Source organism: Pteronotus mesoamericanus, unplaced genomic scaffold (assembly GCF_021234165.1).
Source record: "Pteronotus mesoamericanus isolate MK-2021 breed Mesoamerican mustached bat unplaced genomic scaffold, CSHL_Meso_final scaffold_1186, whole genome shotgun sequence".
In the NCBI taxonomy this organism is placed as follows: Eukaryota; Metazoa; Chordata; class Mammalia; order Chiroptera; family Mormoopidae; genus Pteronotus; species Pteronotus mesoamericanus.
The window spans coordinates 1219305-1291393 of NW_026555302.1; the positions used below are offsets into that span (position 1 = coordinate 1219305).

Sequence of the window (72089 nt, forward strand, 5' to 3'; positions counted from 1 at the left end):
AGTATAGAAGAGGAGGGTACAGAAGGAGCAGACAGCAGTCCCAGATGCTGGCCTTGCGAGCCCCAGCCCCTGGCACATCTTGGAATGGCCCATTAGCGGCCCTTCCCTCTCAAGGGGCAAAAAGACACCAGGCAAGAAGAAATCGTGTGGTTTGCCCATTTCTCGGGGTGAAGTAGCTGTCCACTGTTCACAAACCAAGCCCAGGAGGGTGGTTTTGTGGTTGGTAGATACCAGTGGACTGGGGAGAGCGACAAATTCAAATTCGGCATTAACAGAAAAGAAGAAAGAAAGAAAAAAAAACAGGCCACCAACCAGGCAGGAGAAGGAGACCGTCACAGGTTAATTCCACAGCTGCTCACCTACAGAGAGCAAGGTCAGGATCTGGCTGGCATCCCATGTGATATCAGTTTGGTGGTTTCAGTCTATGCTCCAGGGAACACTTGTCTCGGTGCCAAACCAACATGCATGCACGGTTGGCAGGCTGTGCTCCGGAGGCCAGCGATGAGGAGCCGTGGAAGTGTATCCATTTTCACTTTGCAAGTATTTGCATGCCGACAGCCTGGCCTTTGCTGCTCTTTAGAAAAAGAGGGGAATTTATGCTTGAGAGAAAGGCTGTTTTCAGCTCTCTTACCCCGCACAAGGGTGGTGGAGCTAGTAATTCCAATCCCTCCGTCCTCTCTCCCTGGGTGATACTCTGAAGGTCCTTATTTTGTCAAAGGTAGAAACAAACCACTTCTTAGCTAATAAAGCTATTCATGGGGCCACCACCAGATCTCAGCAGGAAACAATTTTTTGTGTGACTCGCCGATTTCCACTTCAGTGGGATAATCAAGAGAAAAGGCAAGATATTCAACAGGACATGCAACTATCACTTTGTAAAAAGAAGGATGTGTTGGATAGAAAGCTTTTAAAATGGGTTCTGCAAGAGAGGTCCATGATACACGCACATCTTTTTTGGAGCACTGAGCATGCTCAGCGCTAAGGACCCAGGAAGGCACACCACCAGCCAGTCTCCCTAAACTGAAAGAGCACTCAAAGAGAAGTCACTCGTAAACAAACACATTTTAAAGTTTTTATCGAGTGAGATGAAATATTTGGTGCACATAACTGAGGAAATAAGAGGAGGGAAGCTATAAGGAGGAAGGTGGAGAAAGGACGCCCCGAAAGGAGCGTTAGGTGTCCACTGAATCTTTTCACGATGTCCAGCCCCAGTTGAGGCGATCGTCAGCCACAAGGAGTAAGAAACTGAATGTGGCTGCGCTAAGGATGCTGCTGCACAGGGTCAGAATTCCAGTTAAGCACTCTCAGTGCTTAAAAACACAACTTACGCTTTCTGGGTATTACAGACACGCCCTTGTGGGTGGAGCCTATTAGTAGACCTGTCCCTGAAGACATCAAAGCCTCCAAAGTGAGACTGCTGTCTCTTTACCTCCCCAGAAACTTCTTCGTGATTTACACAGCGATAGCTGCCCTCAAAGGAATCCCTAATGCTCAGTGGTGAGTTGGGCTTGAGAATTTCTCTCACATTGGTGTTTGAAAATGTCACTCTACTAATAAGTAGCTACTGAGGCTTTATAGGAACTCCTTAAATTGGCTCTTTTTCTCAGATTAGCAAATTCTCAGCAAATTACATGGTCAGTCTCACAGCTCCCAAAGGACATGCCTATGTAGCTGAGAGACTACATTTGTCCTCAGGGCCAAAGCTACTGATAAATATGGGGATCTTGATAGGCCCAGTTCCTATTTTTCCCAAAATATGTTCAGTGAAAGAAAAAAAATCACTATTTTCATAGATAAGTGAGAAAGGAAAAGATTTCCTTTTATGGCTAAAACAATAGTGAGTTCTCAAAGGCCCCAGATTCCAACACATTTCCCCCATTCTGGGCTGGCTTCTAAGGTTGGTTTATATTAATAGTTTAAGCTGAAACACCTAACATGGCAGCAGGCACATAGTAAACAATTGATTAAAAAAAGAAACTTCTTAAAAGACATACTGAACAAATGATACTCACAGTACGCAGAACTGAACCCTAGATAAACCAGTTATATGAGATCAGGATCTATCTCCTGGCAGAGAGAATGGCAACAACTAGGAAGGAAATTGAAGCTCCAAATAAAAGGGCCACAGTCCCAACGGTGCTCTAGGCTCGAGGAGGAACTAGAGTAAGAAGGAAGGCCATGCGCAAGGCAGAAGCGCACGCACACATGATTCTTGATCTGAGCAGCCAACTACAGTCCCGCACTGCATTTGTCTTGTCCTGTGGATCTTAATGTAGTCAGCTTTCATTAGTATTGGCTTAAGAACCAGACAGGGAAAAGAATGCAGAACAACCTCACAACCTGCAGCAAGGCATAAGTGGAAAAATGTAGGCATGGACAAATACTAAAATCATACAAGATACACCTGTCCCTCCATCTGCAGGAACTCCATCCACTTCCAGATGTTTTAGGATGCTTCCACTATCCATCTGTCCCTAAGTTAGGGACAACCTACTTTGTAATATTTGCGTCAGATCTATTTTAAAAGAATCGCTTGAGAAACGCAGAAAAGTGAAGTGCTGCTACCATAGGAAGCAGGCCCCAAAGGCAAAAGTGATTGGGTGTTGAACACTGCTTTTCAGAGTCAGGACGGAAAACAGTTCCCTCACTAGAACCCTCAGACTGCTCGCTCACTTCGTGACGCAGCAGCAGACACGGAAATGCAACTTGAGCTAACAAGCCCCACCTTCAGCTGGAAGGCTGGAATGATTCGGTAAAGGAAGGCTTGGTGAAGCAAAAATACCAGAGGGGGATTGCAGTTAAGTCCTTTGGTTGCAAGGAACAAACTCCCCGACTTGTGCCAGGGAAAAGATGCCTTTGGTTTTGGTTTGTTGTACTCCTCCTGTTTGACTTCAGGAACCGGTAGAGAAGGGCCACCACTCCTTGCTGCCCAATTCATGTACAGTATTTTGTCCCAACAGCAGTAAAAACCTAGCTCTTTTCTTATAAAAGAGAGTCAAAAACAAGTCTGACTGACTCAGAAACAAATTGAACATCTACCTTCTCAAACTGTATCTATTTCATAAATAAGACAATGATTTCTGGGTGGTAACTGAGTACTCCTTAAATGCTGTATTTGTGCATTCATTGTTTGGATTCACATTTATTTGCTGTTGGACAATATACTTTTCTTCAAAAAATATTTCTAATGTTATTTTTGTACTTTTCTTTTACAGAGTATGTTTAACCATTGGGTTCTCAAGAATTTGTGAAGTTTCAGTGTTTTTAATTTTTTTTCTATAACATTGATGGGAAATTTGGCAATATACTATGTTTTTATTTTAAAATGTTGACTTGGTATTTGTAACTGTAAACATTTTGTCAGAGTAATACCAACATCAATGCACTTTCATTGAGAAGAAATTTTCCAGAGCAAACTCGATTGGTTTTTAACACTATAACATACCTAAGTGTCACTTTCTTTATGTTTATCTTTTTAAAAAATTTTTATTGTATTTTTTCCATTACCATTTAGTCCCTTTATATACCCCTTTCCCCCAACCACACACACATCTTGCTTTGAGTTTGCTGAGCCTCTTTAATCTATGGGTTGATGTCTTTCATCAGTTTTTTGGAAAGTACTTGACTATTGTTTTTCGAATATTGCTGCATCTCATTGTCTCCTATCCTTCTGAGACTCCAATTACACACATTTAACTGTGTTCCACCTATCTCTTTTGTTCTGTACAATTATTTTTATTTTCTTTTTCTTCCTGTAATCCAGTTTATCTTTTTTCTTTGGACCTATTTTTGACTATACCAATCCTGTCTTCTGCTAGATCAAGTATGTTATTAAACTGAACCAATGAATTCTTATTATCAGATACAGTATTTTTTAGGTTATAGAATATCTGATTGATTCTTTATGTAGATTCAAATTTTCAGCTGATCCTCTTCACCTTTTCAACCTTTTTGTACATCTTTTCCTCCACTTTATTTAACATATTATAATAGTTATTTTAAAGGCTTTGAGCTAACTCCAACATTTGGCTCATCTATGGGTTTGCTTCTATTGCTTGCTTTTTCTCTTGGTTGTTAGTCATGTTTTTCTGCTTCATCACATGCTTTATAATATCTTATTGTATAGTGAGCACCATATGTGAAGTCTCAGTGACTGAAATCTTTGTTATTTCCCTCAGATGATTTGCATTTTCTTCTAAAAGGCAGATAGGGAGAGAGACTGTTCACCTCAATCCAATGAGGAGTTCAACTGGAGCTAGACTGCAACTTCACTTAGAAACAGCCCACCTCTGTTTTTCAATATCTCAAAGAGAGTGGAATGTTTTCTGTAGATCCATATAGAGGGTTTTCCAAGCACTTTGAGCAGTGAGATACTTCACTCTGCTTTCCCAGCCCAGCCCCTTAGCCTCTTGGGCCACCGCAGCACTCAGCAAACGTTCCTTGGGAAAACTTGGTTAAGACATCTGGAGCTCTCCCAGATCCCAGCTGGTCAGCTTCCTCTACCCATTTGTCTTTCCCGAGTTGAGTCCCTCTGTCTAGGCCAAACCTGACTGACCCTCAGCCTACGACCACATTTGTAACTGTCCCCAGGAAAGAAAATGGCCAGTAATCTCAGCTAACCTAGGAAGAGAACTTCCCTCTGAAATTTTAATTTAGTTTTTGCTTCCTAGTCTTCCAATGTCTTTGAAAGTATATATTTTTGCAATTTATCTCATTTCATCTAGTTATTACAGAAGTCAGTAGCCTCCCACAACATACTACTGAAAAGCAGAAGTTCCCACTAGTCCAAATTAATTCTACAAATAATTTTCAACATAGAATAGGAAGGCTTTTCCCAATATTTTCTATTTCGTATTTTACTGACATGATTTTTATCTAGTTCAATTTTTCCATGAAATTTTACAAAAATTTGATTTGTTAATCAGCATTTTGACCATATGAAATTACATCATTCATAGCATCTGCCATGTGAGTTTTCATCTGCGACTATAGTTTCTACCAAGTTTAATTTTACCCATTCAAATTTTGCAGACCTAAATTTAATCAAGAAGATTCCATTCTTTAGTCAAGTTTTAGGCTTTAATATATTTGACCAAGTGCAGTTTTAGATCCTGTAATTTCTATTCTACATTGATTATTTTCACCAGGAATATCCATGAAAAATTCAATAAGAGACTAATGATATGTACTTAAGTCTTGCTTAATTTCTAAGAAAATTGTGTGCAATCCTCCTCAAATAGTCCAGAACTTTTTAGCATCTTGAATTGGCCAAGTGCATGTGTAACAAATTTCTTTTACAAGTCTCAATATATTTAGAAATAGAGCCTGGTGTTGGCAGTGCAAAGAGCAAAAGGACAAAATTGGAGTAGTAGTCCTGTACTGAACAGCAGGGTCAACACGCCTTGCATCATGATTGGCACAGGAAGACCCTAGGAACTGAAACAGCTCTAAGAGCTGGAGATGAATTCATCTCAACTTGCTTTAGACCCATATAGAAGGTTTTCCAAGCACTTTGAGCAGTGAGATGCTTCACTCTGCTTTCCCAGCCCAGCCCCTGAGCCTCTACATGACTCTGCTCTTCCCTCCTCTCTACCAAAGAGCTTCCTCTGATGAATCAGGATCATCCTACACACTCGCCACCTCAGATCTCCCAGAGTCCATTATGGCAGTCCTGGTCCCTCTCTCTCTATCATGACCTTTCCACTTTAATCCTCTCACCCTTTTTGATATGATGTCTGGGTTCAAAGTTCTGAGAGAAGAAATGGACTAGCCAGCCCAGTGTAGTCTGAAGGCTCCACGGAGCCAGGTTCAGGAAATGTTGCTCAGAAACGTCTCTAACCCAGTATTTCTCGGTGTGATCTGCAGACCACCTTTGGGTCTGAGAATCACCTTTCTATCTTCCACAGCCGTCTGTCTTTCTCCTGAGTTATGCTTCCCTCAGCCATTGGGGAAACCGGGCAAGAGGCTGCCTCCCAGCAGTCCTCCCCACCCTGTACCAACAATAACAACAACAACAACAATAACAACAAAGCATCCTGGTGTAACTTAAAAAGAGCCAGTGTCAGATCAGTCTGGGCTCAAATCCCAGTTCCACCACCTACAAACTGGTCCTGAGTGAGTTCCTAAATTCTCTAAGTCTTAGTTTCCCTAGCTATTTGATGAAAGAGTTATATCCACCTTACAGAAAGAAATGACATAATATAGAGAGCCTGGGACAGAGTAAGTCAAGTTCCTTTTCTTCTGAGGGAAAGTCCATGGTGTCACCTTCACACACAGAGAGGCTAGCTCAGTTATAGTGTGCGGCCAGAACCAAGCAAAACTCATGAGATGAACCCAGGAAAGAAATGAATGGATTTGCCAGCAAGAGATGTTGTCATTTTTTTCCTCCCTGCCAAGCCTGATTTTCCCAGAGATACTGCGTTTCTTTGGATAACTCAGCAACCACTCCATCCAGATATAGTCTCTGAGGCAGGCAACATGTTTACAGTCAAAATGCTCACTTCCACTTCAAGTTTCCAATCCCCTGCTGCTACTTTCTGCAAACTTAATTAATTAGTTGCAGCTAACATTTGTTCAACCTCATGCAGCAATGGGAGACTGAAGGAAACGAGCTCTCATAAATTAAAAACATTTCAAAATATTGTCTTCTCCCAAGAAAACATTTCTTTCTTTCTTTTTTTTTAAAATTCACACTCCATTTGGATAACTTCAAGGTTTCAAAAGAAAACAAACAAGGGCATTCCAATTAATGTTGATCGTCTTTAACTATTTCACAGCCATGGATCTATGTTACCACTCATTATCCTAAGCATTGTCATCCCTTTAATCGATATGCAAGGGGTCCTCTACCTATTTCCTTTGCGATGCTTAGGTAATTACATCACATTTGGTCCTGGTGTGAAAATGCCTGCCACACACTCCATCTGTCAGCAGATTAAGATGTGCCTAAACCCTAAGTGATGATGTTGTTCTAGAAATTAAAAGTTCAAGTGCCATATTGAAGGCAAGCAGGTGCAATAATTTTTTTTTTTTTTTTTTTTTTTTTTTGCTGATTTGGTTGTTTTACTACTGAGACATAGGTACATTGACTCTAAATTCTAGGAAGAGTGGCTTGGAAATTGTCCTGCAAACTAATGTCACCTTGTCCCAACAGATTAATCCAAAGGTTTCTTATTAGAACATTCTGATCTGCAGGCCTACCAGCTACACGTGGAGTATGTGTAACCTTTGGGAGGAAGCTTCTCCAGTGACCAGTGAGTATGAGACAGTATCCTAATTGCGACTCATCCAATACCTGCCATGATTTTGGTGTAGCATTTTCTTACAGAAAAAGGCTCCACAATATTGGCTCTGTCTATAGTGTGTGATTGGTGAGGCACTCTGTACAATTCTATGCAAACGTAAATTGCTGCTATTGTTGCTGCTGTTATGAATAACACGGTAGCAAGAACCTGGAGTTTAGGGACCTGAGTATTAACGGCAGCTTTTCTCACAAACTGATTGAGTCATTGCCTTAGGGTACAAAAGAGAGCGGGCCAGGGTGGTGAACAGTGACATAGTATGAGCAGTGACAAGTGGAAGACAATTTCGGGGGACGCGTCTATGGGTTTTGTGAGACTCTTGGCACGGCCGTGACTATGTGGAATTATCACCAACTTCTTTTTCATTGTATTTTCATATGTGCTGATAATAATTATAAGATTCAAAAATATGTCTCAAACAGTTTTTTGAGGATCACTGGTTGGTTATGTAACAGAAGTAGAATCGAACAAAAGGAGAAACTTAAGTATGCATAACTTCCCTGGTCAGGGTGGCTCAGTTGGTTGGAGCATCGTCCCATAACTGAAGGGTTGTGGGTTTGATTCCTGGCCGGGGCACACACCTGGGTTATGGGTGCAGTCCCCAGTCAGGGCGTACATGATTCTCCTGTCTAGATGCGAACAGCAGGCAACCAAGCCGATGCTTCTCTCTCACATTGATGTTTCTCTCTCTCTTCTTCTCTCTCTAAAAGCCATGAAAAAATGTCCTTGAGTGAGGAGTAAAAAAAAAGAATGCATAAACTAAACCCCTAATCACTAAGTCAGTACCTTGCTTTTTAAGAAATGTGAGGGTGTGAAAGTTGTCAGAGATTCATGTCAGCACTAGAAAACAAATCAAAACTACTGTAACAATAGAAAAACCTTGGTTTAGTTTTGTGTAATACCAATAGTTATTATATAAAAATAGCTCCGCTTATACCTAACTATAATAGACATGGTAATTAGCATAATATTATGTATCAGATTATTTTTATTATAATATTTATTTCTTTGCTCAGTTTTAACATCTTGCTTGTGTGTGCTCAGAGACTGATAGAGCAAATCTCTCTCTCTACATGTATAATATATTCATATACATATGTATATATTATTTTTCAAATAGAGACAAAGATATAGAAATATATTGGGTTGGCCAAAAAGTCCATTTGGTATCTTCTATAAGATGGCTCTAGTAATGCTTCGTTGTCTTTAACTTCATTCGAAACAGTTTCGTTAGATTGTATTGTGGCAGCTGTCATATCAATGTACATTAAAAAAATATCAAAATTGGTGACTTTTTATAGCCATTTTAATATTGAAAATAAGCAACATTTTCAGCATATTATGCTTTATATTCCTAGACGGTAAAACACAACTAAAATACAAAAAAAGATTTGTATAGTGTCTGGAGAATGTGCTGTGACAGATCGAACGTGTCAAAAGTGGTGTGTGAAGTTTTGTGCTGGGGATTTCTTGCTGGACTTTTCTTGCTGGGTGATGCTCCACTGTCAGGTAGACCGGTCGAAGTTGATAGTAATCAAATCGAGACACTAATTGAGAACAAGAGCCAACATACTCAAAATACCCAAATCAATGAAGTTATTGGTAAAAATGAAAAATGTGTCTTTTACGGAAAAAACTAAGTGGGCATTTTGGCTAACCAAATAGCAAACTCTGTATCTCACTATATATATTTTATATGTATGTGTACATACATACCTGAACAAGAATACATAGAGAGAACATCATATATAGAAAGGGGAGCTCAAAGCACAGACAATTAGTTGCTTATGAGTTATCAAATAGCCCTTCTCCTTACTAAAATAACCAGACCTTGTTGGATATAAAAGTATGTCCAATTAAGAAAACAACATCTGCAACATTACTTGCAAATAGGCATGGCTATATATGTAATAGCTGGCCAATGAAAAGCAAGCAGAACTGCTGGGTGGAGCTTCCAGGGAAGCATGGTAGAAGCAGCACTAATCAGCTTGGCAAGCCCCTTACCTTTCCTCTTCTCTCTGGTGCACTGACACTATACCTAAAAAAGATCGACCAGCTTGTGATTCTGAAGTGAAAAATCCATGCTGAGGATGGCTCAGTGAAAAGGTAAAGGGAGGTTGTGTTATCGAATTTTGCCAGATTACCTTTGGATTACCAGCTTCCATAATTCTCATAATCAAACTCCAACGTTTTTTCAGCCATTTCTTTTTATTTACAGTTTGCATTCAATGCAAATCAATTCCATCACATGGGAAGTTACTATGAATCAGAGCATAAATACACAAACACAATATGCAACCCAAAATAGATGCACAGCGTTCAGGTATAAACCAAAGGGAATGTCCATTCACATACACGGAGATCTGCTGGGTGTGGTGTTCCCGGGTAGGTTTCTAAAGACAGAAAAAAATGACTTTGGTCATCAAGATTGTCGTGGCCATATTAGATACAGGACTGCCTAAGCCAATGTTTGGAAGTGTCTATTCTTAGCAGGCAAATATAGTTCCTATTGGATGCAAGAGGAATATTGATCTTCACCCTCAAGGCGTTTATAATTTTGCTGACAAAACAAGATAGGCATTTATGTCTGACCTGATTAAACAATGTAGACTTGTATATGGATTGAGCGCTTTACAAACAGTGGAAGTTGTAAATGCTACAGAAGTTCCAAAAAGAAAAAAAAAGTGTGTGCACTGGATGTTTTGAAAAACATTTTCACGAGGAAAGGGCCTGAGCCAGCCCTAAGTCTTGGGGAGATGTTAATAGAGACTTAGGGAGTCGTTTCTAGGCAAGGAGACTAGAAGGAGTCCAGACACAAAGGGAGGAGGAGACGGGGAGCAGCAGCAGTTCGCTCATTGACTGGACCGGGATGCGGGGTAACTGAACATGACTTTGAATAAGGAGGAGGCGAGGTGAGAGCAGCCTTGAAAAATCAGGCTGTGGAATTTGGATTTGTAGGTGGTATGTAGCTGTTAATCATCGTTTCTTTGTGTCTTTTCCTGGCCCCTTGGCTGTTCTGTTAGTCCCCCATTTCTAACTGCCTAGTCGGCTAGCTCCACAAGACTTCTCAGATTATACCATCCCAGGTATAATCTGTGTAAGAATAGAACTCACCGTTTTCCTTCATCAAGAGATCAGTGCTGTTATCAATCATCCAGCCTTCTAGCATACACATTTTGGAGTTATCTTTGACTTATTTTCCTCTCCCAACTCCTATATCCAATGCCACCTAGTCCCAACCATCCTTCCTTCAAAAATGTCCCTTGAATTCATTTCTCTCTATCCATGTCCACCATCACTATCTGGGGTTCTCTTTTAACCCTGTCTCCTGCAAAAGCCCCCCGATAAAGCTCTCTCCTGACAGCTTCTCCCTGCTGTAGTTATCCTATAAATCACTGCAAGAAAAACCTTCCTAAATTACTACTTAAATCACATTACCCCATTCCCCACCTCACACAATCAAGAGCCTTTGTTCCTCTTTAGAACTTACAGATCTTTCCTATTATCGCCACTGGAGCCGTCTACCTTACCTCCCAGCACACAGGGAATGCGCCAGAGTGGTGGTCTTCTGGGCCCCCCAATGGGCCTGCCTCCCTCTGCACTCAGCTTAGTTCCCACTCACTCAGAGTACCTACGGTTTTCCCGTTTTGGTTGTCCAAATATTCTTTATTCTTAATATTTAGGGAGCTATCCTCTTCCTCAAAGAGACATTGACCACCCTTTCTTTGAACTCCCATCCCATTCACAGTGTTATTATGCAATGTATTATTTCTAACTATGTATGTGTTTCAAGTTGGGCAAACAGGCAGATTGCGAGAGTGTACGATCTCTGGAAAGTGGAACCGTTTCCCATCAACTGCGAGGGCTGAGAGACCTCTATGCTTCAGTCCCTGCCAGGGAAAATCCAATTATATAGCCTGCAACAGAGTAGACACTCAACAAACATCTATTCGATTAATCACTTATGAAAGATTTTTTTGATAGTGTGTTAGGCCAATAAAAACAATAAATACTTGTTGAGGGTTTGATGACAATGAACTGATCGAGGTTCAAAAGCGATGACACCATGGACGTATCCTCGAGGGGACTAATCACTCCTGTTGTCGATGCCCATGAAGCCGACTCTGTCAGGGGAGTTTCAGGTGCACTAAAACCAATACAGCCGACCTTAACTGTAAAAACTAAAGGAAGTTTCACTGTTGTGTAGAATTTATTATGGTTTAATGGCCACCGATTATAGTTTGTTTAAACCCCATTTGTGGACAGATTTACCTTGAATTGCTGGGCAATTATCTATACCATGTTCAAATGGCAGTAATTATTTTTAGCTGACAATTGAAAGGCATGGAACTGACCCAGCTGTGCCCATCCAAAATACCTAATAAATCCTGAAAAACTGTATCATCCTTTTTCATTTATCAGATCCACTTGATACCACTTGATATTTTTGTAGTTTTTTGATTCAAAGGAAATGATTCCATTAGCAGGCACAAAGAGAATACTTACTTAAAGGTGAATCTGAGCAAATGGAATTATATCCTTAAAGAAACAGTTCATAATCTTCCTATAAATAATTGATACATTTGCTAATTTCTCAAAAATGGAAAAAATGGCATTCAATCAATAAATATACACCCTTGAAAGTGTATTATTAAATCAACTACATTGCTTTGTTTTAACAGGTCATATGATATATTAGAAAAACTCTAGATAATGTGTTTTAAAAATTTTCCTTTTATCTTGACATCACTAAATGATTGGGAGTATTCACTATTAAGTTCTTTAATGACAATATCCTTTCTCTTACAAATGGCTTTGAAGTCCTCTACCGCCTATTGCAAGTATTTGGATACTTCCCCAGCAAGGGTAGGCAAGAAGCCAACACAAGCCACCAGGTGCCAATATTACACCTGACAAATTAGCCACACGACTGGAAAAGGGTGGGTCCATCCTCCTGTTAGAGGTTCATTTCCTCTCATTTTCTCATGAACAGGAAGTCATTGGAATGGGGAAAAAAAGCTTTCCTTAAAGACCCATATGAGCAAAGGTGTGCACTTATTAACTCTTTGCTAACAAATGACTTGGAAGCAAGTTCAAACTAACCACAAGACTGTATTTACATTGACTTGTTTGACCCTGCTGATAATCTGGGTTTCAGGATGTTGAGATTTAGTTAATGCTCAGGGTGTTCATGGGACAGGTAGGGACGCCCTTGGATGTCATATGGAATCATTGCAGCTGACAGAGGGGCAGACCTGCCTCAGCCCTTGCACAGAACTCAGGAAGCTGAAGATCAAAAGGGTCTTAACAAGGTCCAACCAAAGACATAGGTTAGGGCCAGAACTCTACATAACTGACCCAATTCAGCAAGACTGATTTAAAGAATTTAATCAGAGTTGACTGAGGTTCCATAAAATACTGTGCTCTATTCATATCGTACTCAGTTCAATTATACCCCCTTGAACTAATGACTTGTAACTGTCTCCTAAAGATCAGTTATTCAGCTTGATGAGGGTTAAAGAAAGAATAATACAAGGAATGTTTTCCAGCTGAAAAGTAATTTAAAAAAAGGTATACTTATATTCACCTTAGTGCCATCCCAAGATGCCATCCCAAGAGATTAAAAACTATACAAGATGTCATGTATTTGTAATGCATACATAATTTTTAAAATGCCTCTTGTATATATATGCTTTTTAAAAAGTATTACAAGAATGACACAGTGTACAATGTTCTACAACTTGCTTCTTTCACCTAAGAACATAATACTGGCACCTGTTCTTGATATCTAGACAGTATATTAATTCAATTTAACTGATATAGCCAATCAATTCCCTTAATTTTTTTTGTCAATCTGGTACGTAGAAAATGGCAACTCACATTCTTCCACTTTACATTTCTTTTACCACTAATGAGGTTGAGCGCAGTTTTCTAAATTTAATCTTTATTGTATTTTTTTACATTACCTTTTAGTCCCCCTGTATCCTCCTCCCCCCGGCAGTCACCACATTGTTGTCCACGTCCATGAGCCCTTTCTCCTTTTTGCGCAGTCGCGCCACCCCCTAAATTTCCACCACCACCACTAGCTGTCCTCCTGCCCTCCACCTACAAGACTGTCCCAATTTTCCATTTTAGTTCAGTTTAATCATTAGATTCCACACATGAGTGAAATCATATAGTATTTGTCCTTCTCGGACTGGCTTATTTCACTTAGCATAATGTTCTCCAGGTCCATCTATACTGTTGCAAAGAGTAAAATTTTCTTCTTTTTTATGGTCAAGTAGTAAATGTCCCGTAGTTGTTTTATAGACTCATCTATTGATAGATAACCTGGGCTGCCTCCGTATCTTGGCGATTGTAAATAATGCTGCACCAAATAATAAGGATGCTTATGTTCTTTTGAATTGGTGTTTTTCCTTTGGATGTATTCCCAGAAGTGGGATCACTATGTTAAAAGGCAGATCCATTTTTAATTTTTTGAGGTAATTCCATGCTGCTTTCCACAGTGGTTGCACCATCTGCATTCCCACCAACCATGCAAAAGAGTTTCCTCTTCTCTACGTCCTCCACAGGATAGCCATTCGTACAGGCGTGAGATGGTATCTCACTGTGGTTTTAATTTGCATTTCTCTTGATCATTAGTGAGGTTGAGCACCCTTTCACATGTCTATTGGCCATCTGTACTTCTGCTTTGGAGAGGTGTCTATTCAGGTCCTTTGCCCGTTTTTTAATTGGGTTGTTTGCTTTTTTTGGTGTTGAGTTTTGTAAATTTTGGATATTAAGCCCTAATCAGATGTATTAGCGAATATGTTTTCCCATTCTATGGGCTGCATTTTTATTTTGTTGATGATTTCCTTTGCTGTGCAAAAACTTTTTAGTTTGATATTGTCCCATTTGGTTTTTTTTATTTTAGAAGATTGTGTGTTTCTAAGAATTTATCCATTTCTTCCAGGTCGTCCAGTTTTCTGGCATATAATTGTTCATAATATTTTCTTACAATCTTTTGTATTTCTTTGGTGTCAGTTGTTATTTCTCCTCTTTCATTTCTGATTTTATTTGAGTCCTTTCTCTTTTTTCTTGATGAGTCTGGTTGAAAGTTTGTCAATCTTGTTCATCTTTTCAAAAAAACAAGCTCTTAGATTCATTGATCTTTTATTTTTTTTAGACTCTATTTCATTTATTTCTGCTCTAATCTTTATTATTTCCTTCTACTTACTTTGGGCTTTGTTTGCTGTTCTTTTCAAGTTCCTTTAAGTGTGAAGTTAAGTTATTTATTTGAGCTTTTTCTTGTTTTTTGAGATAGACCTGTACTACTATGAATTTCCCTCTTAGAATTGCTTTCTCAGTGTCCCACAGATTTTAGATTCTTGTATCCTCATTTTCAATTGTTTCAAGGTCTCTTTTGATTCTTCCTTGATCTCATTGTTGACCCCTTCATTGTTTAATAACATGTTATTTAGCTGTTATGTCTCTGCATGTTTTTCAGTGTTCTTCTTGTGACTGATTTCTAGTTTCATAGCATTGTGGTCAGATGTTTGATATGATTTCAATCTTCTTAAATTTATTGAGACTTGTTTTGTGTCCTAACATGAGGTTTATCCTAGAAAATGTTCCATGTGCACTTGAAAAATATGCATATTCTGCTTCTTTTGGGTGAAATGTTCTGAAGATATCAATTAAATTCATCTGCCACAGGAGTGTCCCACCTTTTGGTATCTGTGCGCCACACTGGAATGAGTTGTCTTGGGCCACACATTAAATACATTGAGACGTATAATCACAAAAAACCTCATAATGTTTTAAGTAAATTTATGATTTTGTGTTAGGCCATATTCACAGCCATCCTGGGCTACATGTGGCCCCCTAGCCACCGGTTGGACAATCCTGATAGTGTGTCATATAAGGTCGTCTCCTTGTTGATTTTCTGTCTGGAAGATCTATCCATTGAAGTCAGTGGTGTGTTATAATCCCTGACTATGACTGTATCTCTGTCCACTTCTCCCTTTATGTCCATCAAGATTAGCTTTATATATTTAGGTACTCCTATGCAGGGTACGTAAATGTTTACTAGGGTTATATCCTTTTGTTGGGTTGTTCCCTTTATTATTATGTAGTGTCCTTCTTTGTCTCTTACTATAGCCTTGGTTTTAAAGTCTGTTTTGTCAGATATAAATACAGCTACCCCAGCTTTTTCTTCTTTCTCATTTGCATGAAATATCTTTTTCTAACCCTTTCCTTTTTGTCTGTGTGTATCTTTTGATCTGAGATGGGTCACTTCGAGGAAGCATATATGTGGGTCTTATTTTCTTATCCTTTCAGCTACCCTACATCTTTTGGTTGGAGCATTTAAGCTATTTATATTGAAGGTGATTATTGATAGATACGTATGTAGTGCCATTTTATTGTTAAACTGTTTTCCTGTTTGTTTGTTTCTTTTATTCTTTCTTTTTCTCCTTCTTCTTAAAGCAAGCCCTTTAACATTTGTTGCAGTACTGGTTTGGTGTTAACAAACTCCTTTACTTTTTTCTTGTCTGGGAGGTTCCTTATTTCTCCTTTGATTTTAACTGATGGCCTTGCTGGATAAATTAGCTTTGGTTGCAGGTCCTTGCTTTCATCACCTTGAATACTTCATGCCATTGCTTTATGGCCTGAAATGTTTTTAATGAGTAATGACAGTCTAATTGGTACGGCCTTGTAGGTAACTACTTCTTTTCTCTTGTGACTTTTAGGATTCTCTCCTTGTCTTTAAGCTTTGTCATTTTAATTATGATGTGTCTCAGTATAGGCCTTTGTGTCCAACTTTTTTGGGATTCTCTGAGTTTCCTGGACTTGTGTGTCTTTTTCCTTCACCAGATTAGGGAAGTTTTTGGTCATTATTTGTTCAAATAGGCCCTCAATCCCTTGCTGGCTCTCTTCTTCTGGTATTCCCATCATGTGGATGTTGTTCTGCTTCATGTTGTCTCAAATGTTTCTTAAACTCTCCTCATTTTTTTAAAATTTTTTGTTTTTGCTGCTCTGCTTGGGTGTTTTTTTCTACCTTGTCTTCCAAATCACTGAAGCAATCCTCTGCTTCATCTACCTACTGTTTATTCTTTCCGGTGTAGTATTTATTTCAGCTATTGTATTTTTTTATTTCTGACTGGTCCTTTTTTATGGTTCTATGTCTTTTTTCATGCTATTGGGTATCCTTATAATCATTACTCTAAATTCTCTATCCGATAAACTGCTTGCCTCCATTTCATCTAGTTTTTCTGGAGATTCTCCTGTTCTTTCATTTGGGGTCTGTTTCTTTGTATTCCCATGTTGGCTGCTTCTTTGTATTTTCAGCCTTAATTGTTAAACTGATCAGCTGTTAAGCTAATCAAGGTGTAATCAGTAGCCCAGCTTAAGCTTCACAAAATGGGGCAGATTAATTCCTGTGGGAGGGGCTCTTGCTTCCCCCAGGCTGATGCCACTTGGAGAGGAGTGCTCTGCCCGAGAAAGATGGCTTCTGCACTATGGGGAATGACTCAGCACAGGGACCCTGGCAGTTGTTCCTTCAGTTCTATCCCCAGAGCTAACAACCTCAGACTCTCCTCAAGCACTCTCATCCACTCTGCCCCCTATCCGCCAGAGCCCAGGGTAAGTGGCTATAAATGAAATTTTATGTGTTGGCTCTTTAAAAAGCTGAGTCTCCAGCCTTCTCTCCCTGGCAGGCAGAAACCCTGCTGTTTTTCACAGCTGGATGTTATCTAGGTTCCTTTCCAGCTCTGATGCTATAGGTTGGGGAGCCCAGCCTGGGGTTTTCACCCCTCACTTCTTGGGGGAACCCCCAGCTGCTGAAATATCCCTCCAGCACTTCATCTGCTGCCTGTGGGAGCCCACCCAGCCCTCTCACACCTCCTCTGCACTCCCTACCAGTCTTGTTGTGGTGAAGTGGTTCTTCAGTCTGTCAGTAGTTATAAGGCTACTTTCCAGCTAGTGTTCAGTTAGTTATTCAGGATGCTTTCTCTAAAATTTAATTGTAATTCCAGATTGGTCCTGGGAGGGTTAGTGTAGCTCCCATTTACTCCCTCACCATCTTGGATCTATGTCCTGGTATCTATCACTTGTCTATATTCACAGAGATTCGCAAAAATCTCTCTTATGACTCTTGGAAGAGAAGGGATTTAGGTACAAAACTAAGGAAGGGAGGAAAGGAACTTAACCTTCCTTTTAGCAGATGTCTAGGAAAAGGAGACTCTTCATGTGATCACTGCATCAAAGGGAAGTGAGAAGTTTCCAGGCTGCCAGTTACAAAGCCACCAATAACTCACTTCTAATGAAAAAAAAACTATTCATTCCTGACATTAGAACTTCTGGCCAAGATGGAGGCATATGTAGATACACTCTGCCTCCTCACACAATCAAAAGAAGGACAATGACAAATTTTAAAACAAAAAATAACCAGAACTGCCAGAAAATTGAATTGTGTGGAAGTCCAACAACGAAGGAGTTCAAGAAGAAACATTCATCCAGACCAGTAGGATGGGCAGAGATGGGCAGCGGGGATGGAGGGGACGCACAGCAAGGTGGCAGCTGAAGGACCAGGCGGGTGAGGCGGTGGCTGGCAGACCTGGGCGTCCCATGTTTGTGTGAGGGTAAACTGGAGGAACAGCTAAGGAGTGAGACAGACCGCACAATCCAGGGTTCCAGTGCAGGAAAAAAAGCCTCAAAACCTCTGGAGTTAAAAACCTATGGGGGTTTCAGCGGCAGGAAAAACTCCCGGTCTCACAGGAGAATCCGTTGGAGAGACCCACAAGGTCCTAGAACGTACACAAACCCACCCACCTGGAAATCAGCACCAGAAGGGCCCAATTTACTTGTGGGTAGCGGGGGAGTGACTGAAAGCCCACGGAGAGCCAAGCAACCGGCATTGTTCCCTCTCGGACCCCTCCCCCACACACGGCAGCACAACACAGCAACCTGGGTTGCTCCAACCTGGCGAATACCTAAGGCTCCGCCCCTTCCAACCTAACAGGTGCACTGAGACAAAGAAATATGACCCAAATGAAAGAACAAATGAAAGCTCAAAAAACAGAACTAAGTGATGAACAGAGAGCCATCCTATCAGATGTACAGTTCAAAACACTGGTACTCTGGATGCTCATGGAATCAGTGGCAAAATGGAGGAAAAAGTGAAGACTACACAAAGTGAAATAAAGAAAAATATACAGGGAGCCAACAGTAAAGGGAAGGAAACCGAGACTCAAATCAGTGATTGGGAGCAGAAGGAAGAGATAAACATTCAGCCAGAACAGAATGAAGAAACAAGAGTTCAAAAAAATGAGGAGAGGCTTAGGAACCTCTGAGACAATTTTAAACGTTCCAACGTCTGAATCATAGGAGTGCCAGAAGGAGAAGAGAGAGAGAAAGAAACTGAAACTTATTTGAAAAAATAATGAAGGAGAACTTCCCCAATCTGGCCAAGGAAATAGACTTCCAGGGGATCCAGGAAGCTCAGAGAGTCCTAAAGAAGTTGGACCCAAGGAAGCACACACCAAGGCACATCATAATTAAGTTATCCAAGATTAAAGATAAGGAGAGAATCTCAAAAGCAGCAAGAAAAAGAGTTATCTACAAACGAGTTCCTTATAAGATTGTCAGCTGATTTCTCAAAAGAAACCCTGCAGGCAAGAAGGGGCTGGCAAGAAGGTTTCAAAGTCATGAAAAGAAAGGACCTACATCGAAGATTACTCTATCCAGCAAGGCTATCGTTTAGAATAGAAGGGCAGATAAAGTGCTTCCTAGACAGGGTCAAGTTAAAGGACCTTATCATCAAGCCCTTATTATATGAGATGTTAAAGGGATTTACGGGAGAAAAAGAAGATAAAAGACTATGAACAGTAGAACAGAGAGGAGGAGGAGGGGGAAGAATGGGGGAAAAGGGACAGGGAATAAGCAGCATAAATAGTATGTACAAAATAGGCAGGGGGAGGTTAAGAATAGTATAGGAAATGGAGAAGCCAAAGAACTTATATGTACAACTCATGGACATGAACTGAGTGGGGGTTGGGATACTGGGGGGGTGGGGCAGTGTAGGGCGGAGGGGGATAAAGGGGGAAAAAATGGGACAACTGTCATAGCATAATCAATAAAATATATATTTTTTTAAAAAACTATTCACTCCTGCACTGTGGTGAAATACATCAAGCATAGTTTTCAAATGTTTGCTAGCCACTGCACTATCTCCTGGAAATTATTTTATATCATTTGCTCATTTTTTGTGAGTTATTTATATATTTCTCATTAATTTATGGGCGCCTTTTGAATAATGTAGTAACCCCTTTTCCTGTAATGTATAATTTAAATGTTTTGTCCCAATCTGTCATTTCTCTTTTAACTTTGTTTATGATTTTTTAAAAAATAAAGTCTCCTCTGTCAGGTTTTTCTTAATGGTCTCTGAATTTGCCATCTTGTTTACAAAGACTTTTCACCCAAGGTTATTTTTTTAAAGGTTCATTCACAGTTCCTTCCAATGCTTGTATAGATTTGATGTCTATGTTTAGAGCTTTATTCCATCTGGAATTTACTTTTGTGTATGGTATGAGTCCAGATGGAGAGCCAGTTGTCCCAATATCATTTACTGAACAGTCTATTTTTTAGCCACTGATTTGAAATGCCTCCATATTATCTGTTAAAATTCCTCTATATTCTTAGATCTGTTTCTGGACTCTAATCTTTTTGGTTAGTTAATTTCTCTAACACTACATTTGTGTATGAATTTCATCACTACAATTATGTATTGCATAAGATGAATAGTTTGTTTTGATAACTACTCGGGTAAGGCGCCACTCACTTTAATTTTTGTTTGTTTGCTTTTCATGACTATTGTCATTTGTTGCCCTTCCTGGTAAATTTTAGAATAGGTTGCTCAAGTTCCATTAAAATCCCACTGGAAATGGTATTGCATTTCAATTTATAGAAAAACTGAGTGAAATTTTATGTATTAAGTGCATCTGATTTAAAGCACAACTAAAGGTTCATAAAATAAAATATTTTACAATATTTTAAAAAGTTAAACCAGTATAATAAAGGGCATTTATTTGTCTTTGTTCTTGTTTTATCAAAACTTTCAGGGAATGGATACATTTCTTTTGGATCGGCTGCTCATTCCACCAAACGGTAACAATTCTGTGCTAGAAAACTATGGTGTGTGTCATTAGCATAAGAGATGTATGTGACATAGACCTTGTCTTTGGAAATTCATAACTAGTTAACCAGATAAGACATACATACATACACATAAAAGACATATTAATATATGCAACTTACATATCACTATAAGGAAGCTTATATTAATAATTAGGTGAGTGTGTCAACATTAAGAGCACCAAGAAGTCAAAGCAGGAGATTCATGGCTGAACAGCTTAGAGGGTCTCTCTCTCTCTCCCTCTCTTATTTTACAGAAGAGAATGTTAAGGCCCAGTTAGGTCAAGTCATATTGCCAAGCAGTAACGAAGACATCTGATCAGCTGATTCTCACTCCAGGGACCTGTCCACTGCATCCAGCTCTCATTCTTTTACACATTTATTTGTAGACCGTTTTCAAATGATCTAGAAATCTGTATCTGTGAAGCAGTAGAGCTCTTTAGAAAACTCACATTTATAACTGTGTCAATACTACAAACTAGTGTCCCAAACTCAGTTAAAAATAAAAAGGTTGCAGTCAAACAACTCCATTACAAGGATATCTTTTGATCTATACGACATCAAAAGCAGATATTAATGATGTTTCACTTTTTGACCAGTGGTTTTGACATTAGAACACATAGCCTGGGTCTAGGTAATAAAATGGGAGGGAGGAACTTTTCTTTGCCCCTTTAGGCAATTCATCCCCTTGTCACACTTTAAAGCCCTCAGGTAACAAACCCTAAGACCCACAGGAATCTTTACACCTGTGGAGAAGAGATTTCTAAACTCAACATCAAATCCACTTTTGATTTTCCCTTGAGTTTGTTTCTGTCAGTGTTAGACAGGTAACACATTTCAGCTTTTAAGCCATGAAGTGATCTTTTTTTAGAAAAAAAAAAACTGCATTCACAGCTTTAATCTTATATTTCCATGCGTATTGAGTTAAATGTTGTAAAACTATCAATTCTGTCAAAACCTAGCAAAGAGAAAACAGGACACCATGCAATCTTAATGTCCAAACTGACTAGTGATTATCAGAAATTAAATGTGCAGGAATTCCAAATCTTTTTTGATCTGAGATGTCTAGATAACTTTTGTTTTTCCATAATTGTATGAGGTTTCTACATAGTATTTAAGAATCAATTATATTGCAATTGATGTAATTAACTCTAATAATCCATTAAAAGTCAGTAGGAGGGCTATTCAAGTCCATAAAAAGAAGAAGTATATTATGAAGGTGTTATTAACCTATACAGAATTTTACCAGACATTTTCTTTTCTTACATAATAAATACACAGTGGTTAGGAAGGCTGTCATTATAATTTAATGTGAACAATAGTCCATCACTTCTTTTCCTATGCAACCCTTAACTAATTCCATGTACCGTGCACAAGTAAAATGAAACCTTTCTAATCAGGGTACAGGCATATCAATCATCTGTTAGTCCATGATTAAAGAAGAGGTCCTTTGCCAGCTTAGTGGAAGAGATTTGGGTACTAGCAGAAGTTTCAGGCTCACCTTTTCTGTCAACTGACAAGTCTTTTTGACGGCTGTCTGTACATTGCAACTAATGAGAGAGTAAATGGCCACGTAGGAAGTTCTGTTTAGAAATATTCCAGCAACCATTCCATTGCCATCGGAAGCTTGGCTACATGTTCCCGTAAGCATCAGATGAACTTTGGAGCATTCTGAACCTTTTAAATAAAGTGAGATGAGAACCACTCACCTTCACTGTGTTCCACATGTCCACACTAAAACAGCCAACCTCAAAAGAGCTGGCCTTGGGACCCCAGGTCACAGGGTAGGTCCTGGGGCTCAGCTTGCTTCCCATGCCCTCTCCATTTCCAGGAAAATGAAGCCAGGAGAGTACAGTTTCAATCACAGATCACCTAACAAACCCACTGCCCTTTTCTGAAAGGGCCCTCACCTCTCACCAGGTCCCGGTTCTGCTTTTCCCATTTGATAATGAACATGCTGCTCTCTAATATTTGCATGAAAGGGCACTTCAGTATTAGTCTTAGCCAGTTATCCCACTATAGATTTCATTAAGAAAACAGACTGTGTTAGCTTCTCCTGGCTTCACATACCTATCATAGCACTGTCCCCAGCCACGTGGGCAGCAGTGTTATCAGGAACGCCACCTTCCACGTGGAGAATAGCTTAGGTCCAGAGCTGAAGGGCACGTGGGGGAAGAATCCAGCACCTGGAATCACCAGACTCAGGATGGGTACCGGCTCAGCCACAAACTGACTTAAGTGATCCTCAGAATAAAACTCCTCTGTCTTCTCATCTGTAAAGTGGGCAGAAAAAGACCCCACATCATAGGGCTATTATTAAATTAACCTCATAACATTAAGCATAAATGAAACCAACATGTGAAATAAGCCTTGTCAATCAGGAAACACTGCATACTCTGAGATTGTGTTTGTTCAAAGTCACCAAGAGCTCTAAAAGTCAAGGAGAAAAGGAATGAAATGTTCATTTCTCCAACTCTGGTGCACATGAGATTCACCTCAGGACTTATTTCAAAGTGCATGTGCCTGTTTCCCAGGTGGTTCAGATTCAAAGTACAGGCTGAGAAACACTGGGATAAGGGGTCAGCTGAAAATGGATTCCCATCCAGTCATCAGATATTTTAAGCACGTGGAAGCCTTAAAGGATACAAACAATTACAAGATATGGCTCAATGTCGACCAGCTTCAGCTCTACGCGTAGAAAGAAGACAAACATCCAGAAACAGATAAAATATAAGGCTGCGTGTGTCAAAGCAGGCAGGGCAGTCCATAAATAAGACCTCTTCACGTTTCTACCTGAAGCCCTGATAAGCATACATCTGTATTCCTTGGAAGGAAACTCGGATGTCTCACACTGATGCCTCAAGGACTCATTCATCGTTAGTGCTTTGTGTTCCCTTCTACACGAATCTCCCTCCTGGGCCCGGAGAGTCAACGTGAGTCATGGAGTCTCAGCCAGGAGTCAAGGTGAGAGTGTGGGTCCCATCCCCTCTCCATGAGAGCCAGGCCTCACCGGGGAATGACCTCTCTTACTCAAAGGCTTCATCTCAGAGATGGAACAAAAGTCCCTTTTCATTCTGGAGAGCTCCTGTTTTCTGTGGTGCAGGGAAAGATTGAACAAATCCACCAGAGGCGCGGGCAGCACTGACTGGAATACGAGCTTTCCCTCTGAAGGTTCCACTTTGAATCTCCTCCCTAAGGCCAGTCCCGGAGAGAGAATTTGGACACAGCAAAGCAGTGGCTTCAAAGCCACAGTAGCTTTCTATGTGCCTGGGAGGAGATGGAGAATGTCACCTTCCTTTTTTCTGAAACTCCCATCGTCACTTTACAGGTCGCACAGTAAAAATAAGAGACCTGGTTGGTCCAGGAGTCAGGAGACCTGGGTTGTCGTTCTGCCCCTGCTCGTAATGAGCTGGGCATCCATCTCTTTCTTTGGCCACATCGCTTTCCAGAGAGAAAAATTCAGGAGACTGACATCTACTCTAGCCACTTCACAAGGTTATCATGAGGGCCGGATGAAAAACTTCTTTGAAAAGTAAAATGTGTCATCATGAGATACAAGAAATTAACAGGAAAGCCCCAAAGTAAAAAATTTCAACCTCTGAATGATCCGATTCGCTCTGTCCCTACCATTGATCCCTTTGCAGATAAAGGCTTGCAGGACCAGGTTGTCCCCCCCCACCCCCGCCGCGTTCTCTGGGACCCGTGCAGGTGTGCTTTGGCTCTCTCCAGGCCTGCGGACGTGTGAACGCTCCCACTCTGCGCTGCTCTCCACCCCCCTCATCCCCATCTGACCACACAGACCTGGAGGGACCCACGGACCTCTGACCCCCGCCACATTCATGTGACACCTTTGTTCAGGGCTAAAGTCACTTGAGAGGGGAAAAAAATACCTCAACCAGGAAATAAATCTTTTACTGCTATTTCATCCTCCCCTCACGTGGCGCTGGAATATCACTTTAAAGGACATTCTTGTGGCCTTTCCAGTTCTTTTCCTTTAGGTCTGCAAACAGGAGTAGCCCGTCCAAGGGGAAACTACTCCCCAGCAGAGCAGTTCTTCAAAGGGGACTTCTTCGGGCAGGAAAAGGGAATGTCTGATACTGTAGCTGAATAAACAGACTCATCAAGCCCAGTGCCAGATTGGAAAACCAGGCCCCGTGAGCGGCCAGCCCTCCAGCCACACGCCTCCCATGCACTCTCGCCCTGGCCCTCTCGGCTCTGTCTCTCTGCTCCCTTTTATCCCCTTTCATCCCGGCACCTTCTTTACCAAATGCCTCATGTCCTCGGGTATATGTAGCTGTGGTTTTTACTATGATTAACAGACTGATCTAAGAGGCTCCAAGGGGTCACCGCTCACTTGTGAATCACACGCCGTCCCGTTCACTTCACTCGTGGAGTTGGCTGTGCAGGTCAACACTCACATCCCCAAGGCACGGCCACCACCAACCTGCCTCAGAAAGTAGCTCCTTTGAACACTCAGTGTTGTGAGCCCTGGGCAGAGGGCCAATAATACCCTAAAACTAGAGGGACACTCCAAAGGTCATTATTCTCAGGAAAAACTAAAAATTGACAGAACCCAAAAGGCGATTGTTTACCCTGGACTTTGAAAGAGTCCAGAATCTACCAACCTCATTTATGACTCACTTCTGTGTCTCACAGTCTAAAGGAGAAGTATTTCCAAATCTTCTAAGCTAAATTTATACTATAATTAGTTTTTCCACTTGAATAAGTGGTCATAAGTGAAATTCCAAACTATAGGTCATTAGCAAGGTTTAAGCTTAGAAATTGGAATTTTCTTTTCCATATTGGAAATTTTTTTCTTTTTAAACAATTATACTGGTAAATGTTATGGTTACTGAGATAACCTACACTAACCAGTATTAGTTATTACTTTTATAGCTATACATACTCACATGGACTGAGACAATTGTAAGCAGGTTCCCCACAACATATTACAAATCTTATCAGGATTTTTTTTCAACCACCCAAAAATTAGGTAGAGGATCTCATTCTGATTACTCTTGTTCTTAGTGTCTAAGCCCTTTCTTAAACAAAGTTCAAGTTCAAACAAAAATAATAAGAGCAAAAAAGCAAAATAAAGAGAATGGTTAAATAATTATCTAGTCAGTAAGAATCTCTGAGACTCAAGGCATCGTTGAATTTTTTTCCAATAATAAGTTCTTAACTACTCACCCATATCCCACTTTCCCATCAACATTTGTGCAGACAATGTTATCTTCTGAAAGACTAGTTGAGCCCCACTCTGTATGTCTGTCTGTTATGTATACTTGTCAGTAATTACTGTGGAGTAATGACAAGAACAATCCAATTGTCCTTGATGTCATCAATCACCAACAAAAGTCCAGACTAGCCATGAATTAGGAAACTTATTTATGTAGTTGCCTAGAGCTTGTTTTGTCTACATTTTGGGGCAGAGAAAAAAAATTTGATTTTAGCCACTCGGATGCTATCTGACAAACAATACCTAGATATTTAGAAATATTTCACCGACAAACGGATTTTTTAAAAATGGTTTTTGTATAGGCACCACCATCAATTGCCTGTCAAACTAAGAAGAATAAGAATCAGTGATTATGTTTAACCAGTAGGAGTCTACCACGTACCTCCTCTCCTTTTGACATTCATAGATAAGGTTCTCGATTGTGCAATCACCGGCGCAAACATCCCCTCAGACATGCTGAAGGGACAAGGTGGGAGACATTCATTTCACTTACCTTTGCCCAGGCTGTATTTGTTCTGCAGATAATAAACTTTGGACTTCTTTACCCAACCAGTCATCTTGCACAAACAGTAAACTCCCTCAAAACTTTCTGTTCCCATAGGACCCTTGAGAAAACAAAATGAAAAAAAAAAAGCCTGATTAGAATCTACTTTCTTCGGTCAACATCCTAAAATTGAGCAATTTCTCAACATCTTAAAAGGGACTGTCCTGGGGTCAGTCTGAGAGTCAGTAAACTCCCTATTGATCAGAGAGCTGAAATCAGTAATAACCGGAGTCAGAATTCTGAGGTTGCAAACCCTAGTTTTGTAACTGTTTCCTATTCCTTCACATAGTATCGGGAAGCCCTTAGTCACATTCGTCCTTCATAAGCAGTGTTTTCTAAACTTTTAGGTCATGAACTTCTCTCAACCAAAAGAAAAAAAATTAAGTCATATCCAACCTGTGTATTTTTACTTATAAATTACATATGTATGACTGTACTGTGTGTCAACATATACCCCCCAAAATTCTTTATTTAAGATGAAATAAAGAATTAAATAGAAGGTTTAATATGTTCTTTCTGCACAGGATCATTTTGGATTCTCCATGGGGTGTGGATCTCTTACTTTTGAACCCACTGCTTTAAGATTGCTGTGACATGTCTTCCCTGAGAACCAATCACCACCTTGCGCTAACCAAAACCTGTTCTCAAGAAAAGATCTGCTAACAGTCCTTATCATTTTTAGTGAATAAAGACTCACCATTGTATTAATACTTCCAGCAGGATTTGCATTTTAAGTGTATACCTAATTATGAGAAGAAAGCTTCATCTCATGTTAATGTAATACCAGGAATAGCAAAACAATCCATGATTTTTGGAGGATGGAAAATGTTTCCTGGTGGCCCTGAAATGAGACAAAGAGGGAGCCTCTTTGGTAGTGAAAAGGCAGGGGCAGCACCAAAGTTTGTGCATAGAAAGGTTTTAGGGACAGCAAATTGGTTAGAAGAAGGAAGAGTAGGGATGGTGACCAGGAGATTTTTTCCTGAGGCCAACCCCAAGTTTCTTCTAAAATTGCACGTTCATTTAGGAGTCAGAGCAGAGGATGCTTAGACATTATAAAGGAGGAAATGTAAGTCCTCCAAGCCATGCTTGTGACTCCCTCAACTAGTAAAAACAAATCTTGATAATAAGCTCCCACGGACTGACATGGAAATTCAAAGGCATAGCAGGTAGCCTCAAGTTGAGGAATAAGACTTCTGTAATTTTTTTAAAAATCAGTTTTACCTTAAATAATCAACCGCAAGTATTCACATATAGCTCAAGAACTTAACGTTTGTCATGAATTTATGAAAAATATTTTCCCAGGTGAGTAGTAACCTAGATTATTTTTAATCTTGCAAATGTGAAGTTGAGGTGCTTTAAAAACCTAAATAACCCATTAGACATAAGTATTTATCTAATTCATCAGGCAGTCTACTTGGTTGTACATTATAAAAAGAAAGGAAAATGGAGCATGAAGCATCTCAATCAGCTGCTGAAAGACATCTCCTGTATATGTACGTATACATACACGTATACTTGTGTCTACAAAGAAGCTCGTGCCATCATTCAGTTTACCATACAGTTGGGCAAATCAGGTGCCCCCCAAAAGTTGCAAACTAATAAATCTATCAGCAGACACAAAAGAACATAACACACAACGCATCAAATAAGTATGTACTGGACAAATGAAGAGCAGGCTATAATTAAAATGTTATGAATATCCAGAGAAAGTAGGAACAGGCATTTCAGATAGATAAATAAATGGCATGACAAATGGAAGAATTTTAATTTAGCAAATCGTAAGCAGGGGACCCAAGAATCACCAGTGTGAGGAAAGTATCCATATTGATGAAGTATGATCTATGATATTAAAGTTAATGGATTGACGGAGGAGCCTTGTAATATCACAATTGAGCCGAAACTTAGTTTTGCTTGAAACATGCTGTAGAATGTCCTTTCATGTTCTGTGAGATAACATGGATATACAGACAGAAGAAGGCACAATAGTTCCGTGGCAGAGAACGTGACAAGTGTGCATAGGAATACTGCCCGCCCTTGGACCTTTTCAGGCGTTGACCTTTGTTTCCACCATATCAAGGTATTTCTTGTGTCATCATGAGCCCCTTCCCCCAATCCCTCCTCACTGTCACCACTGAAAGGACATGAACTGTGCCAAAAATGATAAGACCTGAGGATTGCTGAACAGCACCAATTCTGTCAACATTCCTGCTCTGAAAACTCCTTTCACTTAATGATCTTAGCTCACCTTCCTTTAATGACACAAAGGAGAAGAAAAATGAAGCAAATAATCAAATCCTTCTCTCCAGAAGATAACTCTCAGGAGGGAAACGCAAAGATACCACTTGTGCAGTTTATCCTGTGTTGTTTGGGTTCCCCTCCTGCTTTGTGATTGTCACAAGTCACTCCACTGCCCTGCACCTGAACTGTTCCAAAGAGGGAGCGCATGAGGAGCAAAATCGGATTTTTCAGCCTCTCTTGTATCCCCTGATATGAGTTTAAAAGCTCCTTTCAGTCCCCCTGCACAGCAGGAACTCAACATGCTAAGCCAGAGGTGAATGTCTGCTTTGCTCCAACCATGTTTTAAGGGATGCATAGATGAATCAGCTCATCAGTCTGATCATCAAGCTGTGGACCAGAGAGCCCCAAAATGACCAGCCACAAATTATCAGCATAGCTGTTTGTCAGCCTCATAACCCAATACACTCAGGATCGAGATTTACTGTTTAGCAGTTGATTGTAGAAACTGTCAAGTCAAACTAAACTTAATTAAGCTAGATTTTAATCTCCACAAGGACAGAGCCTATGCCTGTTTTGTTCAACACTTTTCCCCAGCACCTATCATAGTGCATGTCACATAGTAGGTGCTTGTGGCAGCTTGTCATTAAAATGACCGCTATCAGTCCCTTCCTTCCTTGAATGCACAAGCCATTCTACTTTTGTGAGGTGAAATCTATTACTCCAACACCTGGAATCTGGGATGGTTAGTGACTGCTTTGACAAAAAGAAGACTTCCAAGGCTAGGTCTGAGGAGGCTTTGCCGCTCTTACCAGCATGTTTTAGAACACTTGCGCTGGAAGAAGCTGGTCTCAACATAAGAAGGCTGATTACCAAAAAAACAACAAGTTCTGAGGGCACCCAAGCTAATTACATAGAGAGAGAGAGATATTCCCAACTAACCCAATGACAGATATATAAATGGAGAAACCTTTAGATAGTTCTAGCCTCAGTTACCACCTGACTGCAAACCCATGAGGGACTCAAAGTAAGAACTGCCCGGCTGAGCCCATCACCTTCAAGAACCAAGAGTGATAATACATTGTTTCATTAAGTCACTAGGTTCTGGGTGGTTCGTTGTACAGCAATAGATAACTGGGGAAAAACGTTCTATGTTTATTGATTAAAGTTCTAATGTTAATTGATAAAAGAAGCCACTTAGAATAAAGGGTTCCTAAATAAACCCAATGAATCCATTAAATAAATTATTAAGGTGATGTCAACAACATAAATATTATCAGAAAATTGGACAACTCTGTGGATAATTAAGGCCAAGAGGAAATCTGCTACAGAGTAGAGAAAGTAATTTTTTTGAGAGTGGAATTTTCCAGATTCACTAACCATCTTGACTGTATTCATTAGATGATTGCTCAATGCCCTACTTCCCTTTATACAAAGTAAACTCATGATTGTGTTTCAGCCGTGAGTCTAGGTGCAAAGTAAGAGAAAATATACTAACTAACAAGGACCATGGGTAATCAAGGGAAATAGATCTTGTGGAGCCTGATTTTGCTATGAAGACTCTAACTCTTCCCTCTATTCTTTTAATTTTGTAAAGAAGATTTTGGTCCAGGTACACTGTGTAAAACTACTAAATATAGCCCAAGATCAGGGTGGGTGGGGATGGAAAAGAGAGGCTAAATGCCGGGCACTGGCAGCTGTTACCTCACCACATCCCCCATAATTGTGCTGTTATGCACACAGCACTCGTCAGCTGGATACAGGCACCACCTTATGATGATACAAAGATTAATTAGTGACATGATCCATATCTTTCATTTCTTTAATGGGTGTAAATAAGTCAGAGTCATTCTATCATTATTTTTACCGTGGGCACAATAGGTTTACCCTTTTTTTGGTGAGGAAAATAAATATTCAAGAGGATGTCTTTAATCTTCCACAGAGCTTTAACTTTGTACCTTTCCAGATGAAATCACACCAGGGTCTGGCCCTCCCTTTCCTGAGCATCCTTTCCTTATGGCTGAACAGGTCCTTTCTAACATTCAAACCCACCCCACCTGCCCTTCACTGAGATACTCCAAAACCTGCCCCCATGTGTACTCAAAAATCTCACATTCCCAAAGAGGTCCCAACCCTGCCAGAGCACAAGGGTAGTGTTCAAAACCAAATGAACAACATACAGAAATACTTTGTAATTCTACAGAGCCAACTTGAGAATGCTGTCTAAAACAAAAAATATATGATTGACAGTCTCCATGAATCCAATAAACTAGGCTACTGTCGAATCCTCCTCCTTCTGGCTGTGCAGAGAGGACCCCAGGTCACCTGTTGAGCAAGCAGCTCCCCACGGCCACTCTGAGCAGGCTAGGACGGAAGATGGCTTAAGCAGGGGCAGAACCTAGGGCAGTCATTAGGGAGAATTATCAGATTCTGTGGACAGGAGTCTTTGAAATCTGACTTAAACACATGAGGACAACTTTATTTGCTACTTATTCTGTTGTCATTCCAGTCAAATCAATTCAGGACAACTTATTGTCTGGTATGGCCTGGCACTGGGGATAGAGAATTGACATAAGCTCTGCCCCCAAGGAGCTTCCAAGAGAAAATGGGTTGTGGAGGGAAACTTGAATTTCCTAAGGGAAAGACAAAGGAGAGCTTGTGCCAGACATTTTTTGTTGAGACTCAATACGAAGCATCTTTGTTCTAAGGTCTCTTCTGAACTACAGGTCCGAGAGCCTGAAAACTACATTTCCCAGGGTCCCTTGCCAGGAGGATTCTTGGTGTAATCTGCCACTGAGAGGCAGAATCCTTGGAAGGTGGAAGGCAAAGGCAGTTTTTATCAGTAGCTACAAGTAGATGTGTGGGCACTGGCAGACAGCAGAGTTAGGGGCTAGGTGTCTGCTGCTGAGCATCCCCCTGAGCATCGCCACCCCTGGGTGCTACAGGTAGCTGAGATCGTTAGTGGCAACTTGGCTTCCCTGGGGATTCCTTTACTTCAGATTCCCTGAAAGTTAGTAACAACCTCCTTGGCCTTTACTCCCTAGCTCTCCCAATGATTCTGTAAACCTCTAATTCCTTACATGGAATTTCTTCATCATGGAAATATATCTAATATATAAGTCAGAATGGGATAGGCATATTTTGGTAATCAACCAGCCCCAACTCTGAGCAGCATAACAAAGTACAGATTATTTCTTGTTCAGGATGTAGACTGAGTGGCTTCTATCTTGTAACTACACTATATGAATACACGTCATCCAAGATCGCTGAGGAAAAGGAAGAGAGAACATAGAGAAAACACATGTGCTCTTAATTCCCTGGACCAAATGTGGCACAATACTTCTGCTTGTTTACATTCCATTAAAAAGTTGGTTCTGCCCTGGATGTGTGGCTCAGTTGTTGGAGCATCGTTCCATGCACTGAAAGGTTGTCAGTTCAATTCCCAGTCAGGGCACATACCTAGGTTGCAGGTTCAATCCCTGGTTGGGGCATGTAAGGTAGGCAACCAATCAATGTTTCTCTCTCTCTCTCCCCCTACCCCCCAAACCAATGGAAACATGTCCTTTGGTAAGGACTATAAATAAATAAATAAATAAATAAATAAATAAATAATTGGTCCTGTGGTCCCAGTTAAATTGCAAGGAAGAGGGGACTGCAGTCTTCCCCTGTGCCCAGGGAGGAGAAATGGTTTGGTGAACACATTGCCTTATGTCTGCCATAAGCGGCTTCTATTTTTCTGACTAAACGAGACTGTCATATTTGGTGCCAAATGTGGTGTCCTGTAACAAAACTCTAAAATATGAGGCATCGCCTTTGTAGTCAGATCGCTGGAAGCAGATATATTAGGCTCGACGGCTGGAGATCCATATCGGGCAGTGGAAAAACACTGGGCAAAACTGTTGCCTTTAGGAACTTGAAAGTCAGACCACATGACTCTTGGGCTTGTAGGTGAAAAAGAGCATGTGTTGGTTGTTACTGGCTGCTTTTCACAATACAAGAAAAATAGAATATCAGGAAATCATTAACTGGCTCTTAAACAAAGATGAAAAGAAAAAGCACTTGCTTCTAGAGCACCCTGCTGATACCAGTTTCCATATTAGTCAAGGCAAGTAATGCTTGCTGATGTAACAAGCAATCCCCAAAAGCTTAGAGGGGTTTAACCTACCAACATTTACTTCTCACTCACAAAAAGTCTAATGTGGATATTCTTGGTTGGGCAGCTAGCCTGGGCTCCACTCCTTCACAAGTCATTCAGGGATCAGATTCCTTCCAGGTAATGGCTCCACATCTTCTAGATATGGATGACATCAAGGTTGTCCAGCCAGAAGATGGAGAGGGCAACGTATGGGGAAGGGGAGTAGGGAGAAGAAAAAAACTAGACACAATGTTAACTGAAAACAAGAGTGACACACGTCTCTTCAATTCAGCTTCTTTTCCACTGATAAGAATTAGTCACAGGCTCCCATGTCATTGCAAAGAAGGCTGGGAAATGTAGTCTCTGGCTGAGCAATTGCTTCCCCAAAACATCTCTATACTGTGGAAGTGGAGGATAAATCTTCACTGGTCGGATAGCCATCTCTGTCACGGTACTATAAAGCTTTAGGGGGTTTTTCATTTGGTGTGGTATGCTATTATTCCCCCACATTAATAAGAGCTTCCTCCTGTTCTTTCCAACTTCTCTTCCTTTTTCCTTTGACATGTACTTTCTCTCTTTTGTCTCTTATTTGATCTTAACTTTCCTCTCTTATTTCACTGTTTAATGATCATTAATTACAGCATTCCACTCTCCGAGCCATTTCTAAGCATGAGGTCAAGAGAAAAAGATGGGCTGTCATCTTGTCGATGTGAAAAATAAGTCATGTCTGTGTCTTTTCCTTCCAAATCAAATCCCATCTGATTCTTACTTTATAAGTAACAGACAGTGCAATGGGGAGGTTAAAACAAATCTAAGAGGGCAAACAAAATATATGCAAGATCGTAGCTATTTGTAAAATACACTTCCCTGTTCCATGTTCTTCCTTTTCTTCAGGTTTCCTGCTGGCTTTGGGGGAAAAGTTTCAAGTATTCAGCTGTTTTCTCTTTATTCACTTGTTAACAGAGAGCAGTCACATACTGATAGAGACCAGTCATTACTGCTGGATGAGGCAGGAAAAGGTCATTTACACAGTTTTCAACTGTCCAAGAACACAATCATAGTGTTTAGGGAGCTTTCTTTCAGTCACAGATGCCACTTCCATCCATTTTCAGTTTGAGGGAAGAACTAAATATATATTTCTGAAAACGTGAAGTGGGAACATTCTATAATATGCACATGCCACATTCCTCCATGAGAGGTAACCAGCATGAGTAGCTATTTCTTCCCCCAGAACCTACCTCATTCTTTGCTTTATTTGGGGGCTTTAGAACAGAAGAAAAGCCTTTAGTTCCTATCCCAACAGTTCCTGTCCTTTGGAAAAATCCCCAATGTCATGAGTTGGGATTGGCCTGCTCAGAAATGTGAATTTTCTAACTTTAACTGAAATCCATGTGAGGCAAGGCTCAACACTGTCAATTTTGTTTGATCATTTGTCAGAGTCCCCATAAAGTCACAGCCTCACAGCATCTTTCTATTTCTGTGTTTGCCCTCTTTTCTGGTGGGTCAGTTGATGTAAAGCCAGAGCCCTGAAGCCTTGTCAAGTTTCTAAAGACCCTTGTGAGTGCAAGAGCAAAAATAATAACAATACACAACATGCTTTATATATTAGCCAGACACTGTGCAAGCATTGATTCATTTAATCCTCTCAGAAATGTTGAGGCAGATATTGTCATTATCATCCCTATTTTATGGATAAAGAGACTGCGGCTGGGAGATACCTGTTGAGGAGATACATCGATGAAATGTTACTTGAAGAACTTCAGCTTGACTCTACTTGACTGCAAAGCCTGTCATTTAACCCCTCTACCCCCAGTCTATTTCCATAGAAACTACCGAAAGAGTTAGCATAATGATGTTGGGAGGAGAACAGGGCCAACAGCAGAAAACAAGAAAAACATGCAAATTTCCATGGAAATTAATCATAGCAATAATAATAATCGCCAACATTTTTTGAACACTCATTATATGGCAGGCACTGTTCTAAATCCTTCACATGGATTTAGAATCCATGCGACCACCACAACGATCTTAAGAGTTTAAGTGTTAACTTACTACTATCATCCTTTTCTTTTTCTTTCCATCTTTCTCCGCCCGCCCCCCCCCCCCAAAAAAAAAGTGAAGCACAGAGGAATTGAGTCCAGGATGACAACTGGAAATCAGCAGAATGTAAGCAGGTTGAAAGAAGAGCATAATGAATCCATTGGTTTTCCACAGGGATAAGAATGGGCAAACTGGAACGGTAACTCTGGGCAGTTCTTCTGCATAGCTTACCTCCTGTGCTTCGCTCACAGGCAGACCACCCCGAGGTAATGAGAATCCAAAGCCGCGGCCCAAGCTCCGTCCTCAGTCTGAATGTAGAAAGTGGGATGATGCCCATGTGTCCCCAGAACAGTCCCTCCTTCCTCCCTCACCAGACCAGGAGGCTTCCAGTGCCAAGGAGCTCTTCTGTCCCATTGAAAGCAAAGAATGGTTGCCTCTGAAATAAGTACAAAGAGCAAGCAAATTTAGTCAGTTTATGCAAAACACAAAATGGCATCTGCCATCTGGAAAAACACACCAAAGCTGTGAGCCGTCAAGCCCCTTTCAAGATTTTGGCATGTAAAATCAATATTTTTTTTTTTTTAAGTCTGAAAGGTCCATGTGAACTCTCAGTTTCAGTAAATGTGATCCCCCTCCTCCATCCCTGTCCCTGGCTGTCCACTCTCCCATCACATGCATTCTGCCAGTTAAAAAAAATATATATCGATACAGATATGTAATACACGTATTTCCTCCTTCTCAGTGGTGCTAAGATCTCTGAGGAGAGAAAGAAGGATTTTTTTAATAAAAGATAATTTTAAAAATCCTCTTTTACATTTCAAATGGTTTAAACAAATATACTTGCCCTGTATTGAGTATACACAAGGGTAGGCAAAAGTAGGTTTACAGTGGTGACTCTTCAAAACACAGAGTTTATTCTATTATTTTTATTACTTATTTATTATTTTCCATATGAATAGCTGTAAACCTACCCTTGCCCACCCTGTATGTCTGGAAGCAAAAGCCCAAAATGTGTGGATTGATGCTACTGTTGCCTTTAGGATCACAGACTCCAGACGGGGCCTCCGCGTGGTCTCCCTTTAAGGAGCTCAGGAGAGGAGAATGAAGGGCGTGGCCCAGGCTCTGCCTTGGTGCCGGGCAGGGAAGCAGGGCATCCAGGGAGAAATGTGTCCAGCAAAGAGAAGCGGAACTAAGACGCTGGCCATGCTGATGTAACGGTTACGGTGACATGGAAAGACCTGGAGACCTAGAAAATCACTCGCGGGGCGTGAGGAGGAGGCTGGTCAAACCACACAGATCGAGAAGGGAAAGAATTGCAGCTGAGAGTGAAGTTATCTATGGGCTTGGGATCCAGGAGGCTGAAGCATGGTCAGAAACAGCAAGTAAGACAAGAACTCTAGACCAACACCCATGCAATGGCAACTAGAATGAAGGAAGGGGTCCCTACGGGCCAGCGACCTGACATGCATTAGGTCATTGTCACAACAACCCTATGAGGGAGGTACTTTACCCATGACAAAACGGGGGTCCTGAGAGAGGTGGCATGCTGGTAGCAGTGTCTAGATTGAAAGAAGGATAGTCCGATTTTCAGAGTCTATCCCACCCTGTTTCACCGACTGGCTTATAGCCTAAACCATGAGACTACAAACTCTCCTCTGATGGTGGAACGACAGGTAAGTTTTATTTAATGTACTGCTCTGTATTTCTCTATTCCCTATTTTATGATCAAAACGTTTCAAGGGTTACTAAAAAAAGAAGCTGAAACTTCCATAATGAAGGAAAGGAGCTGAAACTTGGTTAATGAAGAAAACTTGGTTTTCTCAAGAGCAGGAGGCCATATGAGGCCAAAAGCTGGTTTGAGGATCTGAGTGACAACCGGGATTGGCCCTGGCACTGCTCATCTGTCCATGTCAGAGTCCTGCCTGTGACGTATCAGAGTGTGTGTGTGTGTGTGTGTGTGTGTGTGTGTGTGTTTTATCTGCAACCATTCAGCTCTTCCCAGGACAACAGCCTTCCAAGGCTGAGGGTGATTCCCAAAGTTGGACCTTTGGGAGTAGGGGGGGGATTGTGGAGGACAGGGATGATGATCTAGGGGACGGTTTACCTCTGCCGGGCCAGTCTGATCAGCGCATCAGATTCTCCACTTTCTGTTGTCCTTTCTAAGATGTATTTTCTTAGCACAATCTATGCATGTGTGCGTGAGCCCTTGCTGACTCGTTCAGTCATCTCCCGCCTCCATTTAGAAGGGCCTAGTGATGATATTTTTCAGTTGCATTAAAATAAACACTCTTTTGATCATTTCTTTACCCTTGCAATTTAGAGAGACATGCCGAAGTTTCCTAGAAGTTAGAGCAGTGTGTGTAGCCAGTTGCAATGGAAAAAGGCATAGCTTGAAGACCTTGAGGCCTCAATTAAAATCCTAGCTCTGCTGCTTATCAGCTGTGTGACCAAAGGACAATTTATTTAACTTCTTTTGTCCTCCATTTCCTCATCTGTAAAATTCAAGATGCTAGTTAGAAGGATTGGACTGGCACAATAAATTATTATTATTATCATCATCATCATTATCATCATCAGAAACAGTAACAATAGTAGATGCTATAACACATAAGTTCCCGCAGAAAACCCACTCCTGCCACTTCTGGGAAGTTAACAACATGCTACAAAAATGATGTGACAATGGACTCCAACATATTATTGAAATGACATTCTCCAACTCCAGGGGCTGAGGAGCTTGTCGCTATCACAGAACTCCCTTTAGGGCAGTCTTTTGAGTGTCACTTACACCAGTTTGGAAGTAATCTGCTTGCTCGCCCTTCCAGCAAAGGATGTCACAATCAGCTAATGGAAAGTGACAAGAAGGGATATAATGAATGAGGGCGAGTTAAAGTTTGGGATACAAAAAAAAAAAAAAAAAAAAAAAAAAAAGAGCCTTGTTCTTTTCGGGAATGCACAATGCTAAGCATACCATGTTAAATCGTGCGTGTCAAATAATGGACTAATTAAGAATCTTCATCCATTTTTTTTCACATCTCATTTTTGTTGCCCTTTCTAAGATGTATTTTCAAATTAGCTCTTAGCTCTTTAAATAAGTAACAATGGGAAAGAGAAGAAAAAAGAAACCTTGCCTATCAGAGATGCACAAGGTAAACATAAAAGGAAGTACTCAAGGAATGGAGATGGGAGCTTTGTGGGAAATGTCGGGAAGTTTTACAATCAAAGCAGCAACTTCTTGAATAATGGAATTTAATAACATATAATAAACTATGATCCGGGAGAACTCTGATTCAATCCCACTAATTGTTTGAACCAGTTAAATGAAGGCAAAGTTTATCATGCCAGCACGCTGCTAATGCCACTGAACACTGCAGGGGACAGACAATTGTTCCCAGCTGCCTACCTCCTCTCACCCAGAAGGCACATGGTCCCTGTCTTCTAAACACGAGGCTGAATCTCCAGCCTTCAATGGCAATCCTAGTTCTAGGACTTTAAAGTCACAGAAATGTAATTTTTGCAATCAACAAACTATTGTATTAAGTAGAGAACAGAGGGGAAACTAGATACAAAGCCTACAATTACGTTATAAAGAATAATAACCACTATGCTTTCATGCTAATGCCAGAAAGTACAAAAACCTATAATAAATCCAGTTGAGCACAAGATCTTAAGCACTGTTTTTCTACCTATATAGTTCTGCTATATTAAGGTAAGCTCCAAATAGAAACATGGGCTTGTTTTTCATTGTTATTAAAAAGGGTGCTTTAAAAAAAAAATTGGATCATTTTACCAATGTCAAAAAATGGAAAGATATCATAGGAAAAAGTGATTTTCTCTGTCATTACTCATTGATTATATCTAAGCATAAAAATGAAGAAGGGAATTGAAGCAATTATCTGTGTAATTCAGGTCTCCTCCCAAAAACGAGAGGTTTCTAATAAAACATACTGTTTCTGCCTGAATTATCAAGATAATAACCTTAGTTTCTACTTTATTTTATTAATGTGGACCTGCGTATTGATGAAAAATATTTCATAATCCTTTAAAAGACTTGTTAGGTTTTTATGACCATTAAGTGTATTTTTTTTGTATGTAAACTTTAATGTACCTCAAAAATACACTCTCAGATTCTATAGAACATTTTGCGAAGCAGCTATTTAAATGACTAAACCTAAAAAATGTTAAGAATAAGCATTAGCTTCCCTTTATCAAAAAGGTCCATGAAATCTTGGTTACATTTGGGGACAGAAGGGGGAGCGAAATACCTTTGTAAGCCGATAGTCTAAAAACAGGAAAATTAGTATTGTGCCACGGCTACGAGCAGCTAATAAAGAGAACATGGTTAAAAGAGATTAAGGTTCAAATTAAGGTCAGAAAAGAGACTGATTGAGGAAAACTGTCATGTTCCGTTGCATGGCGGTTTAAGTGAGACAGTTTCCCCCTGAATCAGTCTGAGGCTGAAAAATTACACTGTTGGGGTTAATAAAGAGGCTGGGCATTTGTTTGGACTGAGACTTCAATTAAAATGTTATTTGGGGCAGCCAGAGCTAATGTCTTGCTTAGAGGTAAACTGAACTGCCTTTTAAGAGGATGAAAAAAAAGAAAAGAAAAAGAAAAAGAAAAAAGACCACCTAACCTGTCAAAGACCCTGAATAACTGGCAGAAAGAATTGTGTTTGCTGGACCTGTGCCCAACTCAGCAGTGAGCATTCTTAAGGGCTCTGTGACATCATCTGAGGCAGCTGAGGTTTACTGAATTTTTGATTGTTGCACTGGGTGAGGAATCTAGTGTTCAGCTGAGCCTCTTTGAGACAAAGAAAAAAAGAAAAAAAAACCTGGTTGGTGAAATATGCCAAGGTTTTGTGTGTGTGTGTGTGTGTGTGTGTGTGTGTGTGTGTGTTAATGCCACAAATGGGGTGGGACCAAGAATTCTGGGTCTTAGTCTCATGACTCTACCCCAGGGACAAAAATTGATGAATGCAGTTCATTGAATTGCTGAGTCCACATCAACTGGCCCATAGTTAAAAATGAAAACCACCGAAGTTTGCTTTCCTTTCTCTTCTTTACAGTGCACGGAAATCCCCCCTGAATAGGCTCCTCCTCCTTTACATTCACTCCTGTCTTCCACAAGGATTCATTAAACATGTTTACTCTGGCCAACCTTGGTCAACAAAGCAGACGTTTCCCAGACATTATGAGGCTTGGAGTCGGGAAGTAAAAATAAAAATAAAAAAATACATTGGTAAGATGGAAGGAAACAGTGTGGAGATAGGGATATATTCCATTTTTCTCCAATCTTTTTCTCAACCGATCCTGAGAGTAGTGACTGTTTGAAGATCTCATTGTTATGCATTGGGAAGGGAGGGGAGGGAGAGCTGGTCAATGGCAGATAGAAAATATGTGATTTTCTGTTGGGGAGTTTGGGATCTGGTTGTGGAGATAAAGAGAGTGATGCACAGAGAGAGGGGGTGGGACAACTAAAATAGATTGGATTGGAGCCAACATGAACTTGGAGCATAGACTTCGATTGGTGTTGCTTGTCCAAAGAGTGATACAAACACAGCAACGAAGTCCTACCTCGGGGCAGAGCAAGAAAAGGCCCCAGGGCAGGGAATGAGACTGTCCTGTGAGAAGTGCGGCCCAGTGACAGCACAAATAAAGGTGTGTGAGGATCCAGAGACGGGGAAGGAGCCCCTCCTATTGTCTGTTTCCTTCATGCTCTTCGATTTTCTTAAAACCAGCTCTAGAGAAGGGACCCAATTTGCCTGGATCTCAATTCAAACTGACCCCCAAAGCCCAGTTGTCTCATTCAAACTAAAGAAGAAAATTATGAAATCATGAATTCCCCTCTCCCCCTTTTATACCAAAATGAAAACAAAAGTAAGCTAATGGGAAATGTTTACTTTTCAAAATATCCTTTAAGAAGATAAGGCTCGGACTTAAGCTACACAAAGGCACGGATTTCCCCACTGAAAAAATGGGGAAGATGACAGTTTGAAAGCAAAATGCCAATAACGAGATCACTGCAGTGGGAACAAGGGAGCCAGCAAGCCGAGAAGGAACACAGCATCATGAGAACCACGTCTGTCCAAGTCGTGGCAAAATCTGCCAGGCCCAGATTGACTTCATTAGTCATTTAGAAGCACACAGATCACAGAAAAAAGTCCTCCTCCTCCTCACTGAGAAAAAGTTGATCATCAGTATAAATAGAAACTGATTAGAGCACCAGTACTTCAAAGCATAAATATTTCATTCACCAGCCAGTTGCTATTTTGCCCTTGGTAATTAAGAAGAAAGTATGCAATGCTACCCTATGCAAGGTGTGACTGTAATCAACTTTAACAGGAAATTAGGTTTGATGTGAACCCATATTGGGTTTGGAGTAAACACACAGACGACATTGTCCCAGATGCAGTCGGGGAACTTGGGAGAAATAAGCATAACTATACAACCTCATTAACCCTCTTCATTACCCTTTGCCTTTTTGGGTTTATCTGAACCAATACGTTTCTCATTCAGCCAATGGTTGTCAGGTACTTTCTAGATTCCGGTATTGTGCTGGGTATTGGGATTCTACACTTAACAAGACAACTGCAGCTGTTCCCTCTTATTATCCCCAACTTACCACCAGTCTTCTCTGTCCCCTCACCCACCCAGCTTTGCTTCTTTTCAGAATGTTTCTCTCAACCTGACAAGGCTTCATACTTATATTTGTTTCTTGTTGACTGTCTCACTTATTAAAAGGCAGGTGCCATGGGCAAGGACTTTGACTGTCTCACTGTGTGGTTTTCCTGACACACCTAGGCCACACCAAGGGCTCAAAAGATATCCATTCAATGAACAAGACTTACATTCAAATAACTTACTCATCTCAATTCCGAGAAGCAGGATAAAGGAAAACTATAGGCGTTATGAGCGTGTAAAGTGAGAGTTTCTAACCTACAAAATGAGGGAGGCCTTTCCTGAGCAACAGACATTTAAGTTGGACCCTCAATAAAGAGAAGGTTGAGAAGGGGTTAGGAGGCTCTCAAAAAGAGGTGCATGTGAAGAAAGGTGCTTGTGCTGTTGGAATCACAGGGAAAGGAAGGTCCGTGACGTGGAGACATGGGGAGAGTGGGGAGGATTTTAAGAGATGAGGCAGGAGCTGCAGACAGGAGCCAGGTTATGCAAAATCTTGTAGGGCACGTTCTGCAGGCTGGGTTTATCCTAAGAGCAATGTGAAGAGCTTAAGCAGAGACATAGCACAATTCCCAAATTATGAATCTCTCTAATCAACAGAAAGTGAGCATTTTAATCTGTGCATTCTGACATTAACTGGGCATGAGAAGTAGCTGGAATATTTCAGCATGGGGAGAAGAGGGACGCATGAAGACTTAGTCATATTATTGAGCATGTTGCCAAGGCACCACATCGCAAGAGGCAACATGGGGTGGGTGGTCACAGCACCAAGATGAGAGGGAGTCTTGGTTCCCAAAGAAAAGAGAGACTAGAACCTAGCTGCAGGTGGACAAAGCGCCCCTGGGGAAAAGTTAGCAGGAACTCAGAAAACCGCAGTGAACATGTTGCCTGTCTCTTTCTTGCTCTGAGGCCATCACTACAACATTAGGCTCTTCCTTGTCTGTCAGGACAAATTTTGCTGCCCTTTCTACCACCAGGCCGCCCTGGATGCTTTGAGCTCCAACAGTAAGAGGCCACCTCAGGCTCCCCATGCCCAGAGGCAGAGTGTCCCCTCCAGGTCATGCACAAGCTGCTTGTCATTCTATCCCTGTCCACCCTCATGGAGACTCCGAACAAATTGCTGGTCTGCCCGTGAGGGAGGCACCCGATAAAAGCGGATTAAGATAAATGGTGGCTTACTTACTGAGTACCTGTTTTGTGCCAGGCTCAGTGTTAAGGCCTTCTTATGCATTCTCATTTAATCTTCACAACAATCGCTTAAGGCAGGTATTGCTAAAATCCCCAACTTGCAGACAAGGAAGCTAAGGCTCAGAGAGGTATGGTGACTTCCTCAAAATTTCTCTCACTATGCAACAGGGACATGAACTCACTTCCGTTCCTCTCCTAAGCCCAGAGTCTGATTAATTACTTGCGTAGGCTCACCTCTTCCCTTGATACTCCAAACTGCCACAGAGATAAGCCTCAGAGCTGCTAAGTATTTTGTATCAGTATATGATGTTCATCGCTACCCTACCCAATGTCTCCCCAACCACACTGTGAGTGCCTCAGATGGCTCTCATTTACCGTGATATCACCAATATTGAGCATGGTGTCTGACTGTGATAGAGATGTAAATCAATGGATGCATATGCCCAAAGTGATTGGATATAAACTCTAAATGTGCCCTTTAAGAAAACATGTTATCTACAAATCCAAACAGACGACTGATAAACTGAAGAAGGGTCATTCATGTAACAAGAATTCATTCCCTATCCTGCCCTCCGTCCCCACCTACCACGAAATTCCTTTGCATAGTGGTTTTTCTGGTCAACTGAAAACCTGGCTCATTTTCAAAATTAGAGACACTGATATTGTGTCACTGCATAAAGGGAGAACATGAAGACCTTTATATGGCGGCACATGAGTCATGGGTCCACACACAAGCTGAGAGGACATGCAGTCAAGGAGCAAGCAGCAAAAGGAAGTATTCACTGCTGCCCCATCCTCTCTCAGCAGTAGCGAAAAGCCGTACCTCATCTAAAAAGGTAGAAAGATGAGAGAGAGTGCTTTTTAAACTTGGAATCTGTCCCACAGAAATATTTAACACAGAAGTACAAAAGCTCAAATATGCCAAACCGGCCCAAATTCAGAAGTTGGAATCTTTCCGATGGGATTACTATACTAGAAACAACATGTTTAACATGTTTATTGGCTCATAAAAGACACGTCACCTAACAATTCATACTAGGGGGTCTGAGGGAAATAACTCACCCATTGTGAAGTCAATGTTCAAATCAATATCCCTAGGGGAGAAAAATATTGCTCATTGATGGAGATTGATTTTTTCTTTTCGTTAAGAAATTCTCGAGGGGGTTAACATTTTTTTTCCCTCATGAATGTAAGTAAATGTGCCAATGTCAAGGTTTCCTAGCCTGAGTATTATACTCAAAAATTATTAGTATAATTAAAATGCCTTTCAACCTATAGCTACCAGTTCCACTTTTTTAAAAAAACCTTATTTTAATATCCAAATGATAGGACCACAATTTGTTGTATGTCCTTTGTTTTACCTCACAGCACTATTATAAGTGAGATACTTTGTGATGTTTTAAAACAATAAAAAAAAATAGCACAAAAACTAAGAATACTGGGTCCAAAGTGTATTTACATACAAATTTAATAACAACTAATTTTTTAAAAAATTTCTCACCCTTTCTCCCTTACTTTTCCGTTTTTCATTTGTACCCCCAAACAATTACAATAACACTGAATCTAACCATTTACTGATTGCCTTCAAAAAAGCAAGATGTTTTAATGGGCCAAAAGAAAAAAGGCCAAATTTAACTGGTTTTCTATTTAACATGTTGCTTCGGGCTAGTGAATCTTTCAGACCTATTTCCAAGGCTACAGTAGATTATATTGTGTAACTCACAGATTATCTTTTTAGGCCAAATGTGTGATGGAAAGAAAGCTTGCTTTTTACCTTTTTGAAACTCAAAAGTTGCATAAGAAAGGACAGATGGGTGATTTGGGAACAAAAGAAATGTCACTCAATTAATGTTTGTTGAAAAGGGTGTCACAGATCATTGGCGGAATTTCCTCTCATTGGCAACTCCTCCAAACAGCCAAAGATTAATTGAGCACCCAGGCTACTGAGTTCCACGAGGAGAGGAGAGTAACATGTTGGTGATTTGCAGAGGCTGAGCTGTGCGGTCAACGGAAGTGTGACTGGATGAACCATCTTCAATGTGGAGAAATAACGCCACTGATACCTTAGTAGCAAAACGTGTGCCTTTTGTTGTTCTTTTTTCTGTGATGGAGATGGAGTCATATCAAGCCACACTCTCATACACCATTCCCCTTGTATCTAAAAGAACACATTTTTCAAGTGGCTTGAACAGATAAAAGGAGGAACAAAGTTCACCGATTGGCACATGGTCATGACCTACAATTTGACCTTAGAAAAGTCTCAAACCACACTTAATACATATTGATTTTTCTCATCTAGTAGTATAACTACGAGCCTATAGTAATACATTAAATCTTGTACAGAACAAAGCAAAACAAAAAATAATTTTTTTAATTAAAAAATACTAAGACCTACCTAAACCCCCCTTTCTAAAAATTTGCTTTTGTACAATGTAAAAAAAAAAAACAAAAACAAACAAACCAAAAAAACCACTTGATCCATTGGAAGTATCAAAATCAAATATTAATTAATCTTTTAATTTTTTACGTATTTAAAATTCAAAAATCACATTCATGCTTTGATAGAGCTGTGTGGTTGCTTATCGCTTAAAAAGCAGTTCTCCTTTGATCGCACATTGAAGAGGAGCGTACACTGAGAAGCAAGCAATCGGAATATCTATCTACAGAAACTGGCAATAAACCACAAACTAAGCTGAGCGAGGCAGAGGAGAGAAAATATGGTCCTCCAGGATGCACAAAATAGTAACAACCAGAACATAACTGGGATGTGATTCAAACTGACCTAGAACCAGAAGTGATCTTCAGCCTGTTCTATATACAATAGAGAGAGAGAGAGACAGAGAGAGAGAGAGAGACAAAGGGGCAGGGGGGAGGGGGGAGAGAGAGAGGGAAAGAGAGAGATTTCTAGAAGTTATTCAAAGGAGTTAACCTAAGAAAAGATTTCAGTGGCAGGCACAGGAATAACTTTACCCCTTTTATGGTAATCCCTGAACGAGATCTATAGCAGGCTAAGGAGACATTTCTACCGAAAGGCTGGAACTAACCCTCCCACTAAAGCAGGGTTCTTGAAGGTGTCAGCAGGATTTGGTTGACTGGGCCATTAATGGTGCTTTGGTTAATTATTGACTGATTAGGGATTTACCTTATCTTTCCATCAGGAGCTGGCTCAAGACTTAACGGTAAGCAATTTAGAGCCAGGGTGAACCTAGCCACATGCCTTTTCTTCTTCTCCTTTGGGTCACTTTAGGTTGTCCTTCCCCATAATTTACGTGCGGATCAGAATGGCCAGTCGTTACAGTGCTGGGGAGTCCTCAGGACTGGCAGTGAGAGGGGCCAGCTTCATGGTGAGTGGTGTCCAGAGCAGGCGTAGAGGGGTGCTTTCCTTTGCAGAACTTTGCTTATTGGTCCAGGTTTTCCCATGAAATCCCTGGGGGCAAAGTGGGGGGGGGGGGGGAAGCTATGACTTTTTGTCTCTGAAAGTGCTGGTGAAGCCGAAGGGCAAGCGTCAGCCCCGCACCCCGCAAGGCGGCCCCTCTGTTGAAGGCCTCTTGGCAAAGCCAGGGAATCAGCACAGGCAGCGCGGGCCCAGCTGCCCCAGATAAGAGGTGGCCCGTGTTAATGTACAGGCTTCCTCTGCACCTCAGCAGGGCCTTCCTTTTCTAAACACTCTCCCTTTAATGTTGGCGAATGTTGTTTTTCCATTGACTCAACATCTCGGCCTCTGGTGGTAAGCCAGTGGGGAAAGTTGGAGCGGGGGAGGGAGGAGGCCGGTAGGAGAAAGTGATGCCAAGGCAAAAAAGAGAGCGGGACAGTCAGCCACATTTCCAAACAAGCCAGACACCTGCTTTGGAAACAGGGACCAAGCCTAAAATTCTTGCTTCCTCTTGATTCAGATCAGCCTTTTGTTCCCTGCATGTCTGTGACCATAGATCCTGGGCCCCCTCCCCACCTCACTGCCCCCTTCATCGGCACCAGATTCCATGTGAAAACCACCACCGTGAAGGATTCATAACTTTTCTCCATAAAGGGAAGGAAGAATAGGAGTAATTGGAGTGAATTAAAGAGGGAAAAGAAATTTAGGAAAGAGGTGAAGGAGAAAGTGGCAGGAAAGCAAGAAAGTAGAAGGAAATTAGGAAAACAGAAGCGGCGAGTGAGAAAAGACACAGACGCCTGGGAAAGAAACGCAGAAGGAGACTAAGAGGATAAAACAAAAAAATAAATAAACAAAAGGAAAGGCAAAGGAGAACGACCCCAGAAAAATAAAATCTAAAATGAGAGTTTTCCCCCAGAAGCTTCGATTTTCAAGCTATGGGACAGACCCTGGCTCAAGGATGGAAAGCAGTCCCGTCCCCAGGCTCTCTGGGCAATGCAGGGTCAAAGGGCATCTTCAAAACCAAATCTTGATTAGAGCCAGCTAAATGTTTTGACTTGAAGGAGACATGAAGGATTAAAAAGCAAGAGCAGCATGGGCAAGAAAGAAACAGGAAAAGAAAGAAAATTAAAAAAAAAAAAAACTTGTGGGAGACACAAAGGGAATGATAGAAAACACTACTGAATCAGCTAGCCATCTACTAACAAGCTGCAAAGATTTCCAATGACAAGTTGTCACATTAGTTTAGTGAAACTGAAGCAGTATTTATCCCCTTTCCTGTGCTTAATCTCTCCCTGCGTGCCACAAAAACATGCTACCACGTTTAATAGGATTAGTTTCCTTCACTTTCTCGCCCCCCCCACCCCTTTTATTTTTTACAATTCTATTTTCAGCAATACTGGGATCCTTGAATTCACGGACTTCCTGCAGTGCACAGCAAAACCTAGCATGCGTGGTTTTTACCCTTTAAAGACTTTATTTGAATGTGGAAAAAAAAAAACATGGTAATTTGACTATTTTGTACCTTTTCCCCTCAATGAATTTCAGAGCCCTCCTGGAAGTCTCATTGCTCAGAGGGCAGGGGAAGGAGCTGAGGGTAAAAGGGTCAAGAAAGGACCAGGGCTGGGAAAAAGCTGACAAAGCCCAGCGTCTGAGGAGGTTATTCTGGCTCTGACTGTGCGCAAACCTGGGTTCCAATTGCAGCTGCTACTTACTGGTTTTGTGGCCTTGATCAAGGGGTGACACCTTCCCCCACTGATCCCCATTTACTCTTCCAACCAGTGGGGATAACTTTAATTAGAGCTATCGCAAGAACTACACTTACCTTTTATTTCTTCACTTTCAAGATTCACTTTTTTTTTACATTACGTTTTAATATGTTTCTGAAATCAGTTTGACTTACGATGCATGGTGTATTAAGGTCCTTGTGTTCTCCTTTTCTCCCAAAAACCATCTTTAAATTGGTGGCGTGTCTTATAACCTATGGCGTTATGGAAACAAGGTGGAAGTGCCAGGTATAAAGCACCCAGCACAGTTCAGCCATAGACCATGCTCAGTGAATGCCAGAATTATTATGAAGGGGACCAAAGTTTCGCCACCTGGAAGAGGCCTTTTGGGATATCAATTTTAAGCTGGTTATTAAGAAACAAAAGACTGAGAAAGAAGCTTTGGCCCTCCCCCCTCCTCTTTCCTGTTCAAGACATTCAGACAGAAAAACCTGCCTCAGGAAGGAAATCTTAGGATGTTCCCTTAGCCTAATCTGAATTAAGTATAGCAAATAAGAGGGCTTCAGGCGGGGGCCTGTTGGCTAGAGACCCTCTGCCTCCTATTGCCTGAGTTGTCTATGCAGAGCTTGCCTGCCTCGTGTGTTCTGCTCTTCTTCAGCTCTCTGAGCATCGTGCATTCTCGCTTCCGAAACCTTTTCACCATTGGCAAACATGTCACGTATACCCCATGTTGCCTCAGTCTTTGAAATTTCCATGTTTATATGGATTCCCCATGCATGTGTATTAAAAACTGAATTTTATCCTGTTAATCTGGCTCTGTTAATTTGATTATCAGCCCAGCCAGAAAAACTTAGAAGAGGGGATGAGACGCTTTATTTATTTATTTACTTATTTTTTTTGCCCTCACACTTATTACTGCCTGTTCGCCTCCTTCTTCATTCTCACTGAAAGATCACTTTGGAATATTGAGAGGCATGGAGGTGTTGACACTTCTGCCCCTCATCCAGATTCTTCCAGACTAGTGCTCCTAACTGAGGTTTCAGAAACCCGACCTAATCAAACACAGATAATAACTGTCCACCCAGGTTGGCAAAGGACCAAAATCGTCCAGTCCGCTCTGCTCACTCAACAGGGTCACCAACTGCCATGTTTAGCAGCGTCTTGCAAATAGTAATTATCTGTTGAATTGAATTATTCCATCTTCTTCAAAACACTTGGGGCCACGGACACCCTCCTGCCCTTTCCCCTCTCCCCTCAGGCCCCGCCACCTGAAGATGGGGAGGAGAAGAAGGGGTCAACTCACCTTGTCTGGGAAGGCAAAGGTCCCAAGGGGACCTCGGGAGTGAAGGAGCGACCCTGGCCTAGGGTGGCGATGGAGGGGACACGGAGGAAGGTCTGCGCCAGTGGCCTGTGCGAGGGTGGGGTGGGCCGTGGGGAGGAGTCTCTGCAGGGACACGCAGGGCCCGCTCTTGGAGAGGGGAGCACAGGGAGCCCTGGAGCCCAAGGCGCAGTGAGGCCGGCCTGGTCAGGCAGGCCGCGCCCTCGCCGGCCCCAGAGGAGACAACCTGATACCCTGTCTGCCGGGCAGCGGCCACCAGCTGGGGTCCCAGGCCTTCCTGCCACCCTGGGATAAGAGTTCGCCAGCATCTTCAGAGTCTGGGCCAGGCTGTCAGGGCAGGAGAGAGGCAAGACCCAGCTCTTCTCCCTACCCCAGTCTGAGCAAGGGCCAACGTCAGCCTCCTTCCTGTGGGTCTTTCCTCCCGCCACACCTCCGCCTCTCAAGCCACACTGCCGCATCTACCACCTGCCGCCCAGGGCGCTGGCTCTCCTTGCTCACCCCCACTTTCTTGCACCTCCTGCCCCCCCAGGTACATGCTGCCCCCTATCGAACTAACTCCCACCTCCTCACTTTCCCCTGTCTCTGCTCTCTTGCCGCCCCCAGCTATAGGCTACCCCCACCATCCCATCCACCTTCTGCTAACACCCCTCCCCACCCGTCCTTCATCGATCCTCTGGTTTTACACCCCCACCAACACCCCCAACATGCTCCCTTCCCTCGCAGTTCTCCCACCCCCATACCGACTCGCTCCCCTACCTGCCCTGCCCCTCCCATACCCTGTCCTCAACCCAGCCCTTCTCCTCTCTAGACCTCTGCCACCACCCCCACCTCTGCCACCCTCACACAAGTGGAGGCAAAAGAGCTTCTTTCACTCTGAGGGTGGTTGCGAGTAAGAAACCAGTAGTGGCCCTATAGCTTGACTGCTGATGAGTGTTTCTCTGTAGTTGTCTTGAAGTCCTTTGTTTTGTCCCCTGGAGTCACAGACATTCCCTGTCCCCCCCTTCCCCTGCCCACACCAAGCTCACCCTACAGAGAGTAGCCAGAGAGCAGAAATCTTCCACACCTGCCTAAATATATCCCCAAACCCTCCGAGGACAGGCATCTAGCTTGATGGTTGGGCTTTCCCTCGTTCAGGGAGAATGAGTTCCTTCATTAGTGGCTGGGCCCACAGACACCCCAAGCTGGCAATCTCTTCCTTACCCCCTCCCCCACCAAAACATCGGGAGTACTTATCGCAAGCGTTCTGAGGATACCAGCAAAACACCTTCCTTGGGATGTTTAATGAGCCGCTCACAGCCCTCTCCGGTTCTAAAATTGTCAGCCTCCTTGATCTGTTCACTGCTGGTTCAGCCCATTCCATTCCTCTGGCTTTCTTCCCTCACACTACTGTAGAGTCACAGCCAGGGATGGCGCTTTCCCACCTAGCTTTCTCTTTCTCACAGCTGTCTTTGGCTGGGCTCTCTCCTAATTACCTCGAGGTGTGCTTGTACTCATTGGTTTGAACCTACTTTTATGAAGGACTGCCTTTCACTACATGTAGATTTGAGGGAGTTGTTCATTCAGACATGTAAAAACATAATGATAAATTATATATATAGTTTTACCTAGGAATGTTGACCATCTTTGCCTCCTTGATGTTCCCTCCTTGAATAGAATGTGTTGTCCTGTGGCTTCTTCATTGGTCTGATGGGCAGCTTCTATGGGAAAGATTTCCGTCTAGAAAGCAGGGAAGGCGAAAGGACCAAAAAAGAAAGAAAGAAAAAGCAAAATTCAGACTGATAAATGCCTTCTGCTGACCACTGGGCCTGATGGCCAGGCCTAGGTTCAAGGACACACGGTGTCGCTTCCAAACACGCACCAATTCGAATTTATATTTTGTGGCCTGAAAGGTGGGAAGGTGAGCATACAAAGTGTCCAAAGAAGCAACTAGGCATGAGCGAAAATCTGCACACACATACCTGTGGAATGACAGTCCAGTTAGCCTCACCAAAACATGGGGGGAGGGGGGAGCCCCAGTGTGTGGAACACACATTTGTAGACCAGATAGGTTCCATTTATTGGGCACCAATCCTGTGCTGAACAATCTTACTTATGTAAAAGTCAACAACTCGATGAGTGGGATATTATTCCCACTTAACAGATAAAAAGAAGTGAGGCTCAGGGAGATTAAATGATACAGCGAAGGTCACAGAGTTAGTGTCTGGCTGGGCAGTAATTGGAAAACCAGTATGATCCCCAGATTCTCAGTCCTTCCGCTGATTGCCTAGCTGGGGTGGGCCCCAGAAATCTTTATTTTTTAAAAGCTCCCTTGGTGATACTTGAGGATTAGCCAGGTCATGGGAATCCTGCTTCACATCAAGCCATCCCGCTCTCCCTGTCACCAGTCTGCCTCCGAGCAGCCTTCTCCACGTTGGATAAAACATTTAAAACATATTTAAATAGCAATTTCGAAAAACTATGCAGCATATGGATTTTCCTTTTGATCTCAAAATGATGACAAACAGACACTTAAATACTTCATAAAAGAAATATTACCAGAAAAATTATAGAAATCTGGCTTTCAACTTTGTCTTGCTCTAATTTAAACAAAATGCAACTTTTCAGTCACTCCCCTCCACCCCACCCCACCCCACCCACCCACCCAAATATATCCGACCTGGGAGCTTCTTTCTCTGTTCCCCCTGTGCCTGGCCTTCGCCTATATATTTCTAACCTGCTGGTCATCCTGAATAAAAGCCTGGAAATATGGGCAGCAGGGATAACTTAAGCCCCACAGCCCCTGAAAACAGAGAGCACCTCCTGCGAATTCGCACCCTTGGCTTGAAAGACCAAAGAAAGGGAAACAGGGAATAACGGCCAAGAAAGGTGGGGGCGGGGGGGGGTTGTCTGGGCGGAAGATGTACATCCTTTAAAAGGTCCCGCCCTTCTTGAGGTCCCGGGAGAGCCCCAACTCTCGGGCTGAACGCATCAGCCAGCTGTGGGCGCCACCGCCCCACAGCAACAGGAGGGCGGCGGGGGAGGGGAGGCTGCGGGGCAGCGCGGGCCCGGCAGCATCCGATGTTCCCCAGCTCCGCGCCGCACCGGGAGCAGGTGGCTGCCCTTTGCGCCCGGCGTACGCCGAGCCCAGGCCAGCTGAGCACTGTTGCAAAGCCTGCGGCGGTCGGGGAGGAAACAGGGGACGCAGGGCGCAGACTTGGCAAGAGGGACCCCAAGGGCCGCAGGAGCAGGGTGGGCGTGCCCCTCCTCTCGGAGCGCGGCGCGACCGCAGTAGCACCGCGCTTTCGCCCTCTCTGCGTCCAGAGGCCGCGACACCTAGTGCGGGGCCGCAGCGTGGAAGGAGGGGCGGCGGTGGGCGGGGGTGGGGGGGGGGAGACCCGGAGGAAGCTGCTGGCAAGTCAGCCCCGCTCCGCGCAGGGCCAGGAGAAGAGACTCCCAGCCTTCCCTCCAACCCCGAAACTTTTCCAACGCACGCAGGCGTATTCCTCACGGGTTTCGGCGGCTGCCAGTCGCCATCAGGGAGGAGGCTCGGCCAACAAACACGTCCCCCAGCACACGTGCGGAGGTACACAGGCACACCGGGAGGGACTGGGCCTCTGGGGAGGTGGCTGAGGGCGTGATGGCAGCAGGCGACTTCACAGCCGAAAGGGGCTCCCCGCGCGCGAGAACCAGTGGTTAAAAACCTGCAAAAGCTCGGAAGTGTAGCGGTGCCCCAGGCTGTGCGTAACTTTGCCCACTGCGCCCCCGCGTGCAAAGGCGTCCCCGCGCACTCACACCCTCACCCACCCCACTCTAGGTTGCGGCCCGAGCCTGCTTTTGTATTTCTGTGACAGTGAACGATATGCTAATTAGAGCCAAGAGGGAGGGGTGTAAATTGCGTAAATTTCGCTACCTGGCACCCCCAGTTACCGAGAGAGAATGTCCCGTTCTCCCCGAAAGCGTACCCTCCGCTTCTCTTGGCCCTTCGGTCTCCAGCTTCTTCACTACCGTGGACTGAAGAAGATAAAGCACACCAGATCGATGTGCATTTTTTAAAATTTTTTTCTGAGATTAAGACCTTTCCAAATCCTAGCCCTCAAAGAGCAGAGTAGGGTTGGAGAAAGGCACGTTATTTCGGGGGGCAGCAGCACCCCTCGCAAGGCGCGCGCACGGCCTGGCAGGCGCCTCGCCGGGCTCCGCGCGGCCGGGCGGAGTGGCTGGATTATGTAAGTAACAGCCCTCCATGTGCTCACCGCCATCTGTTAATATCTTGATATTGGAAAGTTCGGTGCCTGAGGCAAAGCCAGGGTTGGCGGCGCGGAGCTCCCAGCCTTCTCTTTTCTACTCCAGGGCAAAGAATGTACCTCCCTTTGATTGTTTTTGCCCCTTCCATAAAATCAAGTAATAGTTTGCCCCTTCGGTCTCTGACACCGGTCCCCTCTCCCCAAGGGCGGTGCTTGTCGGGGAGGAGTGATCTGCTTCGAGGTCACTGTACAGGAGTGAATCCTTTCGATGAATTAGTATTTTTATGACAGTTCTAGGTTGTTTTTGGCTCCTTGTAGTGGACTATTTATTGGGGTGGGGGCTCTATTAGTTTTAAAAATTACTTTTTCTGCCGGCGCCCTGACCCCAAATTCTTGTAAAGGTTATATTTCACCTTCTTTGGAGTGATTCGCCTCTGTTTACTTTGAAAGCTGTTGGTTAAACAAACATCACTCGGGAGGCTTCTAAGCAGTGGGGTTCCCAGGAGAGAAACGCGCAGCTGCTATTGCTACTGATCTTGTGGCATTTCACTCCTCCCCTTCAGACCTTCTGAACAAATTCAGGTTGGGCTTGGCGTCACACTGGGCACAGGGGCAGGAGGGGTTGTGGGGGAGAGAGAAATATGGAGGTCAGTCAGTCTGCCTCTGGATGGCCTGAAGCAGGCCGGCCTGCACCCTGGCGTTGGTCTTTCTTTCTTTCTCTTTCCCTATTCAGGATGGTGGTGGTAGTGTTTGGCCGATGGTGTTTGTGTGTGTGTCTGGGCAGGATCTCCAGCAATTTTCTTCCGAAATCTATGCCCACGTTTGTCTCTTAACTGGATCTGGTTGAAATTGCCAGAATTGGTTTGGTTAGGACCTGATGACAGTTGTGTAAATTACTTAGAGCAGTCTTCCCTGCGACCCACCTAACGGCTTTAAGAAAGAAGGGGTGGGGGCGGGATTCACCCAGGAAGTATCTGGGCGAACTGTGTTTAACTCAGAACCAGACGCACAAATGATTACAGCAAGTTTGACTAAGAACACACAAATCAGCCTTCAGTTGAATAAGTAAACGCAGCTTGCATGGATGGGGTTTGTTGGAAGACCTGTCAGAATTTGGGTTAACTTTTAAGTTACTGGGGTTGTATTGGCAGTTGGGCGGAGGAAGGGATTGACCCCTAGGTTTGTCCACTGGTTTCAGAGATGGAGCCAATATCAAGGCGAGTTGTGGTCTCCGAGCTGACTGATCGTTTCTCGCCTATCAGAAAACAAAACCGGGAGTCTTCCGAGATACTTGCTCCAGGGCAGCTCGAGACCTCGGAGAGCGCCTCAGCTCTGGCAGGAGAGGTTGGCCAAGAGCCTGGCTTGCTTGTCGTCCCGACAGTAGGGGACAGGACAGGGCCCCGAATACGCAGCTCACAGAGCTGGGCTGAGGACCGAGCTCGCCCGCCCGGCGTTGCGCGCGCTCCTATTTCAACCACCAGCTCCTCTGCGCCCTAAAGCGGGCTGCGAACTGCCGCAGCCGAGCGTGGCGAGCCGCGAGCCTCAGCCGCCAAGCCTGGGGTTAGGGGCGCTTCCTTGTTTGCCAAGCGGGTTACCCCGACTTCGACTCAGGGAATGACAAAGGACTTTTCCCCGCAGTCCGTTCCCGAGCATAGTGTGTGCAAAACGTGCATCCGAGCGCTCGGTGCAATTGACCTAAACTTGTGGGCTACAGTTCAAGCCATTCCTTCCAGAGTCTGAGTCTTTTTTCTCTCTCTCACTCTCTGCTTCCTTTCTTCCCTCTTCTTCCCCTCCTCCTTCCCTGCCCTCCTCCCTTTTAAATGTCAAGCTGAGCAGATGGTTTTAAGGTGTGGAGGGCATATATCCTTTGCTCCTACCAGTTTATGCGTGTGCTGGCTCAACCATGTACACACGGGGATCCTTCAAGAAAATCATGGGAGGAAAAAGAAGAAAGGCACTTTCCTTGACCCAAATTTCCCTGCTCAATGCACCCGCTTACCTCGAAAGGACCCAACCAATAGAAACACTATCCCATACTGCATCTTATGGGCACATTGATAGATTACTTCTGTTCCCAGCCTAAATAGTCACGTCTCGATGAGAACACTTGATATGATCAGTAGCCCAGAATCGGATCACTGGGGGCGTGAGTGGCGTTTGCCCGCGTCTGTGTTGTTTCAGTCATGGGGTGCAGGGAGTGTCTGAGGGCTGCCAGTCGGAAGAAATGGACACTGGGGGTGCTCAAGCAAGTCTCTTTTTCTTGTCCTGGACACCTAACCTGGCCGGCCTGATTTTTTTTCTTTCTTTTCAATGTGTGAATCCCTTGCCAAAAGTTTCCTACAGGGTATAGAGTTGGACGTTATCATTGCTATCATTCAAAGAGAAGACTTCTTCACAGTTTGATGACTTTGAGGCTGAAATGCTCCATGTCCTGGGAAAGGTGTGCGTGTGCTTGCAGAAACTGGTGGTTGTTTTCGGCCCGTGTGCTTGTAACACGCCTCATAAACACCCTGTTGTCACAGTCGCAACATGATTCAACCTTTGATCTAACTAAATTTGAGGGACACATGAAAAATACTTTTCCTCGCCCTACCTAAGAAAATGAGTGTCTAATCATGTAGCTGTGAACGTTTTTGCTTCGCAGCCCTGCAAGCCCTAGCTTTTGTAGGACCTTTAAGTCTTAAACTCGGTCGCTTTATTAAAAGCCGGTTACTGTGCAGGGAGGAAGAGATGGTGTAGCTGCCGTTCTAGCTGTGGGGCTGGAGGCTCCCTCCTCAGCATTTGTAACTTGCAAACCCCAAGGAGCTCTTAAGAGCCCTGTAGCCTAAAGAAATCTTGCTGGTTATTTTTCATCCAACATGTGTCAAACCAAAGTGAATTTTCTGTGGCTTTATTTCGAAGTCTGAAATTAAGCACTTGCAATTACTTACCTAGTACATTTTAAAGTTTGTCACTCAGGCTTTTAACTGTGTAAATCCTGTTTGAAACCTATATTTTTGGTTCTTGTGGGGTGAATGAGCGAGGGACCATTGGGAAGTAACGTTTATGAACATTTTCTTTAAGGCTGCTGTCCCTACCATGCAAACAAGGGTTCTTCTTTTAAGTAATTTTCTCGGGAGGTTGACTGGAGTTAAGTCAATGCTGGTCTTCCGATGCCAGATGCAGCGGAGCCGGTGCGGGAAACCTCTGGCATTTATTCTTCAACCCCAAACCTTACCTGGTATCTTAGTGCCCACCTCCCCTTTAAAATTCTGCAAGAGTGACATGTATTTTTGATACTACCTATGATCATTTTAAAAGTGGAATGATTTAAGGATCCCCACTCCTTCCTCCTATACCATCCCACCCCTTAAAAAAAAAAACAAACACCACTTTTTCTCCAGTACACTTTTCCGTGCCTTCCTTCACTCAAGTCCGAGGAGCACTGGCTCGCTCGGCCACTGGGCAAACTCGATCAGCCGTATCTGGGAAACGAAGGAGAAAAAGGGGACCTGCGTCCTGGAAGAGCGAGCGCGAGCCCAGCGCCGCGCGCGCCGGCTCCCGCTTTGCAGAGCGCCCGCAGATGGCTCGCTCCGGCCGGGCGCGGCGATTCGGTGGCCCCGAAGCAGGGGCAGGGCGGGGATTGGGGTGGGGGCCGGGGATGGAGGCGGGGGAGGAGGAGCGCGGGTCCCCGCTCCCCTCCTCTTTTCCCAGCCCCTCACCCCCACCCCTTTTATATATTTTTTTTCCTCCCAAGTTCTCTTGCCTCGCTATCCCCCCTTGAATCCGAAGGCGCCTCGCGATTGGGTGCTGGGGCCGGGTACGTCAGTGAGACTGTGACGTGCAGTCTTCCTGTTTCCTTCAGCTGTGTCTTAAAGTAAATCTTGTTGTGGAGCGCAGCCCTCAGCTGAGGGAGCGCGCTGAAATCGTACACCCGCGCAGCCGGGCGAGCGGAGCGGCGCAAAAGAGCTCCGCCGGGCCCGCCGCTCCCGCCCCGCGCCGCGGCTCCCCGCGCCGCCCCGCTCTCTCTCCTCCCTTCTCCTCTCCTGCTCCCTTCTCCGGGCTTCTCCGCGCTCCGCTTTCTTCTCTTCTCTTCTCCCCCTTGCTCCTCTCCCCGCCCTCTTCGCTCTCGCCCCGCTCGCTCGCTCGCTGTCGTCCAGACTCACCGTCCCTGGTCCAATTATCATATTCATCACCCGCAAGATATTAGCGGGTGTGAGCGCGCGCGGGTTTTCCTCTCTGCCGGCAGGGGGAAAAAAAAAGGCTCAGTCCCCCTGCTCTGCACCGCGTAAGTATCTTCTGTCCCCTCGCCAGTCCCCTCCCCTTTTCCAGAATCACTTGTACTGGCTTGTTCTTGAATGGGAAGAAAAGAAGCTCCCATGACTTATACCCGTGTAAACATTTTCTTTTTCAGGAGGAAATGGTATTATTTAAATGAATCCTAATAAAATAGCCTCTCAACAGTTTCCGAGCAGGAGCCTCAGTGGAACTCAGCGCTCCGCTCCTCCCAGTTCCTAAGAGTAAGTGATCCGCTCGGCTTTTATTTCTTTCTCTTTCCTGCCAGTGGCGGGGGGTGGTGGCGGCGACGGGGGGAGGCTGATATTGCTGGACTTGTCGCTGATCTTGTCACCTTTTGTGTGCCGCGTCTGGGGTGTGCGGGGGCGTTTGCTGCCTTTCCTCTCTCGCCTGCCCTCTCTCTACTCAGGAGAGGGGACCGCGAGGGGGACAGGCTCGCTTTTTGTTCGTCTGGGTCCCCGCTTTCCGCCAAGCCTCATCCTTCCCATCTCCCCCGGTTAAAACTCCTGGGCTAGTCCCCACGTCCCTGCTCTTTGTCTAGTTTATTATAGCTGCCTTTCTCCCAGGCTCTTCCAATTTGCTTGTCATTTGCATACCTTTCACTTCTCCTTTTTAACCCCAGCGGAGAGCCAGAGAGGAGAGAGGCTGGGAGCGGGGAAGGGGGGCGCTCTGTTACTTTCCTCCCTTAAACGCTGTCGGAGCCGCAATGTTGAAATCGGGGTTGGAGCGGCGCAGAGATGGTCCGGGGCAGCGAGCGCGGCACCGCTCTCCCGAGCTCCAGGGAGCCTGGAGTAGGTCAAGTTGAGCGGGGTAAGGCGGCCCCGGGAACCTCAGGAGGTGGGGGGGCAGGGGGGCGGAGGGATTGGTGCCCCAGCGTTGCGGGAGGACGGGGAGATCGAGGTCGGGGCGGGGGGATGTTCTTGGGCAGCGGACTTGCAAGGCCGAGACTCTCTCAGTCATCGCTGGCAGTCTGTGGCGCTGGACTGCTTCGATCTTGTCTTGGCTGCGTGGTACCTACAGTTTTGCCCCAGTTTGGAGGACTGGGGAGGGGGGAGAGGAGAGGTGAAAGTAATTGTTACTGGACCGAATGGCGAGGAGGGCGGGAAGAGCTGCTATCTTGCCGGAACAGACAAGGAGCGGGGCGCGGGGTGGGGGGGCGGTTGGAGAAGAGACATCACCCAAAGTCCGGTTTAGCGAGTTGTTGGTTCCTCTGGTGTGGCAGCCGGTTACTCCTCCTGCTAAAACTGAACGCTGCCGGAGAGTTTGGATTTGGGAGGAGGGGGCGAGGAGGGAAAGGAAGAGGAGCTTTCGAGAGACTCGAGGTCTCAGGCCCCCTCTCAGCCCTTTGGAAGCTGAGACCTCCAGGGCGGCCGAGAAGAGAACCGGGAGGAGGGGTTGGGCGATAGCCTTAAATAGCCAAGGAGGCAGGTCGGAGTGTGAAACTGCTGCTGTTCTTGGCAGTCCAGAACCCTGCTCCGCCTGGGGGAAGGCTGGAAACTCACCTGCTTGTTTTAATTTTTCCAAGAAGGTCTGTGTTGTCTCCTTGAGCTTATAAAAACAGAGCAAGTACAGGATGGCCTTCTCTCAAAGTCAAGGCTAGAAGTTTCTTCTCTTGTGCTCTCCCCTACCCCCCTCTCTGTCTCTCTCTCTCCTCCCACCTATACCCTCCCTTACAAAAAAAAAAAAAAAAAGCATTTCCTTTCCTAAACTAGGTAGGCAGAGGTCTATTAGCAGAATGCGCATGAGCAGGGCCTGACAGGTGTGTTGTGTCAAGAAAGACAGGTGCAAATTTCCTCTGTGTCTGTGTGTGTCTGTACAGTTCCAGACCACAATGCATGCCCTGGGGTTGTAGAGATTTATGAATTTATGGTTGCCCTGGTTAATAGGATTGTCCGGGCTAATGGGAATGGGCTGTTGTTATGCTTTGAGCCCTGCCATGTGAGTTCTTTGGTTGAGGGTAGGGGACAAGTTGTTATGTGTTTGTTTATTTTTCTTAAGGATGTTGGCAGGCTGCTGCTGAGGCTGTGTCTCGGGCTCCTGCCTGCCAGGCGCTCTCAGTACCCCCACTTCAGGCAGCAGGTGGAGGGAGATTGACTTTCTCTTTGCTTCCGTCCAGTTTATGTCTATCTCCCAGGTCGGGGAGGGGGGGGAGCTGTCTTTTGTGTGTGTGTATTTTGGACAGCCGTGGGTGGTGTGTGTAACTGCCAAGAATACCAAAGTCAGTTTGAAAGTGTTACTGTTCATAAAGCTTATCTTTTTAGCGTGCTTTCTCTCTGCCCAGAAAGAATAGGTATGTGCAATAAACTCTTTCAAGTCATATGTTAAATATTCTCATAAAGTCGAATGAGCCTGTCATTGTACCAGACATGTGCCAGATGTTCTAGTTATTACTTTGATGGGGAAGGAAAATCTCAAGTACGTGAGAGGTAACTGTGCTTTTCTATTCGATGCAAGATGCGGGTAGTCAGTTCTATGGAGAGTTTCTTGCAAGAACTTCTGAGTATTTTCAAAATGAAATGGGCTGTGTGTGGTGAGGAAGCAAAAGGGGAATATTCAGGTTAACCTGTCCATACAGCATAACATGGCTATGTTTACATAATGGTAAATTAGACAAAAGTAAGGGTTGTGGCTTAATGTATGAGGGAAGATGTTGAGAATTCAATGCAAGCACTGTATCTGGATTCTTATCACTTGATCTTGTACATTTTTCTTTCTATAGGCTGCTTCTTGAGTTGCATAGAATTAGGTTGGATGGTTTTTGTTGGTTGGTTTTGTTGCTTGGGTGACGATCATTTCATGAAAATAAGACAATATGTGTTATTTATTCCTTAGACTTAAAGATCAAAGTTTTCCTCCAACACTTTCCTTGGATGCTTTTGAAGTTCTTTCATAATTAAAATGTCATCTGTGGATATGTTCTTTTGCTTATTTTTAATAGGGGTTATCTATGCTTGGGACTTACTGATATTTTTATGTATCCATTATGCAGAATTCTGTTTAGTTTAATCACCACCTTGTGGGAAAAAAAGTCATGCATACATAACACGCATCTTTGTTCCTACTTTATCCTCTGCATTGGTCCTCTGCAAGTGGCACTTGCAATTTTAAAACATAACCTAGCTGCCAGGCTTGACGTTTATTTGTTCAAAGGGCACATAGGCCCTTTTTCCCTTACCTTCTTATATCATTTCAGAAATCATCTTGCATTTGCAACTGCTAATATAAGAAATGTTTCAGGCTCAGGATTAACAAAAGAAATTACAAAATGTTACTGGTTTTATAATATGAAGATGGATTGTGCATGATACGTTATTATAGGATTTTAATTAAGCACCTGTATAAATTGGTAAGGACATATACATTAGGAATTTCTCAAACCATATTGCCTAGTGTATTCTAAAGCTTCAGAGGACATTTAGAGTATTTCAAATTTCAAGAAACAGGAAAAAAAGTGTTTTTTCTTGATATTATTTCTCTGATTTACTAATTTGATGAATTATGATTTTTTAAATAAGTAGAAATGAATAATTTAGGCATGTGTAAGAAAATGTTCTGTGCTTATTTAGCTGGTGAAAAGCATATGGAATTTTTGATAGGATGGAGGACTTTTTAATGAAATGGTTATGATTTGAGAACTCTATTCTGATAGGAAATTTTTAAATCTAATAAAAGACTTCGACAGTACAGTCTTAGTTAATTTAAATATTAGCTTAACGTCAAGTAAATTCTTCAAATTAAAAATCAAAGGTTCTCTTTACCTGATAGTGGGCAGAAACACCTCCAAAGGAAAAGTTGCTAATTAACAAAAATGAACTCTTGAATATAGTGAAGGGGACAGCTTAGTGATTTGGGTAGGTGGGTCGGGGGAGTTATCCAAATCAAATCATCGGATTTTCCCCCCTTGAATTACTGATTTCCAGATCAATTTATTAATGCGATTCCATTGGAAATTTCATAACCAGGTTGATCTGAGTAGATCAGAGGCCTATTCAAAGGTTGTTTTCTGAAGGAAGTAAAGGGTAAGCTTGAGCAATTTCTTCAAAAAATTTTATCAACAAAGACAGATAATCTAAATAATCCAACCAGGAAACTATGCCAACCTTACACTTCCTCTGTCTCATAAAAGATTTGTCTGAACTATCTGGATAATTACTGTAATGAAACACCTCTTTGTCCCAAATCTGGACTCCACTGAGATGCATAAAAGTTGCACTACCCTCCCCCAAATCAGTTCTTTATTAAAGTAAGAGCACTCAGCCGCTTTCTACTTCACACTGGAGTGTTCCTTCAAAACTCTTCGCTGAAAATTCTTTCCTGCTAACATCAAGTCATCAGCTTCCTTAGGATTATGTTAAATAGAAGATGAGATAATTCCAATTTTAATTAAGAATCTTTGGAGTAGTTAAAATCTGACTTGATGGTACCTGGATGTCTGTTCTTAAATTTTTCTGGGAGGAGTCTGCTATGCTGAGATATCTGTTGCATAGGGATTTTTTAGAGCATTTGTGTAGTTAGATCCCAAATGGTGCAACAAAAATATTTAATATTGAAAATTATTCTCTATAGATTTTCGCAGTAATTATAAAGGAGTTTACAAGGGTAGAATATGTGTATCTGATCAATAATACATTTGGATTCAAATTCAACATCAGTATTTTTCTGTATACTTGCTGATATTGATGCTCATCTATGCTGATTAAGAGGCTTCATGTTGCTTGGTTAAACTCAAAATTAATGCTAAAATTCAGACAAGAAGACAATAATGCTGGGGAAATAGTAGGCAGTAGGAAAAGAGGAAGACCAGACACGAGGTGGATTGACTCGATCAGAGAAGCTGTAGGCGAGAGTCTACAGGGGCAGAGCAGGGCTTTCGAGGACTGGACGTTGCGGACATCACTCATTCATGGGGTGGCCAGGAGTCGGAGCCGACTCACCGGCACATGGCACACACAAAAATCAATAGTAATTGTAGCTGAAACATTCTGGCTTAGTACACACGTTGAGAAATAAAGCACTTTTTAAAATCTTCACGGATAGGACAATATCAAAGTTAAAGTCATTCCGTAGCATCCTCTGAATTCTGAATTGAGAAATCATGGAAGTGCTTTCAAAGTGTGTTCAAGCTACTTAATTTGCATTATAGTCATCTAACAGTGTGTTTTCTTAGGTGGTAAGCACATTTACACATATATCTGGTTTATGAAATATTATGCTAGTATAATACTGTCAACCAGTTATAATTACTTAATCTTGTCTGTAGCCTCCATGGGTTATAAGTCCTATGTGCACTAGTACCTTTATTTCTAAGTTTAGGTCTAAGCTCTATGGAGAGATATATTTCTTCATGCCTATTAATACAATGCCTTGTCTTGCCGGATTATATAATTTTTCCTATTTGTTTCATCCTATTTATTATGTCTCAGCTGGACATCTTACAACAAGACCTAAAAGTAATTCAATTCTCTTAGCCCACAACGGAAACGGATCATTATTTAATCTCAAAACGCTGACTGGTTGAAAGAGAATTGCAAAAACCAGAGTAGTTTGGTGAATTTGGAGGAAGTCACAGGAGACTGTTTTTAAAAAGACCCAGCAAGCCCTGAAGATATCACTTCTTTCTGCCTTAGGAGGAGCAAGGCCCTCCTCCTGGCTCCGGCCTGAGGCAGGGATGCAGCTCTTGATCCCTAGGCTAGAGGAGAAGCGCAGTTGACGCAGAGGTAGATGGCAGTCAGGAAGGGAAGGATGCCTGGGGATGACCTTGTGCTCGTCTCTGACACAGCCTGTCGTTACTGAGCCTCTGTGGCAGAGGTGCTCTTCCCAGAGCAAGGATGGGCAGGAGGAAAATCCAGTTTGGGCATGAGGATGACCAGGGGGGTGAAAAACACTGCAGAAAGTTCGTTCCATGTTTTCACTGGAGAGCTGTGTGATTTCCAGGTGATATTAATGAGAAAAAGATTTGTACACAAACAGAACAGGTAAACATTTAAAATAATGGCAGTGAACTCTGTTTGGGGAAAGCTGACATGCATGTAAAAAAAGACCTCTCCCTCCATATGCAAGTCTTTCTCAGCTTGGCAATAATTCATCTTTTTTCTTGTTTGTTTCAGTCTTTCCTTTTTTCCCCTCTCACCTGACAGCTACACCTGATTTATCAGATCTAATATGTTAGTGAAAGATTTGTCATTGCATTTTTGTATTCCTGAAACCAATTTTATTACTCATGTGTGAGGGCTCGCGATTATTCCAAATTCGATTTTGAACCCAATGTTGAAGTTATTAAGGTCTGTTTCCATTCTACAGTCAGGACATTTTATCCTGAGGCATATAAAAAGTATTTTATTCTCAAGCATACAAAAAATATATTTAAAGAGGCATCATACTGCTTCTGTGATACTCTAAAACAGGCTCTTTTAAAATCTATTTTCCTACAGAAAGCAGGAGCAAGGACTGCATGATGAAATCTTTCTCACTTAAAAAAAAAATACACGCTGCCATCTAAGCGCTGAGCATTTTCTTGATTTTTACAGGTTATTTCATGCTGAAATTATGCCTATTTGCATGGATAGTCATTCTTTAAAACTAGCCACAGATGCAGTCCTAGGGAGCACGTAGATGTTTTTACAGGTGAACCGAAAGAGATGGGAGCCGTTCCAAACACTCTGCACGCTGCCTTTGGCAATCGACCCTGTTATTGTGAAGATGTGCTCTGTTAAGCAAACGCGAAGTTTAATATTAGATAAACCCTGGGTGAAAAAAATATTCTCATTTTCTTCATAAAATGTTAATTGTAAGCAAAAAAGATGTGACATCTTCTATTTATGCCAAATTTGGGCTTAGCATCACTAGTTAATAAGTCACAAAATATGTCAAGTGCCTTTTAGAAAAATGCAAGCAAGGATGATCTCTTTCTGTTGTGTTCCCAAGAAACAATGGAAGTTCATACGCAGAGAAGGCATTTCCTTTCCTCACATAAATTGGAGTGAGGTGATTTTCTTTCTTCATACATCTTTTTTGTCTTCTTTCCTGTTTGTTTCTTAAATCTAGCTTATGAAATAAGATTCACAAGTGGCATATGTTAAAGAGTTTCTTTAAGCATGTAAAGTATTATTTTGGCAGATTTTAACAGAAGAAAACTAGTCCTGAAGATGTATTTATTTGTGTCTAACTTTATTGATTTTTAAAACCTAACAATGTTGTTCTTTTGCAGTGAGTTTAACTTTATCATAATTTGTCATCAGAAAGACATCATGAAAATTAATAAATATTCTCATACTTACATTAAAAAACCCAACAGATACCATCTTCAAAAGTGATTTTACAGTAAAAAGGCATATCTATACTAAATAAGCAGACTTGTAATATGAGTATTTTTGCATATATTTCAATGTTAAATCAACCATTTATGTTGGAAAGATGCTGATGGGGTGTCCTCCTTTCAATTTCACATGTGACAAAAATATTTTAAAATTCAGCGATGAAGGGTATGTTTTCAATATTTGCATTTGTTTTTAGAGTCCTTTCCCTTCCATAGCCTTAAAACCATAATAATTTTAATGCAGAAATGGAATTTTACATCCAAATTTCACACAGCCTCAAAATTTAACCCTATTTCTTAAGTATAGCCCACTTTCCTCCTCTTTCATAATGTGAATCTCAATGCCCAAAATTTAATCAATTGGTTGTCAGAGGCTGTGTACTTATAATCTACTGTTTCTTCTGAAGATAAACAGTATCATTTTAGGCATTTGTGAAAGAGAATCATATTACTGGTGCTTAAGCAGTTTTTGCTTTTTTTTTTTTTTTTTAATCTTAATCCATCTTAAACCAGTGGAGCAGAAATATTTAAAAATGTTTCATTTCAAGCAGAGTGCATAATAAATTGCAATAATTGTAATGTGCCATAAATCCCAGAGCCTATGCATTTTGCATTTGATTCAGGATTGAGGTCAGGAAATTTGGAGAAATTTAAAGAAAATGATTCATCAGTCCTTTTGTTCTGTTGGCCAGGGTCCCGGGATTCTTGAGCTGTGCCCAGCTGACGAGCTTTTGAAGATGGCACAATAACTGTCCAGTGATGCCTGACCATGACAGCACAGCCCTCTTAAGCCGGCAAACCAAGAGGAGAAGAGTTGACATTGGAGTGAAAAGGACGGTAGGGACAGCATCTGCATTTTTTGCTAAGGCAAGAGCAACGTTGTTTAGTACCATGAATCCCCAAGGTTCCGAGCAGGATGTTGAGTATTCAGTGGTGCAGCATGCAGATGGGGAAAAGTCAAATGTACTCCGCAAGCTGCTGAAGAGGGCGAACTCGTATGAAGATGCCATGATGCCTTTTCCAGGAGCAACCATAATTTCCCAGCTGTTGAAAAATAACATGAACAAAAACGGTGGCACGGAGCCCAGTTTCCAAGCCAGCGGTCTCTCTAGTACAGGCTCCGAAGTACATCAGGAGGATATATGCAGCAACTCTTCAAGAGACAGCCCCCCAGAGTGTCTTTCCCCTTTTGGCAGGCCTACTATGAGCCAGTTTGATATGGATCGCTTATGTGATGAGCACCTGAGAGCAAAGCGCGCCCGGGTTGAGAATATAATTCGGGGTATGAGCCATTCCCCCAGTGTGGCATTAAGGGGCAATGAAAATGAAAGAGAGATGGCCCCGCAGTCTGTGAGTCCCCGAGAAAGTTACCGAGAAAACAAACGCAAGCAAAAGCTGCCCCAGCAGCAGCAACAGAGTTTCCAGCAGCTGGTTTCAGCCCGAAAAGAACAGAAGCGAGAGGAGCGCCGACAGCTGAAACAGCAGCTGGAGGACATGCAGAAACAGCTGCGCCAGCTGCAGGAAAAGTTCTACCAAATCTATGACAGCACTGATTCTGAAAATGATGAAGATGGTAACCTGTCTGAAGACAGCATGCGCTCGGAGATTCTGGAGGCCAGGGCCCAGGACTCCGTGGGGAGGTCAGATAACGAGATGTGCGAGCTGGACCCAGGACAGTTCATTGACCGCGCCCGGGCCCTGATCAGGGAGCAGGAAATGGCTGAAAACAAGCCCAAGCGAGAAGGCAGCAACAAAGAGAGAGACCACGCGCCAAACTCCTTGCAACCAGAAGGCAAACATTTGGCCGAGACCTTGAAACAGGAACTGAACTCTGCCATGTCGCAGGTTGTGGACACGGTGGTCAAAGTCTTTTCGGCCAAGCCCTCCCGCCAGGTTCCTCAGGTCTTCCCCCCTCTCCAGATCCCCCAGGCCAGATTTGCAGTCAATGGGGAAAACCACAATTTCCACACCGCCAACCAGCGCCTGCAGTGTTTTGGCGACGTCATCATTCCGAACCCCTTGGACACCTTTGGCAACGTGCAAATGCCCAGTTCCACAGACCAGACAGAAGCACTGCCCCTGGTTGTCCGCAAAAACTCATCTGACCAGTCTGCCTCCGGCGCCCCCGCTGGCGGCCACCACCAGCCCCTGCACCAGTCGCCTCTCTCTGCCACCGCAGGCTTCACCACGTCCACCTTCCGCCACCCCTTCCCCCTCCCCCTGATGGCCTACCCTTTTCAGAGTCCCTTAGGTGCTCCCTCTGGCTCCTTCTCGGGAAAGGACAGAGCGTCTCCTGAATCCTTAGACTTAACTAGGGAGACGACGAGTCTGAGGACCAAGATGTCATCCCACCACCTGAGCCACCACCCTTGTTCACCAGCACACCCACCCAGCACCGCGGAAGGGCTCTCCTTGTCGCTCATCAAGTCTGAGTGTGGCGATCTTCAAGACATGTCCGAAATCTCACCTTATTCGGGAAGTGCAATATCCTTTTCTTTCCCCCTCAGGGGAAACCAAACAAAATCGGCTTCCCAAAGGGTCAGGTTTACACATGTGTAGAATAATGTAGACTAGTATCTTCTTAAGAATGCAATGTTTTCTATTACTCCAAGTAATAAGCTTTTATCAACATGCCTGTGGCACTTCTGATGACACAAAACCTTCCCACTAAACCAACATCTTTGCAACTTTCACAAGTTGTGAATTGCCCCAAAGAGCTGGTATCTAATAGGTGCCTTTTCAGCGTTGTTTTTTCTGCTCTTCTTCCTGTATTATCTTTTTAGCTTCTTTAAAAAAAACCCAAAAAACAAAAACCAAGTCAGAGATGGAAAAATATCTCCCTGTCATACTGAATTCTAACAGATATGTACATTTTAAGAAATGGTAAGCTTTATAATGGAGCGAAGAGAAAAGTCCGTTTCAGATCCCTAAGATGCCCTGAGAAGAATCCTCCCTTGAAGTCGTGTTCAGGCCCCTGGGTCACGGAAAGAAGGCCCGATTCAGTCTGATGCAGAGCGCTGTCCTGGTGGGAGGAACGTGGGTGTCGGGGGGGAGTTGGATTCTCTCTTTAATCGTGAAGTGAGACACGTTTTTTTCCTAAAGGAAATACACAGGTACTGATTTATTCAGACGGCATCGGCCTCTCTCTCGTTCACCCAAGGTCTGTTCTTTGGGGCTGGTGCAGCTGCCTTCCATGCATGATTAACCTCTGTTCAGCCATACACAGAAATCTTTTGTCCTAACGTACACAAAGCAAATTATTTTGGAAAGCGAGAGAGCACAATTAAATATAAAACTCAGCTGTATTCGACTTAAAATGGCTCTTTTTATGACTCTTTTATATTTTGAACCTGACTTTGATGTAGAGATGCCAGTTATATTTTTTATTAGACCTGTCTTGAACTCCGGCTATTATTTTTAACCGATGATTTCTTTTTTTCTCTGTAAATTGGTCCTTGCAGTAAATTCTTAAAAATCTTGTGGTCGTTGGTGTTCTGGGGTAGTCGACTGGTAGCATTTGGGGGCAGGTAGTGGCATGTTTCTTTTATAATAAATTGCCAGATGGATATAAAATTTAGCAATTAAGTTGGCTGTTGCTAAATTGAGGATTTTGAGCAATCGTCTTGATGACTAGAAATTGGCATTTTAGTATCTAAGCCCACTCGGGAGGCCGCCACGTAAGTGCGAAATCTCAGCTCTGGTGGAAATGTGTTTGGCTAGGCAGTGAAGGTCATCCTTGTAGCCAAATCTTAGGCTATTGCTAAAGATTTCTGATAAGGTGAATGGGAGCCACTAGCATGAGACCCGCTTGGGCAGTTAAACACAGCCTCTTTCCATGGTGAGGAAGGAGAGAATCATGTCATGAGAGAATGCAAGAGCTATAGAAATAGAAACTGAGTTTTGGGTTGGCTGCAGACTTGACTTCTACCTTTCAAAGACCTCAGATTTCACTTGCCAGTTACGAATCAAAACCATGCCGAGCACCCTGCCTTACCCGTTATGAGCAGGTAGCAAACATTGGTCAGAATGATTGGAGTATAGCGGTTGGTGATGAGAAAGGCCAAGTAAGAAGAAGCAATAGCTTGAATTTTTTTTTTTTTTATGCTTTGCAAGAAGAGCATCTTCTGATGGTCAAACCAGGCTACTGTCCAAAGCCAAACTCCAGATCTCCTCAGAGATCTTTCACTCCATTTTGAAGCCGATAGTAGTAATAGTGGGTTCTCTCTCTCTCCCTCTCTCCCTCTCTCCCTCTCTCTCTCCCTCTCTCTCTCTCTCTCTCTCTCTCTCTCAAACACACACACACACGAAAGGGATATGCCTATTTTGGTGAATGTTTGAAGCCAGGTTTCAAAGTCTTCTAAGTTCATATTAAACTCTTTAAATCAAGGTGCCAAATCATGTTTTTGTATTAGACTTTTCATTGTAATTGCATGCGCGCGCGTGCGTGCATGTGTGTGTGTGTGTGTGTGTGTTTGAAAGTAAGTTGGGTTTTCTAGGATAAAAATCTTGTTGATTGTTTTAAGTGTTGGCCACGCTCATTGTTTCACCCTCTCTAAATCCCCCGAGGAATTTTAAGGATTTGAATGGAAAGAAGTTCCTTTTATTGCTACACATATCAAAGGCTTTAAAGAGAATATAGTTGCTGCTTCTTAAGATGAATAACTTCTCCTCTCTCCTACCAACATAAGATTCTATTCAGCAGCAATGGTTTGAAAGCACCTGTGTTCATATAAAATGTTAGTTGCTTATACCTGGAGGCATTTCTTTCCTGTAGCCAAAAAATTTGGGCCTCTTCTTGCAGTGATTACACTTCCCACCTTCTAGACTTCTGTGCTCTGTTTCCTTCTCTTTTCCCTCTACCACATCACACTTCTAACCATTTATCTCATTGATACATTATTTCTTAGGAAGAAGATAGGTAAGCAACCTTTCCTATAGTCCACATAATTCTGAAACCAGTGAGGATGTGAGTGTTTGTTGGGAAAATGGACCCCTCTCCATCCTCATATGGCTACAAGCTCTTCCCTGGATTTCACCGATGGTATGTAGGCAGAATTCTCAAGTGCTTAGTTTAAAGAAATCTGGGAATTACAGTGAGTGGTGTCTTACTTCAGTTTTAGGTGTATAAGCCCATATGAGAACCTGTTGTATAGTTACTCCTCGAAAAGATCAGTAGAAATGAGATGAAATGTTACCACTAAATCGTTATTATGTTTTTATTTTTAGATCATGGCTTTCCAAGTTGTAATATATAATTTATTTCTTAAGGAATAATTCCCACTCCAAAGGGCATCATCTGTTTCTCTGAACAGAGTAGCCAAGGACTACTGAGAACACCAGCTTATCTGATACCTCCATTTAAGTTCAGCACATTAAGCATATACGTGCTCTATAATAGAATGCACCACCTAGTTACCCCTTCTACTAGAAAGGAAATAGTGAATATGTGCATGTAAAACTGAAAGTCGGTGCACCTGTTTACGTCTTGGATTTTTAAAATGTGTTCAGTATCTTTGCAAATGAATCTATTTAATCAAATATTAAGTTTTATTCAAATCCCAAAAGAAACAGCCAGCCAATTGTTTTCCTTCGTGTTGTTCCTTGTCACTCATCCTCTTTGCATCTCAAGAAAAATAGCCTTGTAGAGGCCTCAGGCATTTGCATGCACCCAGTTAAAGCACAAGGGTAGCATTATGAGCCGTTAGGAAGTGCAGGTGAAGAAACTGAGCCTGCCCTCTGTGGCCACCAGCTTCCTTTCCTCGACTTTTTAGGGAGAATGTTAACAATACTTAAAGAAGTTTAGAAAGGAAAATAGTAATCTGAAACCAAAACCCACTGGAAAACATGGGTTAAAGCTGAATTTCTAAAATGTGAAATAATACATAGAAGTTGATCATTTTTAAGAAGCCTTGTGGGGCCATGATGGTTATATTAGCCAGAGGGAAACATGTATGTTAAAGGCTGAAAGACTCTGGGTTCCTACCATTATGAAGTAAATCAAAAAAAATATTCCTCCCCCGGGTTATGTTGAACTTCTTAGCGGAGCAACAATTACTTGCTCTATCACTTTCAGGCAATGAGACAATTTAGATCTCTTCTCCCCATTTAAGGTTTCCCAGGGGGCAAGCCTCTTAGACACATAGCACATCAGAGCAGAAGGAGAGAAGCGAAAATTCTTTGGGCTTCACAGTGGTTTAGAAAGTGTAAGTAAGCAGTCCCAGTGCGTTTGGTTGGAAAGGCAGCTTGTAAAATCTCCAGCCACAATTCAGAGCTCAATTAGAAAAGGAGAATTTTCTTCCTCCTGCCTTCGCAACCTATTATTCTCCCATTTGCCTTTTTGCTGCCTCTGCTGCTCCTCCCGCTGCTGCGTGTAGGTGAGGTTATATTGTGCTTGGTAAACAGACAACACGCAGAGTCTCGGGTTGTTTGAACACCGCTTTAGGTTCAGCTGTAGCACTCTACTTCTCTGATCTTTTATATTCCCGAGCAGATGTCTTTCATTAATTTATGGATTTATCATCTTTTCTTTTTTCCCTTTTTCTTTTTTCTTTTTTTTTTCTTTTTTTACACCTGGCAGCTGTCTCAAGTTTCAGCAGTTATTGTCTATTTTGCATTACACATAGAATTGAATGTCATCTGTCTTCACAAAGCTATGGCTAAGAGAATTGAGGCAAAGCCACATGAGCTGCCTGGACAGATCTTGTTTGCGTTCCATCCCCCCGCCCCCCACCCCCCTTTACCTCCTTAATATTTATTTGTGCTCATTTTCTTTCCTGGCCTTGAATGGGGCTTAGCTCGTGTTCAGTACAGCTGTATGTTTACTGAATCTATTCCATCATGAGTCATTGTGCGTGTGTAAGTATCCTGGAAACAGCTAGTGCTTTCTTGGAAGAACAGTTGCTTTTCAGCACAAGCACTTAAAAGGGAAATTAACCAATTGGTCAGTTCAGATTTATTTTGAGGAGGCAAAAAAAGGATTATCTAACTGTTGGCTTTTAAATGTTTCATTAGCTATTTTTAATAGTTTATTAGAAACATATATTTTATGGGAATTTTATCTCAATTACACGATGAGCGGGAGATAAAGATTCAGTCTGTGTTCCATTTCAACTGATCGATTCCAAGTATTACCAACAGGAAACGTTTCAAAGCAAAAACAGACTTGAGAAATCAAATCAGAATGATTTTTTATGAAATAAAAAGCCTCTGCATCCCCCAACAAAATAAGATGGATAGTTTGCCTTGTCTTTTAAGTAGAAAGAACTAAACCATCTTAGCAAAATGTTAATGTGTGGAAAGCTTCAGGAAGTTTCTGTG

General features: G+C 42.7%; 1 protein-coding gene and 2 long non-coding RNA genes across 7 annotated transcripts in view; 1 reads left to right on the top strand and 2 right to left on the bottom strand.

Annotated features, from left to right (window-relative positions):
• Positions 1-9501: 9501 nt before the first annotated feature.
• LOC129081961 (uncharacterized) lies at positions 9502-25745 on the bottom strand. 2 transcript variants are annotated; one of them, XR_008530354.1, is made up of 4 exons: positions 25662-25745; positions 24826-24915; positions 22542-22744; positions 9502-9694 (listed from the first exon to the last, which is right to left on the bottom strand). It is a non-coding gene; the product is annotated as an uncharacterized LOC129081961 (long non-coding RNA). The 2 variants fall into 2 exon arrangements; XR_008530353.1 differs by lacking the exon at positions 24826-24915.
• A 1227-nt stretch (positions 25746-26972) lies between these two features.
• LOC129081962 (uncharacterized) lies at positions 26973-50670 on the bottom strand. The gene is made up of 3 exons (XR_008530355.1): positions 50567-50670; positions 34896-35100; positions 26973-27095 (listed from the first exon to the last, which is right to left on the bottom strand). It is a non-coding gene; the product is annotated as an uncharacterized LOC129081962 (long non-coding RNA).
• Positions 50671-52488: 1818 nt separating this feature from the next.
• Positions 52489-72089, top strand: part of PROX1 (prospero homeobox 1) — a 56130-nt gene continuing 36529 nt past the window's right edge. The window contains exons 1-3 of one of the 4 annotated variants that reach the window (XM_054587632.1): positions 52489-52524; positions 57576-57681; positions 65465-67256. In XM_054587632.1, the coding sequence (XP_054443607.1) occupies positions 65532-67256 (1725 nt within the window). In that variant the 5' untranslated portion in view covers positions 52489-52524; positions 57576-57681; positions 65465-65531. Of the gene's footprint in view, positions 52525-53717; positions 53765-57184; positions 57450-57575; positions 57682-58058; positions 58268-65464; positions 67257-72089 lie in introns of those variants that run through there. The other 3 variants (XM_054587633.1, XM_054587631.1, XM_054587634.1) reach the window with 3 other exon arrangements.